General features: G+C 38.9%; 1 long non-coding RNA gene and 1 pseudogene across 1 annotated transcript; both read left to right on the forward strand.

Moving 5' to 3' along the window:
* Positions 1–7,384: 7,384 nt before the first annotated feature.
* Positions 7,385–15,378, forward strand: LOC144373459 (uncharacterized). The gene is made up of 3 exons (XR_013433143.1): positions 7,385–7,611; positions 8,275–8,539; positions 15,276–15,378. It is a non-coding gene; the product is annotated as an uncharacterized LOC144373459 (long non-coding RNA).
* A 45,091-nt stretch (positions 15,379–60,469) lies between these two features.
* Positions 60,470–61,322, forward strand: LOC144373463 (mitochondrial pyruvate carrier 1 pseudogene; annotated as a pseudogene).
* Positions 61,323–72,089: the final 10,767 nt, after the last annotated feature.

The following is a 72,089-nucleotide window of genomic DNA, read 5'->3' on the forward strand; positions in this document are numbered from 1 at the left end:
ACTCAGAGACAATAGGAAGGTTGGCCTGAAGGCTTCTCAGGAATCTGCAAGACCATCCCCATCTTGTTTGCACAAGGGGGCCTAGGAAGTTGTTTCACCATGCTTAGAGGCTCAGGCATCAACAGGCTGCTGAAACCCTGGTCTCAGAAGGCTTGACTACTGCTTGAGATGGTGGGAACTTGGCATCAACCATGTGGTGCTGGTTCTGTAGGGTTGAAAGATGCTGGACTAAGGGGGTCATGGAGGCATCCATGGAGATGTCAAAGGAAAACCTGGGAGACCAGGCAAAGTGTAACAGGGTTGGAGTCTCTGCAGGTAGCCCTTGAGAGGTTGATGAATGAATTAATGAGAAGGAAGCTGAAACTGCATTGGAGATCTCTGAGATTAAGAGATACCAGTATCATGAAACATCTTCCAAGGAAACTCAAGGAATTGAGCAGAGACAGGCCAAGAAGAGACCACATAGACTGCTACTAACAAAACCATAGGAGTGGAGCTACCCAGGCACTTAGGATTGAATATCACAATGCCATATGCCTCAGATGCTAGATGTGAAAATACAGGTTTTGTTTGCCCAGTTGGATTTTGGTCTTCTTTTGTCCCGTCCCTTCTCTCTATGCCCCTATTTCTCCCTTGTAGAATGGAAGTGTTTACTCTGTGCCATTATATGTTGAGTGTGTGTGTGTGTGTGTGTGTGTGTGTGTGTGTGTGTGTATTGATTTTTACAGGGGTTTTTACACTGTGATTTTGTTTTGAATCTCAGAAGAGACTTTGGAATTGGACTTTTGGAGAATTCTGAAACTGAAAAACATCTAGACTTTTGGCAATGGACTCAATGTATTTTGCATTGTGAGATGAGCATGAACTTTTGAGGGCTGGGAGCAGAATATTATGGTTTAGATATGAGATGTCACTCAAAATGTCATGTGTAAGAAAATGCAAGAAAGTTTAGACATGAAATGATTGGGTTATGAGAGCCTTAACCCAATCAGTCCATTAATTCACTGAGGGTTAAAGTGGGTGGAAACTGTAGTAAGGTAGTGTGTGGCTGGAGGAAGTGGTTCACTGGGGGCATTCTTTTGAGGTGTATTTGTTCCTGATGAGCAGAGCTCTGTATCTGCTTCCTGTTTGCCACATTCTGAGTGGCTTTCCTCCTCCACAATGATGGAGTTGGCCTTTTATGGGCTGAAACCTTGGAAACTGTGAGTGCCAAATAAAATTTTCATTCTCTAAAAATGTTCTTGTCAGAACTTTGAGATACAATGGTAAAAAACCTAACTAAAATAATACTATACTATCCAGAAATAATATAATAGTGGCCTTTTGGCTCTTTGTACTAATATAATATCCATAGTATAGTATCCAAAATTAGTTTAATACTGTTATGATATCAATACTATAGCATCCAAAACTAATATAATATCTGCACTATGTCCTTTAATTCTATGATGATATTCATAGTATAGTAACTACAACTAATATAATAGCTGTCCTATGGCCTTTAATATGAATATAATATCAATCATGTGGCCTCTAAAAGTGAAATAACAGCTGCCTTTTGGTCTTTTAATACTAATATATTATCATCTGCACTATGGAACCAAAACTGATATAATAACTCCCCTATGAAATTTAATATAATATCCATAATGTGGCATCTAAAGCTGATATAATAACTAAAATGGTATATTTAATATTAGTATTATACCCATACTGTGGCTCTAAAGCTATTATAATAACTCCATTATGGTCTTTAATATTAATATAATATTCATACTATAGCATCTAAAACTAATATAATAGCTGTCCTGTGGCTTTGAATACTACTATGATATTTGTATTATAACATCCAACATTAATATAATATTTTTTATTAGTATCATTAGTACTAATATAATATCCATAATATTTTATGTAAAATTCATATAATATCTGCTTTATGGCCTTTAACACTAATATGGCATTCATATGCTCTTACATTTTAATATAACATCGATACTAGGACATATAAAATGAATAAAATAGCTACCTTGTGACATGTAATATTGATATAACATCTATAAATACCTATAAGACTAATATAGTAGCTTTCATGTAGCTTTTAATATTAAAATAATATCTTTACTTTCACATCTAAAATTGATAGAAAAGCATCCCGTGACCTTTAATGCTCCTAAAATATACACATAGTAGCAACTAAAATTGGCATAATAATTGCCTTGTGGCCTTTAATACTACTATGATATCTATACTAGAGCATCTAGAACTGATGTAAGAGCTGTCCTGTGTGGCCTTTAATGCTAATATGATATTCAAACTATAATATTTAAAACTGATATAATATTTGCCCTGTGTCTTTTAATACTAATATTTTATCAACATTATTAGGTAATACTGATAAAGTAACTTCATTGTGGCCTTTAACACTAATATCATATCTATATTATAGCATGTAAAAGTGTTATATTAGCCACCCCATGACCTTGAATACTAATATTATATGATAGCATTGAAAATTGATATATTAGCTACCTATAGATTTAGTATTATTATTTTATCCTCACTATAACATCTCAAATTATTGTAATAAGTTCCCTGAGGACATTAGTACTAATAAAATATCCAGATTATAACATAAAAATTGAATATAATAACTGCCTTGTGGCCTTTAATTCTAACATGATATGCATATTATGGCATCAAAAATTAACCTAATAGTTGCCAAAAAGCTTTTAATAATAATGACCATATTATATAGCGTCTGAAATGAATATAATAGCTGTCCTGTCTTCTTTCATACTAATATAATATCTATCCTAAAACATCTAAAACTCACATAATCTTTGCCCTGTGGGCTTTAATACTAATATGGTATCCATAAAACAGCATCTAAAAGTAATGTAATAGCTGCAATTTGGTCTTTGTTATTAATGTAAAATCCATAGTATCACACACCTAAACTAAATTTTGTAGGTATTAATATTGATAAAATAAATGTACTGCAGCCCCTAGTAATAATACAATGGCTGTCATGTGACCTTCAATATTAATATATATCCACAGTATAGCACCAAATACTAATATATAATGGGTGATCTGTGGCCTTTAGTACTAGTATTATATCTGTAAATAGCATCTAAAATTAACAATATCTGCTTAATTACCTTAAGTTATATGATGCCCAAACTATACCATCTGAAGCTGATATAATAGTTGCCCTATAACATTTAATATTAATATGACATACACACTAGAGATCATCTAAATCCAATATCTGCCATCTGATCCTTAATACTAATTTCTGTACTATAGCATCTAAAATTAATAAAATAGCTTCCTGTGGTTATTAATATAATATCAATATTGTGGCCTCTAAATCTAAAATAATACCTTCCCTGTGGCCTTTTGACACTAATATTCATAATGTAGCATCTAAAACTAATAAAATAACTGACCTATGCAGTTTAATATTAATATTATAGCTATAATATCATCTTTAAAACTAATATAATTCCTCTACAGTAGCCTTTAATCGTAATACAATATCTATCCTATAACATCTAAAACTAACTTAAAAGCTGCCCTGCGGCATTTCATATTCATATGTTATTCATAATATAAAACATAAAGCTAATGGGCTGGGGATGTGGCTCAAGCAGTAACGTGCTTGTCTGGCACGTGTGGGGCACTGGGTTCAATCCTTAGCACCACACAAAATAAAATAATGATGTTGTGTTCGCTGAGAACTAAAAAATAAATATTAAAAATTCTATCTCTCTCTCTATCTTAAAATAAAATAAATCAAATATAATTGCTCACTATGGCCTTTAGTGCTTATATGGTACCCACACATAGCATCTAAAATAATACGATAAATCCCTTGTGAAATCTAATACTAGAATGTTATCCATATTGTGTCATCTAAAAATAATACAAGTAGTACTGGGGTATTTAATATTAATGTAATACCATTCTCTTATCATCTTAGAGTGATAAAATAGCTGCCCTGAGCCCTTTAGTTCTAATATAATATCCATATTATGACATTTAAAACTAATATTATAGTTTCTCTATGGCTTTTGATCCTAATATGATACCCATACTCATATTTAGATGCCCTTAACAATAATATAATATTTATATAATAGCATCTAAAATAAATATAATAGCTGCTCTGTGGCCTTTAAATTTGATGTAATATCAATTCTGTAGCATGTAAAACTAATTTAATAGCTGTTCTATGTCTTTAATACTCAATAATATCCATACTATAGCATGCAAAATTAGTAGCTGCCCTGTGGCCTTTAATGTTAATATAAATCCTTGTCATAGCTTTGAAAACTAATGTAATAGCCCACGTAGTTTTTTTGTGGTAAATGATATTTGCTACTGAGCTCAAGTTATAATATAGTTACACTGAGTTTTCAATACTAAAGTAATATCCTTAGTATAGCATCTTAAGCTAATATAATATGTGGTCTGTGAACTTTAGTATTAATTAAACATCTTAAACTAAATAGCATCTTAAACTAATATATGTCCTATGGCTTTTACTATTAATATGACATTCTATATTAGTGAATCAAATACTAATATAATAGGTACCCAGTGGCTTCATTACTAATTGATATTTATACTATAACATATGAAATTAATATAAAACCTGTCTCTTGGCCATTAATATTAATGCAATAATATTATAAATATAATATATATACTATATATATTATATATACTATATATATTCCATACAACTGTATCTGTACCTAATATAATATCTACCCTGGGGCCTTTAATATTAGTATAAATGATCATACTATAGTGTCTCAAACTGATACAATAATTGCCCATTGGTTTTGCATACTAATATAATATGCATAGTAAATCATCAAATATGAATATAATACCTGCCTGTGACGACTAATATTAATGTAATGTCCATACTACTACAACTGATACTAATATAAAATCTGCCCTGTTGCCCTTATTATTAACGCAAATCCATACTATAACATCTTTTAAATTTTAAAATATTTTTTTTAATTGTAGATGAACACAAGACCTTTGTTTTATATATTTATTTTTATGTGGTGCTGAGGATCAAACCCAGTGCTGCACATGTGCTAGGCAATAAAATGAAGACATGTAAACACAAACTTCCAGAAATCTATTGATCATAGAGTGATAAGATATGCATACTATAGAAACAGAGTGCTGTTAGCATTAAATAGAAATTTCAGTGAAAAAAATAGCATACTAAAAATAAAACTCTAATGATTGATCATATCTCTGCCTACCTTACATAAATTTACAGATATACCGAGTCATTAGCATGTAATGAAGTACCCAATTATTATGTGCCCTGCTGTTTTCAACTTTTCAGATTGTCAGTTCTCAGTTTTGAAATAAGCTGCATGATGTGAAAGGCTTTTCCTGGTAATGCCATACTGAAATCTATTTGCATTCTTTTTTTCTTTTTTCTTTACACATGACAGTGGAATGCTTTATAATTCATATTACACATACAGAGAACATTTTTTCATATCTGTGGTTGAATACAAAGTATATTCACGTGAATTCATATATTCATACATGTACTTTGGATAATGATGTTCATCACATTCCACCATCCTTTTTAACCACTGTCTCCTCCCTATCCCCCACCCCTATGCCCTATCTAGAGTTTGTCTATTCCTCCCATGTGCCCCCTCCACACCCCAATATGAATCAGACTCCTTATATCAGAGAAAACATTTGGCTTTTTTTTTTTTGAGGGGTAGAGGATTGGTAATTTTACTTAGAATTACCTTTCCAATGCCATCCATTGACCTGCAAATGTCTTGATTTTATTCTCTTTTATTGTTGAGTAAAAGTTCATTGTGTATATATGCCACATTTTTTTATCCATTCATCTACTGAAGGGCATATAGTTTGGTTCCACAGTTTAGCTATTGTGAATTGTGCTGCTATAAACATTGATGTGGTTGGGTCTCTCTAGTGTGCTGTTTTGTAGTCCTTTGGGTATAGTGCGAGGAGAGGGATAGCTGGTTCAAATGGTGGTTTCATTCCCAGGTTTCCAAGAATTCTCCATACTGCTTTCCATATTGCCTGCACCAATTTCCAGTCCCACCAGCAGTGAATGAGTGTGTCTTTTCCCCCACATCCTCACCAACACTTATTGTTGTTTGTCCTCATAATAACTGCCAGTCTGAATGGAGTGAAATTATAGCTTAGAGTAGTTTTGATTTACATTTCTGTAATTGTAATATATGTTGAACATTTTCTCATATATTTGTTAATTAGTTTTCTGTTTGTATTCTTGACAGGTGACAACTTCATGACCTGGGTTGTACTCTCAGCATTTGTTCATTTAGAGATAAGAGAAAGCTGAAGACTTGCCTGCTGGGATCCTACCTAGTGTTTGGAAGTTTAATGTTGGAGGTGAGATTCCACTCACACCCTCAACGTCCTCCATCTACCTTCCCTTTATTCCTTATACTCCTCAGGAAAAAGCCCTGGTATTGACTTCCCTCTATACTTCCTGGAAGGACCAACAACACTCAGAAAAACTGCATAAACATGTTTGTTTTGCTATTTATTTATTTTGTGGTGCTACGTATCTAACCCAGGACCTTTAGTGTGTCAGACAAGTGCTCTAGTAATAAACCTCATCCAGTTCTTGGTAATTATTTTTAATAGAGTTTATTTATTAGAATATTTATTTATTTATTGGTTCATAACTTATATTGCAATTAATTAATTTATTTTTAAATTAATTTTTTAGTTTTTTGTGGTTGTTTCTTCTGTTAAGAGAAATTTCTTAACTAGTAAAATATTTTTAACAGTTTTGGCTCTGCTGGGGATGAGCCTAGGGCCAAACTCATACCACTTCACCCCCGGCTCATTAATAAATCCCATTAGCCCTGTGTTTTCAATCCTGTATAGGAGATAATGAGTTAACATGCATATTCCTAAAGAGTAAATCCAAGGAGGCTGCTCTGGAGGAGGGTTTGGTGCATGCCTTCCCACCCCTGCTCTGGGTCTGTGGGGCTTACTTAGGCAAAGGGAGCACCTGAAGAGAAAAAGGCAGTCATTGGGGGCTGTCTGGGTTGACCTCATTTTGTGTGCTCCTCTTCCCTGCTAAACACGTAGGTCATGGAAATTTCTGCTTCAGAAACTAGATTGCGTTCCTGACTTTGCTCTTTTGAACCAAGTCCTTGCAGGTGAGTCCACCCCGGACTTTGTGGCTTACTCTCCCTCCTGTCAGGTGCCTTGATCCTTTGGCGTTTTGCACGTGCCTCCTTGCCAGGGCATGGAGGCGGTACCGCGCAAGCGCACTAGAACCCAGCTCAGAAGGGCTAGCTCCCTGACTACGGTGAGCTGCAGGCTGGACTTGGGGAAGGATCTAGAGTCATGGCCTCGCTCAAGGCAGGACGTGCATACGGGGTCTGGGACTGGTGTCTGGGGCCACAATGACACAAGGCCTATCCAGGTGGCTCCTCCCCATCATGAACCCACAGCAAATTTGGCGAAGCCACTTGCACCCAGGAGCCGCGGCCACAGCCTTCCACATGGTTCACAAGCCTTGCCTCCAGGAGGGACCCTCTTCAGGTTTGGTGGCGGGAACCCCAAGGGTGCCTGAGTCGGGGATGGTTTGCAGGGGGCTCCATTGGGCCTGGAGAAAGGGCTCCCTGGCCACGCTGGGTTCACACTGCCTCGGGGGAGCATGCCTTGTTGTCTTTCCAAGATTTCAGAGTATCCCGCAGTCACTGCAAAACGGTTGTGGGGTATACCATGGTCAGGAGGAGGAGAGGGAACCCAGGCTGTGGTTAACTTCCTGGTGGTGGCCCACATGGCCGGCTTGCTATAGGGGTGCCCGTGTTTGCTTTACAGACTGGAAACAAGAGACCATTGTCTTCTGTGGAACTCATGTTTGTGATACCTGTTGATGACCAGAGTCCTTCCTGCCCACATAGAAAGTGTGGTGCTGGCCCAGTAAATTCAGTGTCAGTCCAGGGCAAGTCTTCGTGAACCATGGAGGCAGTCAGTTCTCCAGTTTTCTGTGGAGATGGAGTATGGAGGATGTCCTGACACCATCACTCTTTTGCTGGTGGTTCTGGGATATCAGGAGCCCTCCCTGCATGGGCAAAGATATTCTGTACAATATATGGGCAGTAGGATCTGTAGCAGGTCATGTTGACTCCCATTAGATAGTCTATGTTTGGAGAAATTTAGAATATTCCAATTGACTTAAATGGACACTTTTTGCTGCAGGTGACTTGGATGCAGATATCCATGCCTTGAGTTGCTGCTGCTTTACTGAGAGGACCCACAGGGGTGGGTAGAGGAACTTCTAGAATTCAGCTTGTCCCATGGGCACCTCACTGCTCTTCCTGCTTTCAATGCATGAAAGAGAGTGAGACCCAGTTTTTCTGGACCACAGCTATGCCAAGCCATAGAATGCCAAACCAGATGCCAGTAGTGCCCACCCCACCTGCATGACCTTTGTTACTCACCTGAAGCAGCACCAGGATACCATGTGAGTTTGGGTTCCTTTCCTAAAGGCTACTACTGCTAGAACTGGGAAGTAAGTACTTTCATGGGGGTGACTGGGAGGGTGCTGTGTGGGAAGCTTGGATGTTAATTTGGGCATCTGTGATGAGCACATACAAATATCAGGCCTAAATGTGGACATTTGCATTGAAGACTTGTCCTAAGAAAAGTTAGAAAAGCAAGACATGTAAAGGAAAATAGAGAAGGGTGTCCACTTAGATAAGCCATAGATAGAGAAAAAGAAATTGAAAAGGATTAAATTGATAAAAATAAATGATTTTGATTTTAAAAGATTGCCACATACAGCGGGACACATTGGCATGTGCCTGTAATCCCAGTGGCTCTTGATGCTGAGGAAGGAGGATTGTGAGTCTAAAGCCAGCCTCAGCAACATAGCAAGACCCTAAAGAAAGCATAAAAATGGACTGGAGATATTGCTCAGTCGTTAAGTACTTACTGGGTTCAATGCCTGGTAACAGAAAAAAAAAAGATTACCACACAGGCCATGTATGATTTGGCATGCCTGTAATCCCAGAAATTTAGAAGGTAGCAATTCCAAGGCCAACCTCCACAATTTAGGGAGAACCTGTCTCAACATAATAAGGGCTGGATTGTAGCTCAATGGTAAGGGTCCCTGGGTTGAATCCCCAGTACTATATATAAATAAATAAATATATTAATAAATAATTGCCATACAGGGTTAGACCTGTGTTACTTTGGTGTAGTGCTGTGGTTTGACAGTGACAACAACAGTCATTTTGCATTTGCTGACCTCATACATAAATGTTAGGAGCAAATTCCCAAGACATTGCTTTCTCATTGTGACAGAACTTCCACCCATAGGTTAATCTAAAACCTTCTTAGTCTAATATTTTCAGCCAATCAGTATTATAGGGCAAGCAGCTTTCATGATATTATTATTTGATAGGAGATACAATTACATTGGCTTAAATAAACCTGTTGGCAATTGTTTTGAACTTTAAGGCAGTCTTATTTCTTACATTTTGAGATTTGTTGATATGTACTACTCTGATGGACAAATGATGCCCTTAATTATAGTATTTTGGAGACTGTTTTTTATTTTATCTAATTTTAATCTTTCCTTAAGCACAGGCTTTAGTTTTTTTGGGGAGCTAGAGATCATGTGTTTTTCCTCTTTAGATTCCACTTCACACCCACTATTGAGTCTTTTTGTTTCTTTTTTGGTAACCAGGGATTGAATTCAGGAGGATGCAATTACCGAGCCACATCCCTAGCTTCATTTTGTATTTTATTTAGAGACGCAGTCTCACTGAGTTGCTTAGTTTCTCACTTTTGCTGAGGTTGGCTATGAAATTGTGATTATCCTGCCTTAGCCTCCCAAGCCACTGGGATTATAGGCATGGGCCACTTCGACCAGTATTATTTGTCTTTCTTAACAAAGATGTTGGTCACTTTTTAATATAATTTTAAATGATTTTATTTTCTTCAGCATGTACCACAGAAAGGGCTGAGATCTAGAGAGAAAGATGAGAAAGATGAATGAGGATAATTTTTGTGGTGATAAGGTACTTATGCAAAGACATTTTTTGGTAACTAGATGAATATTAACCATGGTGTTGTATTCAGTATGTGTGGGGCTTGTCCCATTTCCTCACGTGTTTACAGTGAATGAGATGTCCCAATAGATGTGGAGATGGTCAGGTTGACTCCTATGCCACTCTAGGACAACAAGGTGTACAGTGTTATGAATGAGTGCAACTGGCATGTCATCTTTGCCAGACTTCAGGCAGATGCCCTTCCTCCTCCAGAGGACCTGTTTTTTTCTGGACCATAGCTATGCGAAGCCATGGAGTGCTCACCCAGATGCTCACCCACATGTCAGTCACTTTGTCTGACAGTGACAAAGAGCATGCAGGTGTCCACCCCACCTGCATGCTCTTTGTCACTCCCCTGAGGCAGCATCAGAATACCATGTGAGTTTGGGATTCTTTCCTAAAGGCTACTGTTGCCAGAACTGAGCAGGTAAGGATTAGAGTGGATTTTTGGAGGGATGATTGGTGGGTACTTATATAGGAAGGTTGGATGATTAATTTGTGCATTTCTATTGAGCATATACAAATATCAGGCCTCAGTGTCAATATTTGCACTGAATAATTTTTCCTGAGAAAAGTTAGAAAAGCAGACATCTTAATCTCTTGGACACGGGTTATAATTTTACCTAATTTCAATCTTTCCTTAAGCAGAGGCTTTAGTTGTTTGGAGATAGAAATCTTTTATTTTGCCTTGTATTTTGCCCTTTAGATTCTACTTCACCCCACCTTTGATTCTTAAAGAATAAGAGAGACCATGATGTGTTTTTGTTGTTTTATTTTCCTTTGATTTTGCAGTGTTGGAGACTGAACTCAGGCTCCAAACATAGCAACACATGATGTGTTTTAAATACATATAGAATTGTGGTTTCTGATTCATTTCCCAATGATGTTAGAAATTTTTGTTGTATAAGACATAGGACCTGTGACTTTAGGGAATATCTAGCATAATCTTTGTTGTTGTTGTTGTTGTTTTTGGTACTGTGTATTGAACAAGGGGGTCCTCCACCACTGAACCACATCCTCAGCCCATTTTTTAAAATTTTTGTTTAGAGACAGGTCTTTCTAAGTTGTGTAGGGCCTTGGTAATTTGCTGAGGCTGGATTTGAGGTTGTTATCCTTCTGTGGCAACCTCAGGAGCTCCAAGGATTATATGCATGCACTACAGTTCCTGGCCTCCTTAACATTTGATTCAGGTTGGCTTTTGTTATTTTTGATTTGTTTTTGTTTTTGTTTCAATGAAAGGGGAGTAATTCTATGTTGCCCAGGTTACTCTCCAAATCTTGCACCCCAGTGACCCTCCTGGGGCTGTCTATAGACATTGAGCACTGTGCTAAAACTGTAAGCTTGATGCCTCTCTCCTAAGGCATAACTGAAAAGTTCCTGTAAAAAGCATTTGAAATCTTTTCCTTTTTGTTATATAAAGCTTCTTGCTGACATTGAAACTCCTGGATTCATACCCCATTATATTATTTTTTAATTCTTTTTTATTTCTTTTTTTAGTTGTTGATAGACCGAACCCAGTGCCTCATGTATGCCAGGCAAGGTTGCTACTGCTGAGCTTCAGCCCCAGCCTCGTTATATTACTTTATTTTTGAGGTTCTGAGGATTGAACCCAGAGCCATGTGCATGCTAGGCAAGCACTGAGGTACATCTCCCACACTTTTTGAAAATTTTGTGACAGGGTCTTCCTGAGTTGCTATGGTTTGGCTTGAAATTTAAATCCTCCTGCCTCAGCAGTTGGAATTACAGGTGTGTGCCACCACATCTGACTTTGTGACAGTTTTTTTCTTAAAGTGAGGTTCTGTAGAGTTCATTTTGTTGGTAGTTAGAAAATTATTTTCTCATATAAACCCTGGTTTATATGAGAAAATAATTTTTCTCATACATAGACCCTGAAAATTGGAATTTGGCATATTGTAGGAAATAAATTTAGGCCATTGTGGATGGGAATATGGTGGCAGGTGGGTTGTAAGTAGGAGGTAGAGAGAGGTTGGCAGAAGAAATCTCAGTTGATTATGAGTGGTATGAAGTCATTGGAGAATTTTAAGCTAGGGATCCAGTTTGTATTTTTAGAGGATCACTTTGGGTTTTTAAAAAGTAGATTATAGTATAAGAGTGGGGTTAAGAATACCAGCAGTGACGCCTCTGCAGTAGCTTGAGATGAGCTAGACATCATGATAGTCTGGAAAGGGATGGAAACAGTATAAAGGAAAATGTTCATATATGATCCCTCTTAGATCTTTGACTTGAGTAGCTGGATGGTACCATAAATTGGGGAGACCTAGGGAGTATAGGTTTGAGATGCCGAAATCAAAATAGTCTTGTAGGCACACATGTCTACAAGTGTTCACTCAGTTTCTGATCTGAGAAGATAATCAGCTCTTATTCCCACTACCAAATCTACTGCACAGTTATTCACTTCATTTAACAAGGATGTGATTATTCCAGTAATTGGGAATGGGTGCAGTGAGATCATTGAGGTAAAAAATTTAATATGGTGTTGAGGAGATAGCTAGTAGACCCAATTGATTTGCATGGTATTTCATGCAACAAAGATTACAGTGTACCTAAGGTGTTGGGGAAGGATCCCAATGGTACTAAAATTCTATTAGCATCATTTTAAAATGTGAAAGATCCTTCAATGATCCATTTATATTCATTTTAGTTGTAGGCAATGCACAAAATGAGTTAGATAGAAGCTGTCTGCATAACAGTTGATCCTAGATAATCAAAGACTTCTTACAATCATATAGTTAAGTACAAGTTGATTTACTAATGAATCATTTAAAACTCTAGACCAGCGCTATTCAACAGAACTCTGCAGTTATAGAAATGCTATAATCCTGTGTGGTCTGATCTGGTGGCCAGTCTGCTGAGAATTAGAAACGTGTCTCATGTGATTAGGAACTGGATTTTAAATTGATTGATACTATTTAATTTCAATTTATTTAGGTAGTTGCATGTGGCTTATAGCTTCTGTATTTGTAATAATAATTACCTTTATGTAGTTAATTATTTGCTTAAGGAATATATCTTTCTTTATAAAAGCTATGATCATATCTATTCCCCATCCTTTTTATCTCTTTCTCATTTGTTCACAAATTATCAGCCTTTTTGGATATATATAATGAATTTCACTCTGACCTTTGCTTGTTTGTTCCTAGCACTGAAAATTTGACTCTTTTTTTGTCAGCAATTTTCTCTTTAAAATATTAGTATCTAAAAATATTATTATTCATAAATAGCAGTAACTATAGCAACTATAAATAGCAGTAACTAAAGTCTTCTAAAATCCTTAATAGAACTGAAAGTATCCAAGGTTTGTCTATTCATGTTGGGAATATAGTTTTTACAATAGTTTTGATGAGACTTAAAAAACAGCCTGTTCTCAGGTGACTTTCTGCCACTCTATTTTATTTCTGTGTTATGTGTCCTAAGGGCAACTAAGACAGGTGTGAAAGCTGTGGCAAGCTTATTTGTTCATGTTTTCATAGGGGCAGCATCAGTTGCATTCCTGTTTGTGCTGTTGTATTCTTATAAGGTTGGTGTGTGAGGTCTGCTATCCACTGTGCGGTGAGGTCCCAACTCCTAGGTTTTACCTCTTGGTTCCTGCAGGTCTTATCTTCTCAGAAGCCCATCACTGGTATTTTACGCCATGTGGTGGACATTTCCTGACCACATGTTGTGTTGAAAGCTCATTGTCTTCTGTCTTTTCCCATTTTGAGTGTCAGCCACTTGTGAGGCATCGTGGTGGAGTAGGAAAATCACTGTTTCTGGAGTCGAGAATTGGCTTTCTCAGGTGTCTCTTCACTTCTCTGGGCTTCATAGACCACACGACTCTCTCAGGCATTGCAGCTCTAGCTGTCTCAGGCTTTATGATCACATTTCTCTAAGTGAATCTCAACTAATGTCTTAATAGTTTACAGTGGCTTAATGTACTAGACCTGAGATGGCAAATATGTGATTTCTCTTCCATTTGCCAAGCATGGCAGACTCATTAACTGGTTTCAACCTCCTCACAGAAAACCCAGACATGACTTCACATTTTTTGTACCAGTATATGTGTGCTAAACAACCACAACCAGTGAATTATGGTTGAGATGTGTTTGTTGTCATGGTCTTCCCTCCTATCTGTAGTGCTTTCTTCTAAAGGAGGCACTAGTTGGATTAGGTACCATAGAATGAGTTCTAGGGCCTAGATATGTGCATGAAAATGCTGTCTCCACTTTCTATACTCCCTTTCTGTGGGACCTTGGGAAAGTTACTTAACTTCTCTGGGCCTCAGTGTCCTCATTTTTTATGTGGAAAATAATAATTAGCCCCATGTCATCATGTTGTAGAGAGGAATAAATGAACTAATATGTGTTAAAAATGCTTAGAACAGTTCCTGGCACATACAACTCAATAAATGTTATCCATTATATTAATGATAGACATGATAACAACTTGGAAGGCTGATAAAGGAAAAATTACTGGTTTGACAGGGTCTTATAGCTCCCTGTCAATCTTTAAATATTCATCTGTCTGTGAATGTGAGTTGATTCCTATTCATTCATTCACTTATCCAGAAAAATGCAGGGTAAAGCGATCTTAACAGGTATAGTGACTGGAGCTTGGAAAGGGTCTTCAGTTATGTGTTTGCAGGTAGAGGGCTCTTTGTTATAGTGTTAAATCTGGATGTGAAGAGACATGCTGGAATCTGGCTTGCCTCTTACAGTTTTGCATGTGGGTGAACCGTCGGAGAGTTGTTAGCACTCAGTCTTGCTGGTGGCACACCTTGGTGGCATGCTCGTGTACCTCAGTATTCAGTCATTCACTAGCAGCCTGAGGTGTTGCCACTGCTTTCTGAGCCTTTGTCCCCCTAATTCTCAGTCAGAGCTGATGGTATTGGGAACAGAGAGTGAAGATTAATTAAATAGCCTGACTTACAGCCACAGAGTAGTTGAATATTTCTTTGTGGAAGATTTGTCAAGTACTTGAATAAGTTGAAGAGCCCATCCCTCTGATTAACTCAAGAGAGAACAAATTTCTATGACTACTTCATGTGGAAAACCAGTGTGAAATCTGGGTGGGAGAAAACAATAGCGTGGTGGCATGGGTAGGTGTTCATGCTGTGACCCATCCTGTCCCTTCAATGGTGTCTTGCAGTAAGCAGCTGTTGTGTGACGTAATGATTGTGGCAGAAGATGTGGAAATAGAAGCCCACCGTGTGGTCCTGGCAGCCTGCAGTTCCTACTTCTGTGCGATGTTCACAGGTATGGTGAGGGGCACACAATAACCTATGGTGTGGGGCTGCTGCCCCCCTGGGAGGACATTGATGGTGGTGGCATGAGGGGAGGGAGGAATGAGAAGGCTGTGAAGCTTACTTTGAGGAGTTTCCCTTTCTCAGCTTTGTACCATAGAGAACTTCTGGAACCAAAGTCTCAACCAGGCCAGCTGGACATGTAGCCCCTTGTCCACTATGAGGAAGAGAGGTGGAATCATGTAGTCCATTAGTCCTCAAGCTTTAGTATGCACCAAAATTAGGGAGCTTGTTAACAGTGCAGAGTCCTAGGTTCATTGCCAGGCGTTTTGGTCTCCCATTTTGCAGATGAGGGACACTGAGGCTGAGTCAGGGGAAGGGACTTGCCCAAGGTCATACAGTGAATGAATGGGACTTGGATTCTTGACACCTGGCCTAGTGCTCTATCATTGGACCCACATCTTGTCCTTCCCTAGCCTTTCCTTCCAGGAAAGCACCTAGGGTCTCCTCTAGCCTTTATAGAAGTGTGGAAGTGATTTGAAGAAATGATGGTAGGGATTGGTATTGAGACATAAGAATGATCAAAATCTAGCATAGTTTCAGCACCTTTGCCAACTCCCCAGGGACCCCTGTTTCCTGGGTACATGTAGGAAAGGATCACATTTTACATTTAATATTCTGGGCTGAATTTCTTCAAATCCACAGGCTTCCCATCTGTAGTTCCTCATAGCACCTCCCCTGTTTCAGACACATGCAGTGCTGTATAAATCACTGCTGACAGAAGGAGGCCATCAGAACTCAAAGGACCCTCTGACTTGGTCAGGTTTTCCAAGAACCGTTTTCCTGCTCTGTATGTAGTGACCATCACTCTGCATTCAATTTCTCCAGTCTGTTTCCTGGTGTCACACTGTCTTTGGAATGATCACAAACTCAGTTTCACGGTTTTATTTCCTTTTTACCCCTTTCCTTCATCCATCTCTTTCTAAAATAATTTATCTTATTACCAACAGTTATTTAGATGAAACATTAATGAATAGCTGTGCCAATATAGCTCTTTGTGTGTGTGTGTGTGTGTGTGTGTGTGTGTGTGTGTGTGTGTGTGTGTGTGGTTTGAAAGTCCAGTATTGAGAGAAACCTGTTGAATTGCAGTGAACTGTAGTGTTGGCTTTGCTTTTGATTGATGAACTTGTTTCTAGGGTAGATGAAATGCCTTAGAAAAGACAAAGTGTTTTTAGAAATTGGGAGAACTCATGCTTCTGGAGCAGGTCTTGGATTCTAGTAATTGAAAAGAGACTGCAAGAGAAGAAAGCTAGTCTCATGTAATGCCCAGCTCAGTCCTTCCTTTGGGACTGGTTACCATCCATTGTTTCATTCACTCATTCATCCTTTCACCCATTCATCCATTTGCCCATCCTTGAAAACACTATACACATATGTAGATTACAGGAAATGATCAGAAAATGTTAGGAAGCAGAAGTAAAAATAAATAAATAAATAAATTACATGTATTAATCTCCTAGGTAAGATTATGGTTTATATCCTTTTTTATTTTATATTTATAAAATGGACATATACAAAATACATTTTTAAACATAAGTTCATTTTACATGTACAGTTTAAATGTCTTTTTTGATAGGTATAATTTTAAAAATTGCTATCCATTTTCTGAGGTGTTTTTCTTGCCTCTTTGCCCATGTAGCTCCTATTTGTCTTTCATTACCCCACAAGCATCCCTTCCTCAGGAGGACCTTCCATGACCCCTCAGACTAGGTTAAATCCCTTTGTTACTTATTTCCAATGTACCTTATACTACTACTCTCTAGTATTATTACTAATCTCAATATCTGATTTCCCTGATCAATTATAAGCTCTATGAGGCTAAGAATTGTACTTTCTTAACTGATGCAACTTTATTGCCTACTGTAGTCTTCCATGCAATATGTGCTTAATAAAAAATATTTAATTGAAGTTGGCATTTTATTATGAATATCTTCCCATGTTGATGAAATCATACCTACATTCCTAATTTCAATGACTTTGTAAGATTCCATCATGTGTATCCTAATAGAAAATCCATCTCTTCATTGGTTGGAAATTAATGTTTTAAGATTTTCCTATTATAAATAATGCTCTAATGGGCATCCTTGCATCTTAATCTTCATTGTGATTATTTCCTTATAATAGATCCCAAGAACAAGAAAAACTTGGTTAAAGGCCATGCATATTTGAAGCGCTGTAAGATGTGTCACCTGCCCTTCAGCTGTTCCAGCCTGTACTCCCGTCAGCACTAAACGAGATTTGTATATTCTTGAGGCCCTTTGGCTTTGCTTAAAATTTGGTATTAAATAGATATTAAAAACATTGCAAAATTCTGTTCTAATTATCAGATTTGGCTTCAGAATGCATAAAGTTCATTGGGAAAAGGCCCAGCTGACTCTTGTTAAATCTATTTCCATCAGCATGTTTAGGGCCCAAAGAAAATACACATGGTTTTACTCCAACTGAGTTGTATGATTTTGATCTTTTAGTCAGGCTTAGGTGTTTTTATGTGTATATTTTTTGTCCTTTGAGTTCATGTTGTCCAAATTTCCTGTGGTGGTTCCAAATACCAGCCCCACACTCCTTGACCATGTCCTGTCCACATGGAATGCAAATGGTGAAACTGAGTGCCTCTCCAGAGAGTGTTCAAATCCAGCCAGGGTGTAAGAAGATCTGAGATGGGCAGTCACTTTACCTGCCCTCCGTTCCTTTCAGCATATCATGGGTAGTGTGTATGCTTCCTACCTTTATCCTGTAAGTATGGAATACTTACAGCTTTTCCACTCTCCTCATCTAGTATCTCCATTCCAGGGGATGCAATTTTCCTATAGAATAGGCTACTCAATATTTTTTTTGTTTTTCACCAGAGATTGAACCTAGGAGTACTTAATCACTGAGTCATATCTTCAGTCTCTCCCACCCCCCTTTTGTTGGATTATAGACCTTTATTTCATTTATTTATTTATATGTAGTGTTGAGAATCGAACTCAGGGCCTCAAACATGCTAGGCAAGTGCTCTACCACTGGGCTGCAATCTCAGCCCTCTTCAGCCCTTTTTTATATTATATTTAGAGACAGGGTTTTGCTGAGTTGCGTAGGGCCTTGTTAAGTTGTTGAGGCTGGCCTTGAACTCACGGTCCTCCTGCCTCAGCCTCCTGAGCTGCTGGGATTACAGTCATGCACCACTGCACCTCGCTACTGGACTAGTCAATTTTATCATGCCTTTTACTCTGGGCTCTCTATGCACTATAGTATTTTTACTCCATACAAGTCTCTGACACGTTATCGCCATTTTGGGGTGTTAAAGGAACTGAGGTCTAAAGAATATCGTGTTTCAGGGTCTTACATCCATTATTAAGGCTCAAAGATGTTGGGGGTTAATCCCACATGAAGATCTGGGAGTGTTATGTCCCACACTCTTCTGATTTTTTTGTACCATATGCAGTATTGATTTCAATAAATCATGATTCAGTTTATATTATATTTAGCTTGTTGTTTAACTCATTCCTTTGAACATGTGAATAGAAACAGGGAGAAGAGGTCATGAGTGTGCTGGGGTTTTAGAGGCAAGGAGGTTAGAATTTTAGTGGACACTAGTCAATCACAAAGTAGAAAAACAAGGGCCTGGCTTTGTTACCCCTAGGCATGCACTTATTCCATAGAACATTTGTTTTACCCTTTCTGCCTGCAAGACCCTCCCAGGCCCCAGCTCATGGCCTATGCCTATATCCTGGGTGATTGTGTGGTGTGTCAGTGCCTTTAAAGGACCTCATATCATAGGGAATTCAGCAAAATCTAACATAGACAACAGGGCATAGAGGAAAGGAGAACTAGGGAGATGAGACCTTTCTTAGGACCTGGAGGTAGTAGAAGTAGAAGATAGGCTCTGGTTTCTCAGAGCTTTGCCCCTAATGAGTCAGAGATTGGATAGAATATTTCATGAAATGCTGGAGGTACCAGAGTAATGTGGTTCTCCAATAATGACTAATGGCCTCACGTTCCATGTGACTATCTTCTTGAGTAGGTCGCCTTTGGACAAATGACAATGATGTAGGGTTTTTTTCTTCCTATCCTTGAAATAACACATCAAAGTTAGACATCCTTTTCCTGCTTAGAAGATTCAGAATGGGGACTGAGAAATACAATATAATAGTTAGTCTAATAATGTAACTTATTATTAGATAATAATAAGGTATCTACCATATCATTGTCTTGATGTAGAAATGGCTTTTTAAGCAGTGATTTGGATTGTGGTTGCACAGACGCCTTTTTATTGCCTAGGAATGGAGACTGCCATTTATCCTCGGCATTTCCCTATTAAGTTGCACCTCATTTGACTGAGATGGTTTAGGGTAGACTTGTGTGAGCTTAGAGCTCAGCCTTAAAATACACATCATCATGGGAGGTCACTATTGCTAAGGAGTGTTTTATGAATGTTAACAGGAAGTGATATAGAAGCCTTTTTTGCTAAGGATTTTACACTAAAGTGCTGATGCCACCTTGCTTTGGGAGATAGCATGGTATCTTTGAGAGGGCTTTGGAAACACAATTACCTGGCTTCCAATTCTATCCTCAGCACTGAACTGAAGAACTCACTCACCCTCTTTGGTCCTCAGTTTTCTTATATGTGAGACTGGAGTAATAATAGCAAGAGAACAAATATAGGTAATGGGTTTAAGGCACCCAGCACAGAAAAGGTACTTAATGCAGTAGAGCAATTCATCATTTCCAAAGCACTTATGCATTTAAGGGGTAGCTATGAAACTCACCATCCTGATGGTGTTTAGGATTGATATGAAATGTTTACATGGCTACATAGGTGTTTCCTTCTGCCACTAGCTGGGCAGAGAGACCTGTGCCAGTGGAGGAGGTCTGAGATTCCAAGGAAGGTGGGTGATGAGGTGATACCCACCACTGCGGCTCTGCAGGATCCTGCTGTCCCAACTTTCTCTCTTTATCTCATTTAGCCCAGAAAATAAGGCAGGGCAGGGAATGTCCTTCACAGGAAACAGAAGTCAGACTTGTGCAGTCAAATGGTTCAGACCTCTGATTTGCAGGAGGATTGGCTTGGATGCAAGGAGGGGGCAGAGCATTTCTTTCTCATATATGAGGTTAACACTTGACATAGGCTTTAATGCTCAGCTCTATCCAAACAAGTTGGCAAATCAGATATTAAGACATAGATGGATGAAGGATAGGGAGAAGACAGTTCCATATAATTTTAACATCCATAAAGGATCATTGTTCAAAAGATAAGGTCCGCCTGTTTTCTTTCTACCTACCATACAAGATTATAAACTGCAGCACAGAGGAGCCAAATTGGGAATGAGGAAGAATTCCATAACGTAAGAACTCTTGAGTGCACCTTCTTCTTCTCTTTGAGGACATCCAGTTTTGTAGGGGGGCTGGTGGCTTAGCTTTATTTCTTCAGAGAGATCTGCCAGCCAATCTACGATTGCTTTCTCATTCTCAGGGTTTCATTTATTTAATAATAGCATTGAGTTTATACCAGTGACCTAGATGATGAGTCAATGATTTATTCTTTTCTCTGGATTTCTTGAGTTTTCTGTGATGGTAAAATATTTTTTCCTTTTACTCCTCAAGTTAAATCTCCTCCTTCTTGCTCCTCTTTGACAATTTTTCACCTATAAAGATCTCAGTTGTACATATGCTATGCTTGCTAGGATCTAGGACTAAGACTTGAACACTTGTACCTGATAGAGGTGTGAAATTTTTTTAATTGGTTATTTTTAGTTATACATGACTGTAGCATTCATCTTGATAGGTGTGGAATTAATTATTTGCTCCCCTGGGATCTCTTTGGTTCTTGAAGGACCCTAAGGTAGGGTCCAAGAATTTAAAAAATTTTAAGACATTGTCGCTTAGACCAGGCCATAGCACTTTCTACTTGATATTCTGCTGCAGTCTTCCAATTGTTTAACCTGCTTCCACTTCTGATTGTCCATCCCAACTTATTTTCCACAAATATGTTTCCCCCAAATAGCAATCTGATGTATCCCTCACCTCCTAAAACATGGCAGGGGCTTCCAGTTACCTTTGAGATTAAGTCTGAACTCCTTAGCATGGGCTGCAAGACCCTCAATTGGTCCAGACCCTGCTTCGGTCTCCAACTTTGTTTCACTCTCCCTCCTTTTGCAAGCTGTCCTCCAGCTAGACTGAACTTATGGCTCCCAGCAGGCCTTATTGTTTCTTACTTCCAGACCTTTCTAAATACTATTCTCTTAGGAGTGATTTTCCCTAATTCTCACTTCTCTCCTGAATAATTGTCACTCCTCCAGATCAGTTGTTCTTAACCACTGTGAATCAATCCAGTGAGAACAATGGATTCTCCCTCGAAAAGCAGGCATGTGCTCCCGTGTGCTTATCACTTTGCACACAACTTTAGGATGCAGGAATCCCTGACTGAAGAACTTTTCAAGCAGAGTCTCCTATTCTTGCATTTGACACTCTTTGTAGTTGTTGAGTACTTGTCTCTTCTCTGCTAGACAGGTTCATGAGGGCAGGGTGAGGACTTGGTCATATTTATGTCCTCTGGGCCTAGCATAGTGCTTAGCTCATGAAGGCACATTTGATATATGCTTGCTGAATGAATGAATCAGTCTTACCCTGAGTGGATCTTGTTCTGTTTGGATACAATAATTTAGAGAACATGTATATTTATGCATGTATAAAACAAGTGGAAGATGGCAAGTGCTAAAAGGATATGCAGCTGATGTTCATCTTTGAAAGTTCAGATCCTGAGATGGCTGCCAGGGCCCCTTGTGAAGAGCTAGCAGAGCAGGGCTGTTGTATTAACCTTAGAGATGGAAAAAAACTTATGGAATGCATGTTTTCTTCTCTAGAAATATTTTGTCAAATTGTTAGATGTGGGTGAAGAAGCAAAAATGATCAAGCCCTTGCTGATTTCTACCCCTCAGGAGGTATTGAAGCCCATGGACTTGAGATGTCAAGAGAAAACCTCCCTTCTTTCTTTTTTTTCCCTCTAACTCCAACAAGTATTTTCTAAGTGCTTATTTTATGCTGAACATTTTATTACATGTTGAGGATATATTTACTAATAAGCCTAGCAAGGTCCTGGCCCTTTAGGTTCTTGCTTGAAATATATTAAGTTCCACCTTGTCTCCTGAATTTCGAACGATGCTTTGAATTTAGGAATATATTTATTAAGGTCATGGTTAGGGTCATATTTAAATTATAGAGGAATTTATTATAAATGATTCAGGGGCTGGGGATGTGGTTCAAGCGGTAGCGCGCTTGCCTGGCATGCGTGCGGCCCGGGTTCGATCCTCAGCACCACATACCAACAAAGATGTTGTGTCCGCCGAGAACTAAAAAATAAATAAATATTAAAAATTCTCTCTCTCTCTCTCTCTCTCTCTCTCTCTCTCTCTCTCTCTCTCTCTCTCTCTCCTCTCTCTTTAAAAAAAAAATTAAAAAAAAATAAATGACTCAGGATGTACAGTTAGGTCCAGCTTCCAATCCCAGCCCTGCTCCCTATTACCTATGTGTAAATACATCTTAAAGTGCCAGTTCTATAATTTGTAAAGTGGCAGCAATTATCATCCACTTCAGGATTTGTTAGGAGAATTCAATGAAATAATGTGCATGAACCCTTAATAGAGGGGATGGTACAGAGTAGTGATTATAACTATTCCCATTTTTAGGGCCTATTTAAACTGAAGTCTTAATATGGTGTAATTGTTTTTGCTGATTCACAAAAAGCAATAAGATTGGATTCTACAAATCTGTGTGACCTATACCAGTCTCTACTCTAAGAGAGCTTTCTTAGAAGATAACTGTCATTCAAACCCCTAGTTTTTCTCTTATGGTGTCATTTCTTTGGGCAGCTTGATAAAGTTTTAGGTACTTAATATAGAAAATGAAAAATTTCAGAGTTATGCAAAGAAGCAAGAAAAAGTCCATGTGATTCCTACTGTTCAGAAAACAGTGTACTAATCTTTTGTGGAGTATGGAAACCTATAAGAGTCTGGTAAATATGATCTTTCTTGGGCTGGAGTTGTAACTCAGTGGTAGAGTATTTGCCTCGCAAGTGTGAGGCACTGAATTTGATCCTAGCACCACATAAAAACAAATAAAGGCCCTGAGTCCATGTACAACTAAATTTTTTTAAAATGATCCATCTTCCTTTCAGAAAAAAGCAAAATACTTTTGTATATGTATACAAATATTTTATACAATTTCAGGAGTTTCCCTTTGTTTACCTCAAAGTTATAAACCCCTAACCTGACCCCCAAGCACAAATTCCACCCCAGAAAATAATCATCCCAGGGTCCAGTTGCACTGTTACAGGGGGGCTTCCCAGCCTTTAGGTTCTTATAGTCAGCCTGCGGATTTTTTCAGTATTTTTTTTAAGTCTAAGATCTTAAACCAAGAATTAGCTCTATTTGATTATCTTTTGCAATATATTTACCAATTGGACCCTCTTTAATGAACTTCTTTTTTTAAGTTGTAGATGAACAATACCTTTATTTCTCTATTTATTTTTATGTGGTGGTGAGGATTAAACACAGGGCCTCCCACATGCTGGGTGCTCTACCACTGAGCCACAACCCCAGCCCTTTAATGAACTTCTTAATAGCTGTTGAGAGGGAGAGAGAGTGAGAATTAAACCACTGATTTCTTTGTCTATGCTTGTTTTTATTTGTGTGTCTCTGCATAAATTTGAGAGATTCCGAACCCAGCTTATGGATGTAGGAGGAATCTACCATCTTTTCCTGTTTCCTCTTTCTCCTGCACCAGGGCTCATTGTGCTGGGACCTTTTTCACTGTTCTCCATAGCAGTTAGAGAAGAGAGAACAAAGTAGAGAAAGGGTCTCTGGTCCACCTAGTCTGGCAGTGAAGCAAGTGGGCAGGATTTGGAAATCACTCCTGCTGTCCACTTGCCTCCCTGTTCCAGAGGCACTCAGATCTATAACTGTGTCAGAGAAATGGTGTACAGTCCAAGCAGCTTGGAGGTGGGTGTCTGCAACCCACATGCTGTACTACACTTTACTTTCTTGGCTTTAGTTCCTTGAATTCCACAGTAAACATTGGTTGAAAACAACTGCCTAGGCTGTTTTACCACTCATGTTAGGGCTTCTGAATGACTTGTTTTTATGCAGTCAGGTTACCCTTTATTTTATGTGCTGTCTGTTTCCTTCTGAAATCAGCAGCACTTGCTAGAGGAAACTGGCACTAGGGAAATCTATGTGCTGTCTTTATACTGCAGGTAGGAATGTGCTGCTGCTGCTACAACCCTCGTTCATAGCCCTGTATCCTTTATTTCTTGTTTTATTATCAGGGGCCTCCCAACTGTTCTCCCTGAGTCGATCCAGCTTCCTCGCTGCTTCCAAAATTTCACTCAGAAATAGCCATCTGTTGATGTCATTCCCCTGTTTAAAACCTCTCAGTGGTGCTGGCCTGTGGATGAAGTCCAAGTTCATTTGGACAACTTGTAGGGCTCTGCAAGTCCTGCCCTCAACCACCTCTTGAGCTTCCTTCTTCGCACCATGACCTGTGTGCAGCTACAGCAGCTTCTCACCATTCCCCAGATGTATCCTTCTGGTACTTTCTTCCCTGTACACATATGGGGCCCATATCCTGCTCATCCTTCCTCACCATGGCTGCCTGTGGAAATCCTCCTCATCCTCTAATGCCCAGCTCAATTGTGATCCCCTACTGCTTCTCTGGGGTTCCCAGGTGGGGTTTATTGCTCTTTCTCCATATTACTTGGATTTAGCATAGTGGTTATAAATGTGGGCTCTTAAATCAGACTCCCTGGCATTCACCCCATCCTGGTACCTTCCTACATGTGTGACCAAGGGCAAGATGAACTACCTTCCATCCTGTGTCTCATTTTCTTTTTGTGTAAAATGGGGATAATACTAACAAGCCCAATAGATGGTTCTGCAGATTGAAGGAGGCAACAATTTAAAGTGGGGTTTCATCAGCACTCAACAAGTGTTATTTTTCCTTGTCATTTGGTACTTTGTACATACCTTTGCTGAGTTCTTATTATTTTTTTAAAATTTTAGTTGTAAAACACAATACCTTTATTTATTTATTTATTTATTTTCATGTGGTGCTGAGGATTGAACCCAGGGCCTCACATATGCTAAGCAAGCACTCTACCACTGAGCCACCACCTCAGCCCCAAGTTTTTATTCTTTTATAAATTTTTTTATGTATCTCTTATTAGAACCTGTGCTCTGGAGCACAGGTGCAGGTTTTGTTCATGGCCCTGTGTGCACAAGTTTATAGTAAACATTGGTTGAATGAGCTACTGCACATTGATTTGCCTTCACACTGAATGTAGGGTATGCTTAAGATCAGGTTTGTGGGTGGTCAGAAACTCAAGGCTATGTGGCCTTCTCATCAGTGGCTTACACTCTCAACCTCAGTTCCTTCTGCTTCTCAGAGCTCATGCTCTGTTTTCCTATTTCCATGACAAGGCTACATAGAAGTTAAGTATACCATAGGTGCCAGATTTGTGTCCTTTTTGTTCTTGTTGTGAACTGCAGATGACATGTCTGAGAGTAAAGCCAAGAAGATTGAAATAAAAGATGTGGATGGGCACATGCTTAGGAAGCTGATTGATTACAACTATACTGCAGAAATTGAGGTGACCGAAGAGAATGTGCAGGTGAGCCTATCAGTGAATTGCATGCTTAGGACCTGCCTTTTCCATCATTGTTTCATTTAACCCTCACAACTCAGTGGTCACTGAAGAAGAAACCAACACCTCATAGAAACTGGGTGCCTTCTTGGGTCATAAGGCCAGTAGGTGGGCCAGCTGGCCCCTAAACTCCTGCCTGGCAAGCATGGACAGCCATGCTCTTAACCACTAAGCCAGGATAACTCTGGGATCTGGGAGTGAAGAATTTTTAAAGTCGATTTTTTTTTTGTAGTTGAACACAATACCTTTGTTTATTTATTTATATGTAGTGCATACGATGGAACCCAGTGCCTCATATGTGCTAGGAAAGTGCTCCACAAGCCACACTGAGCCACAACCCCAGCCTCTGGGGGTGAAGAATTTTTAATTCATGTAGATTCAGTATCTCATGAAGGAAGAATCAGAAGCTTGGGTGACCCTCTTATCTCCAGGTCACCTTCCATCTCAGATGTTTGAGTGTTGGACTGTAGGCTATTGAAATTTTTCCTGTATCCATTGGTCATCCTGCTGGGTCCAATGGCATGAGTAATTCCAGTAACTTGGGAGGCTGAGACAGGAGTGTTGTCAGTTCTGGGCCAGCCTGGGCAGGTTAGGTGAACCCTATGTCAAAAAAAAAAAAAAATACAAAAGGCTGATAATGTAGTTCAGTGGTCAAGTGCCCTTGAGTTTCTTTGCCAGTAACATAAATAAACAAATATTTGTCACCCTAATGCCTCTGAACACAAGTAGGTGCCAGAACCAGGATTGAATTTCAATAGGGGTGAACAGGTATGAAATATCTTCATCTATGCTTTTCCCCTTTTAATGGCCTGGCCTCATCCTTAGCCATCTGGACCCTTGAAAAGTGGAGCCACAGAAGACAGTTCTCTCTACAAAGGAGTACATGGGCATCATGCCCCCCAGTAAGGGAGATGATTGAGGGGGTAACCCACTCTTGAACTCTCCAGATGATGGGCTGAACACAGACCTAGGGCACACTGTTTCCTGTCCTGAAAGATCTCCCTATTTAATAAGAGGAATAGAAATTACATGTGATAGGAAATATTTTTCTGGGTTTTTTTAGCATAAAACTTCATATTTACTTGAAGCTGAAACCTCAGTAGTGACAAAAATACTTATTTCCATTTTCCAGAATATCACCCCATTTCCCAAGATCTATGTATTTGAGAGGCTGAATTGAAAATTGTGTATCTCTCAGTTCAACCTAAATGTTTGAGTTCCCATTATCTGCCATGCATTTTGTTTAGCATTTGTGGTAGCAGCCCTGAACAGGGCTGATCCTATTGCCTATCCTTAGGGAGTTTGCAGTCCAAGGGTGAAGAAGGTATTCATCAACTAAGCACACCAATAATGTCTGTGCACAAATTGTTATAAGTCCTTTGAAGGAAAAGAACATGTCTCAGTGAGAGAGAATCTGGGAGCTGCATTTGGATGGAGGAGGGGATCTTGAAAAGTTGGTTTCAGGACATAAGCTTTAAGGTGGGGCTATAGCATGAGTTGGGTGTAAAGTCTGAATGGTGAAGCATGCTCACCGAGGTCAGGGTGCAGGTCAGCAGAGCATCTGAGGTGCAATGCATTGAGTCTTGCAAAGCCTGCCTTGTCTCTGGCCCCTGAGATCATCTCCTGGGTGATAACAATTTCTACATCCATTTGGCTTAATCCTCCCCCTCCCTTTTTTAGTGGGAGTGTATTTTATGCATGCTGGAATGCACAGCTACTCTGTTTTGTTATACTGGTTTTTCCAGTCCAGAGTAGAGTGGACAGTGCAGTGGTTATATGCTGGGTCCAGTGAGAGTCCAGAGAGCTGAATGAGTTTTGATCAGTAACAGTAAGTGCAAAATAATTTTAGTATCAGATGACTAGAGGGTAGGTCATAGAGCTGTATAATTAGAACCTGTCTTCTTCTCTCTTTTCATCATTACTTAATAACTTTTTTCCTGTAGAGTATAAAGTATTTACAAATTTCGATAATTAGAAGACATTTTGCTCTAGATTGTTATTGCCTGCCTAGGTAATAAGGCAATAACAGCAATAAGGTAATAATAGTAGTAAGGTAATAAGTAATAATAACTAAAGTATAAATAAGTTAAAAAGTAATGAGGTAATAATTGGTAGTAAAGTAATAAGGTGATGTTTTTTGGTCTAACCTGGTGTCTGTCTCTCTCTAAATTAGCTTATAAAATGAGTATTTTAAGATAGAGCACCAGCCAGCCCAGCCAGAGGACTTGGGAGAAAATGGCTTTATCACTGCTCTGTAAAGTACTTTGTGGGGAGAGAAAGTGAAGATATGAGCTCAGATGATTGGGGAAATTGGGGCGAGGTGGGACTGGAGTAGCAAGGATGAGCTGGATTCCAGCTCAGCCTGGACACTGGTTCACAGAGGGTTCTTGCCCTGGTGCTTTCCCACCTGCAGGATGTCTGTTTCCTCATCTATAAAGTGAGGGCCTGGCTCTGTGACCTCTGGCCAGGAAAGGCATTCATGCTGCCTATCTCCTACCAGAGCTTCTCCAGTACCCCCACTGACACTCTCTGTCTCAATGGATCCAGTTTTCTCATTTGCAGAGCAGGAATCACAACAGTCAGTGAGTTATAGACTGCCTGTGTTCAAATCCTAGCTTTGCCATTTTCTAGCTGTGTAGCCCTAGCAAGTTGCTTAACCTCTCTGTGCCTCAGTGTTTTTATCTCTAATATGGGCATAATTATAGTGTAAGGATTAAATGTATTGATATAGGTAAAGCACTTAGAACAGTGCCTGACACATGGTAAACAGTAAATGTTGGCTATTGTTATCTAAAATGTGGAGGTGCTCATGGAGTCACATAAGTGTGGAAGGATTTGCCTGATTTCTCCTCTGCCTGAGGGCTGATGAAGACTGAAAGGAAGATCCGGAGAGGGTGTAGGCACCATGGTAAGGTATGGGAGGTACGGATTAACCTGATCTGGCCTGGAAGTGGCTGGGAATTGTCCCAAGCAGAGGATAGTTTGGGATATCTCCTGCTCTGGGTGTGCCTGGAATGCTTGGCAAGGACATAGGCCAAGGCCAGCTGCCAGCTGCTGCTCTGAGGCAAAGGCCCTTTAAAGGAGCTGCTAAATAATTAGGTGGAGGGGAAGCATGCTCTAGAAGGCATGGGCTGTGTCGGTCCCTCTCCTTCCTCGTGGCTGGTTGTAGAATCTCATCTTAATTTTTTATTTGGTCAGTCATTCAAAACATGTCTTCTGAGCTCCTGCCCTGTGCTAGCAGACAGGGTGGGCAAAGAGGGTGTCATGACAGGCTGCTTCCCAAGGAGCAGCTGGGCTGCCAGTGGAAACAAATGGCTCAACAAGTGGGTGTCTTCCAGCATGGCAGGGTGAGGTTCAGGATGGGCTGCCCAGGATGCAGGAGACAGTCCTTGCTGCCCTGGTGAGGATCATCAGGTCACACGTAACTGAGGAAATACCAAATATTTGGGCTGAATCTTGAAGGAAGCCTGAGTGGCCAGACCTACCTGTGACCCACTGGCCTGTGACCCTAGGGCCTGCTGTCTTCATCTGTAAGTGTGGAGTGGGGCGGAGGGCAGCATGTGCAGGGCTTCATGGAGAGGCACCACATGGGACTATAGGGTAACTGTCATTTGGAATCAGTGTAATATATAGTAAAACCATTCCTTTTTCTTTTCTTCCTTACTCTAAACTGTGGTAATATCAGGGATGACCTTGAGGAAAAACTAAACAAGAAAGGTTGAGGGGAGAGTATGGATCAAAATGTAGATTCCTCATCATGCTCTTATATTTCTGCTGAGGCAGCTGCTTACCCATTGTCTACAAAGACATAATTTGTTGAGTATTTATGAACTAAGGAGATGAGCATGGAGTCCCAGGGGCTCTTGCTGTGTCAGAGTCTTGGGTCTTGGTTTAATGACCATGGGAGCCATACTTTGTCTCTTCCAAGCTACAAATTTCTTTGAGAGACCTTGAGTTGTCTTTCTGGGGAAGAGGTCACAACAATCCTAACTGATGCTTATTAATATTCATTATAAGCCAGGTAGATGAAAATCACAACTAATATTACCCATCTTATACAGTTGAAGAAGCTGATGCACAGAGAGGGAAGTGACCTGCTACAGTCACAGAAGGAATAAGTGGTGCAATGGGGAGCTGAACCTGGCTCTCCCCTACTATGTTCTACAGCTGTGGTGAGCTCACATCTTTTCGAAATGAATGAACCTTGGCTTCTGCTCATAATGATTAATCATAATAAAAGCTGATAACTGAGCACTGTCTTTGTACCAAGCACTATGTTCACTGTTTAAAAGAATTGCCTCATTTGTGCCTCACAAGCATTTAAAGCAACACCATTATTATCTTTACTCTCCTGTTGAGGAGACAGAGAGGTTAAGTAATTTGTCCTCAGTTACATGGTTGGTAAGTGGAGAAGGCAATATTCCAAGTGACCCTTGTAATGTCAGTGATGTTCTGTCCACTGTCCTGTTCATCTGTGCACCCCTCCTCTCTTCCATTCTCTCTTCTTTGTCTCAACAGGTTTCAATTTAGCCCAATCCATGGCCGGCCTAGAGACCCTGGTGGCCCTGTCACCTGGTGCTCTGGCTGGTGCCTCCCTTGCCTCCCTGTAGTTACAGCAGTAGGTACTTTCTGAGGCAGGGCATTTCCTTTTGTTTTTGCTAATGGAAACAAGCTCTGTGATGGGTTATCCTCTGCTGTGTTTTCATGTTATCCAAGGGAGAGAAAAAACAAAACTGGGCCTGCACGTGAAAAATGGAGGGTTGACCATTTGCAGGCTGAAAGGGGAAACCCAAAGGCTCTTTGCTGAGTGCCACTCAAGTGCCTGTCCTCCCAGATAAAATGCAGAGGCAGCAATAGGAGAGCAAGGAGCATTTTGAGTTGGGGTACTCCTCCATCTTTATGGGTGGTTACAGCTTCCTCTCCCTAAGAAGAGGAAGTACTGACTAGTGATGCCACCAGGGCAGTCTCACTCCAGGATGAGTGCCTGAGGTGGTCTCATGTTCATGACCTTGTTCCTACTGTCACTCGAGGAAGAAGTGTTTGACAAGAGAACAGGAAATCCTCTGGAAGCCTCCTGATGTCAGAGCAGGGAACTCAAGAGTCACCTCATGGATATTTTGCTAGGTGGCGATTTGCCTTGTGTTTGTGCCCAGACCCCAGAGCTCTGTCTAATTGGGCCCCACTGTACCCTTGAGATGCAGTGGTGTACCTCCTGGCCTCCGAATCATCCCCCTTAGCATTCTGACTTTTTTGACTTTTCTTCATGCCTTCTTGTATGAAGTGAAGAAAGAAAAGAGCCTTTGACTCACCGCTGATCACAGTGAAAGATCAAAGAGAGGGAATTGAGCAATCAGAGAAGCCACAAGCCCTGTTTATTTTAGGAAGCCTGTTCAGGAATGATTTTTGAGGGAGTGGACCCAACATGATGGGTGTTGTGGAGAGGTGAGAAGCCTCATAATTTTTGCCCAGTAAGTGTGTTTTGTGACCAGAAAGGAAGATGAAAGCTATGTGGGTAGGTGTATCCAGGGATTTTTTAAAAACTGAAAGTGTAGGGGCTGGGTATGTGGCTTAAGCGATAGCGTGCTTGCCTGGCATGTGTGGGGCAGTAGGTTCAATCCTCAGCACCACATAAAAATAAAATAAAGATATTGTGTCCACCAAAAACTAAAAAAAAAGAAAAAAAATATTTAAAAATTCTCTTATCTTTCTCTTAAAAAAAAACCTGAAAGTAGTTCTTTGGTAACTACACAAGTATTTCATTGAAATCTTGTTCAACCCCCCCCCCAAAAAAAACCCTGAAAATGTAACCTAAGAGTGTGTTCAGGAAATATTTACTATTATATTTCTCAGTCTGGTTGTCTCATGACAACCTGAGAGTTTCTTCACCTAAGCTACTGTCTTCCTGGTGGAGAAGAGGAGAAAGGGGAGGGAGTGTGTTTCTGGTGTGATCTTGCTGGGACTTGGCAGGGAGTGCATGACTCTGGGGGGTAGACTGGACTCTCTGGTATCCTGGGGCTTCCTGGTTACCCCAGCCTAGGGCAGGAAAGTGTTGCAGTTTGAGTACAACTGAGCCATCTTCTGAGACATGTTACTTGTGTTAAAACTGGCGAGGCCCCAGGAAAGTCAGGATGATGAATTGTTGACCTACAGTCTTAACTGCAGGTTTTGTCACTGGTTCTTGGTCAGGGTGTGCCATGGAGGTCATTTGGGAACTTGGGACAGGGCTTTCCAATACTGGTGTGTATTTGGCAAGAATGGATAATGGATCTCCATTTAACCAGCAGGCAGAGACTAATCTGGTCTTGGGATCAAGCTCAACCCAGGCTGAGCAAGCTCAGGTTAACTGAGTTTCCTAGTTTATGGCTTCTTGGCGGGCTGGTGACTGCCTACTGGGGATAGAGGTGGGGGAAGTGGTTAGATTTGGATCCTGGCTGTGTTCACATATGTCTGAAACTCTCTGGCTAGAGTGATTTTTATCTTTTTATCTTCCCCAGGAATTAATCAGTGGGCCACAAAATACCAAGGACATGGAGCTAGTTTATTGCTTTCCACTGGGGACATAGGCAAGTGGAGGAGGAGAGAAGGAGCAGGTTTTCTCAAACTCAGCTGTGGTGAGGGGACTTTTAGCTGTTAGGAGGCAGAGCCCTCCTTGTTGACAGTAGACACTGGTAGTGGGGGCCTTGGTGATTATTCACATGGGCAGGGATGATAAAGGGGGACTGATTCTCCCAGTTTTAGCACTGAGAGTCTTGGGAAACCCTGCAGTCCTGGGAAAACCAGGACAGTTGATTACCCTCGTGAAGGGACAAGTCCTAAGAGTGGGGGCATTACATGTGCACTTATAGGTGATGAGAGTCAGAGCTGAGGGCCCAGAGCTGTTTTGGGAGAAAGTCAGGGTCCAGAATCTAAATAACTTAAAGACTTTCATGGTGCCAGAGTAAAGAGCAAATGATCTGCAGACTGTGTTTTTCTGGGCAAACCTTATGGATGGGAACAGCTGGAGTCTGGCTACTCAGTCACTCTGAGAGCAAGGGCCTGGGATTAGGGAATTGTTTTAATGTGAGTGGATGATGGGGGTAGTAGGAGGGGTCCACAAACTAAGCAGCCATCAAATTATTCTGTTCCATAATTTTTTAAATTTCTTTTTATAAATCATATCTGTTCCTCTGATGTGGGTAGGCCAGGGGAGCAGAGATAGATGGAGTGGGATTTGACCTTCATCCTTATTTTCATCCAGAGGGCAGACTTCAGCAGCTGTAGGGAAATCCTAGGGAAGCTTGACTGAGGCTGGCAGTCTGAGCCTGTTCCAGCCAGTCTTCCCTGACTCCTCGGAAAAACACATGTATGTGCACCTGAGCAAGAACTTCTGTCTTGCAGGATACAGTGTAAATATTCATGTGTCTTGTGACCTTTTGAAAGAAAACTCAGCTCTCTAAGAATGTATCCAGAGATAGACTTCACATTTTATCTGCTTGATAGGAGGATAAATATGCCTGAGTCCTGAGGGATTTGGGGTGAGCCTCTTATTCCAGTAGAAATAAGCTCCATGACAGCAGGATCTGGTTTGTTTTGTTTACCATGGAACTTTAGAGCCTAGACCAGTGCACAGCAGACGGAGGCTCAGCAGCTAAGTAGTGAGTGAGCTAGCGAGCAGCTCAAGTCCTTTCTGAATGTGTAGGGCAATGGTTCTCACACTTGGCTGTCAGTTAGAAGCTCTTGGAGAGCTTTAGCAACATCTCAATACCCACGCCATACCCAATGCCTATAAGTTGGAATCTTTGTAAATTACATCTACCTATGAGTATTAAACTCCATTGTTGCAGTTTGACTACAACTGAGGAATCTCCTGGGACTTGTGACTTGTGCTAAAACTGGCAAGGTGCTAGGAAAGTCAGGATGATTTGTTGACTCAGTCTTAACTCCAAGATTTATCTGAGAACCAGTGACATAGTGTGTGTGTGTGTGTGTGTGTGTGTGTGTGTGTGTGTGTGTGTGTGACATGTGGCTTTATTACTTTAAGCATGATTCATGGGCCAGTAGCTACAAGCATTACCTGGGTTTTTGTTAGAAATATGGTCTCTCAGGTCCCACTCCAGACCTACTGAGTCAGAATCTGATCCAAATAAGATCCCACTGATTGATATCACCAAGGGAAGCACTGCAGTGTTTCTTGGGGATAGAGAATCCCCTGGTGCTTTGGGTCGATGAAATGAAGAGAGCAGTGGAAAATAATGCTATAAAGAAAGCTGGGAAGTTTGGACCTAATAGGGAGTGTAGATCCATGAATAGATCTTGAGCTTGGGAACATGATTGGAATAGTACCTGCCAGTGTGATATCGTGTCTTAGAATATCACCTTCTCTTGTAGGTGCTGCTCCCACCAGCCAGCTTGCTGCAGCTCATGGATGTTTGGCAGAACTGCTGTGACTTCCTGCAGTCTCAGTTGCATCCCACCAATTGCCTGGGCATCCATGCATTTGCAGATGTGCACACCTTCTGCAGCAGGCCAATGCCTATGCAGGTAACCGGGAACTGGAACAATGCACTTCCTCTGTGGGCTTGTGGATTTAATCTCCTGGCCTGCCGTGGACTCCTCAAAGATTATGAAAAGTTGTCTCTGCTGTGAAGCAGCTCTGATTTAGTTAGGAGACAAAGCACATGTGGGAATGTAATTAGCAATAGGTGCACTTAGCTCATTCCCAAGTGGAATATGATTAATTGCAAGATGGGTGGTATAGCAGAGGAAGGATATCTGAGAAGTCTTTGGGGCACAATGAATTGAGCTAATTGTTGAAAGAGATCTTTTGTTGTTATTGAAGACGATTTTAATTTTGGTCATGATTTTAATTTTACAGAGTGTTCTGTAAACATGTTCTGTAAACATGAAGTTAAAAGTCAGATACTGTTTGTTGCTAGCTTTCTATTGATAAACACATCCCCTGCTGTTCCTTTCCACACTGTCTTGCTTTCTAGGCTACTCACTTTTAGTCCTAACAACTAAAATGCAGGTTCTGTTTCAACTAAAACCTGCTTCATCTGCTATCTACCTCCATTGATCTAAGCAGTTTGTTCCTACATTAATTTTTGGTTTGTTGACTTTAGAATTTATGTGTTGACTTCTGCACAAAAATGCCTCTGGGCTTTCTAAACCTTATCCTCATCCACACACTCACCTGCTCTTTATTATTTGACAGTCATTCCCATAAATGAATCAAGTTATGTATTAATTCTTAATCAGAAAATTATTTTTTTCCTTCAAACTAGAAAGACAGCTAGTAATTGTGTTTTTCTTGTGCATGTCAGTGCTACAACCTCTATTTAGTTTTTGTCAGATACAACTGAACAATCCTCAATCTGATAATGTGTTGATTCCATTTTAATTTTCTGGGAGACATTCTCCCTGCTAGAGCTTGTCATTTGGTTATTTTAATGGGACCCTGGAGGGAATAGAGATGAACTGAAAATTTAGCCCACCATGTTTAGCAGGACAGAAATCTTCATTACCATTTTTTTTTAGCTAAAGGAAAGATCATAAGGGACCTGGGAAACAGGTCCCCATGTTTTTTTGATAGATTCACTTTTGGCCTCCTCCTCTCCTTGCAATAAAAAGCTTTATTTTACCCACTCCCCAGACAAACTCTGTCCTATGCCTCCTGTCCAGCTGTGTGTGGCAAGGAGCTGAGGACCAGCTGGATGCCCACCTGTAGCTCCCTGTGTTTCATGAGGTAATTAGTGTGTGCTGTGTCTCTTGGCATCCTCTTGTTCTCTCACAAAACCCTGGGTCCATGAGACTGCACAGATTCTCATTTTGCCCTGAGTCTGTGAGGGCACAGATGAGACTGGTTGTTAAGATGGCTTGGTGGTTATGACATTTGTAAGGACATTCCCTAGTAGCCTCACTTCTGAATCCTGTTGCCTCTTGCCAGTCTGAACCTCATATCTCCTGTTCCTCTTCTGTCCCTCTTGTGTTGTCCTTTCCCTTGCATTTCTCCACCAGACTTCTGCCTTTTCTTAGGTCCCCCTTTCCTTCAGAGTGATGGTTCCCCAGCCCAACCTCTGAAGAGGCCACTTTCTTGATGGATGGCTTTTCTTTAGCAGGAGTTGAGGGCTTGGCCATGGCTGTTTGCTTGTGTGGTGGCAAAGAAGGAGTGCTTAGGTTCCAGGAATTGTGTGGCTCCTCCTTTGTCTCCCTCACCAGCCCTTTATTTCTGCCTGGTGTGTGCATGGATCTGTGCAAATGCAGCACATGTTCCATCCTTCTGTAGTTGGCTGATAGGATTGTCTGAGGTTTAGGGAATGTGATGAACTCTCACCTTTAACAAAGGCTCCCAGGCTCATGTGGCTTGGCTTTTCCCCTCTTTCAACATCTGTGTTCTCCCTTTTCCCCTTTTTTCTATCTGGTGGTGCAAATGCATCTGTGGGAGATAGGGGAGGATGCAGTTAAGACCATGTCCACCATCATTGTGTTTCCTGGTGCTGATGCTGTCACAGTGTTTGGGTTCAGGCAGCACTGAGGATGCATGTAGTGCAGATACCCCGATGGATTCTCTTTAGATAGCATTTGATGAGCTCTCGCTTTGGGTAACATCCTGTGTGAAGCATTTTATGTGCATTGCTTTGTTTTAATTCACATAACAGCTGAGGAAACCACAGAGAGGTAAAATAACATGAAGCCATATAGCTAGTAGGGACAGAAGTGGAATTAAAACCCAGACAGTTACTACAGAGCTGGCATTTGTACTACCACCTTCTACAGCTTCCAGGCCCCATTTGGACATAAGAGGCCTTGTGAGTCAGTGAGTGAGGAGTGCAAGTGGCTGGAGATGGCATTTTTCATTAGAAGTGTGTGCCTGGAAACTTGTGCCATGTAGTCACCAGATTCCAAGAACAGACACCCAGCTGTCTGCTACACACAGGGTGTCTAGTCATCTTGGGGTAGAGAAGCATCATGTGGGCATCTCGTTCTCTTCCTGGTTGGGCTGTTTCCTCCCTACACATGTTGCCTGTTGCCTCACTGCAGGATGGAGCCATCTCACTTTCCCTGGCTCAGTCATCATCATCCTCAGGCTGAGGGCTTCCTCCCTGTGTGCAGGCCCATTACCATCTCCCAGATGGCTTTCTTTGCAGCCCTCAGCTGTGCACACAAAGGAGGATATGTAATGGGATGGTGCAGAAGTTAAGACAATAATGAGAAGAAATTAGAAGTGAAGGACAGGAAGCCTGTAGTGTCTAGAAAGAAGGTAGAATGTGTTATGTGTACCTACCCCTTGCAGTGATGTTGCTCTGCTTTGTTTTCTTGGTCTTGCACACTGGTGTTTAAATGGGGCCTGGTGCTCTTTACCATTGCTGCTTCTTGTGAGGGTCTGGCTGCTTTGTCCCTTCATAAAGGTAGGCACCCACAAGAGACAGTGTTGTTCTGCCCAGTGATCACTGGTCTTCTGGGCTCTGACTTTTTTTAAGTTTTTCAAGCCAACAGATTGTAAGGCGACCATCTAATGCTTTGGAGCCAACTGACCCTGGGCTCCATTTCTCCTCTATGATGGGTGTAGTCCATTCTGTCTTGTTTCTAGGATGGTTTGGAGATAGGGGCAAGGAGGAGAGGCCTGGGCTGGGCTCTACAGTCCTTCTGTCAGCATCCTCATTTACACTGAGAGAATCTCAAAGACAACTCTAGGCTAGAAAGTAGGAGTCCTTGAGCTACCTCCACTAGTGCTGTAAGCCACACACAATTTGGGGATGGAGGATCATTTCCAAGGATTTCTGCCTTTGGTTTCTTTTTCTCCAGATGCCCCAGGCAAATATGTCCTTAGTGCTTCCTCATCCTCCCCAGGCTCTGGCCAGCTGGGCTGTGCCTTTACTTGTCTGCCTGTTCCTTTTCCAATGAAAGATTTCTTTTTCTGTTATTATTGCTGCTACTCTACTTAAATGCAAAACCCATCCCTGATCAGTACAGAAAAAGTGGATAGGCAAAAAGAACATGAAAAGCACCACCGGCTACCCAAAGAGAACCATGGCTAACACCTTGATGTATATCTTTCTGAGGCCTTCTGGATCTTTCTCATTGTATATGTGTGTTTTCCAGCTTAAAAAAAAATCCTTAGCCGTTACCCATGTTGGCAGATACATTTCTTTACCATTGTTTTAAAACTTTACAAAATGTATTCAGTAAAAGCAACTTACACTTGTGCAAACAGTACATATATAAAAGATCAAAGTACATCTTCTAGGCCCTCTCTTTGAAGAGGACAAAGGGAATATATTAGGTAGCCATATAAAATTTGTATATTATGATTTTTAACTCAAAATTTTACCAAAAAACTATGAATGTGGATAAGTACTATTGCACACCTTTCCTCAATCATCCAAAATAATAAAATAATAATATTTAAAAAATGATGATGAAGACAGAAATGTCATTATTCATTTCCAAATTTAAATACTACCTTTATTAAAAAACTGGAAAATATTAAAATAAAATATATTTATGATATGATATATTTAAAGGGTACAAATTGAAGTTAGAAACTGGAAAAAATGAATTGCCTCACAAATGGAAAAAAAATGCCTGAAATATGAAAAAGGATGGAAGCAAGCTAAGGAAGGAGGATTCCAAGTTCAAAGGTAGCCTTAGCAACTTATCAAGGCCATAAGCAAATTAGTGAAAATCTATCTCAAAAAAAATTGCAGGTCATATTGCATAGTAGCCACAGTCTGGCTGGGCACAAGATCATGAGCCACCACACACCTTGTAGATTCAAACAGCAACTCTTTATTCCCGAACTCACACCGCCACTCTACACGCATGTTCTAGGGAAATCCATCGGCACTCTACACACACGTTCTGGGAAAATTCACCGGCACTCTACATGCATGTTCTGGGAGAATCCACACTTCCACTGGTCTCTGCATCCCAAAATACTCTCTGAATCCTGCAAGAACTCAACGGGAATTCAAGGAGCAGGCACGCCTGAGGGAAGCAGGATACGCCCTATTCCCAGCAGGATACACCCTAAGCCTGGAACTGCCCTAAACCCAAGGAGCTAGATTCTCCCTAATCCTAGCAGAATACACCATAAATCTGGACACACCCTAATCCAGCAGGATCCTCCCTAAACCCGGATCCACCCTGGTCCTTGAGCAGGGTCACCTTTCTCAAACATACATGCAATGTCACTGCAAATGACCTAGGTCCAAGGCAAGCCCATTTCCACAATGGAGAGTCCTCCCTCTAAGGAACATAGGGTAGGCTGACAAAGAAATTGCCATGCTTCATTCCTACTTAGCTATGGCTCTCACCACATAGTTGTTAAATATTCCTGATATTATAACTGGTTACCAAAAGAAAGTAAATAAAAATGAAAAAAAAAGTCAAAAACACAGACTCAAAAAAGGAAGGTAAGACCTATGCATGGTGGCACATGCCTGTACTCTTAGCAGCTTGGAACACTGAGGAGGGGAATAGTTCAAAGCCATTCTCAGCAATTTAGCAATTTCCTAAGAAATTAAGTGAGAACTTGTCTCAGAGGAAAACATTAAAAAAGAGGTATGGATGTGGTTCAGTGATGAAGTGTCTCTGAATTTAATTTCCATACCAATAAAAAAATGGAAGCAAGTTCAATAGCCACTTCTTAAGGAGAAACATAAAGGTTTGATAAACATAAGATAGCTCAACAGCTTTAGAAAATAGAAAATGGCAAAATCAAAAATCATATCTGTGAGACAAATAGTATCAATAAACACATGGAGCAAATAAATTCCCATTAAATGAAGAGGGAATAAAAATTTTAATTTCTTTGAAGAAACTAGCTATTGAAAATACATGATCATTTCCTAGCAGAAGCATATGCTTATAAAAATCACTGCAGTCTGAACCATGGCAACATAGAAGGAAATGAAAGCATTGGTTCACACAATTGAAAGGCAGAACATGAAGAAAAGACAATGTACATTCAGAAAAACATAAGGAGAAATAGGTGGGAAAAATAAAGTCCAAAACGTATTTTTATTATAATGTATGTAGTTAGAATAATACTGTGAATCATTACATACATCTATATAAATGTCATATATATATATATATATATATATATATATTTAGATAGATAGATATAATAGTTTACATGAAAACATTTAAAAATATGTAGAATTCGAGTAAATACAAAAAGTACATAAAGAATTGACATGCACATCATTTGCATACATGACATAACTCATCTTTAGCAAAATGTAGAACTCCCCCTAAATCCAAAATATTACTTCATTAAAATGTTAACATTTTTTTACTTTTAATGGAAGAAGGGATCAGAGAAAAAAATTCTAAAATTTATGTGAAATATTATATATATAAAATTTGCTCTGCAACTCTGAATTAAAAGGGAAAAACATATCTTACAATAATAAAAAGCAAGGAAATACAATTGAAAGGAAAATTTAAAAGTTAACCTACATGTATATAAAAAATTATGTATTTTTAATACAAATTGAAAGGTCAACATAAGTCTAAACACCTCAAGAACCATACTACATGTGGATAGATGACATAGCCAAATCTAAAGGGAGACTGACTTGAAAGCATAATTCACTGGTGTAGTTTGTGTATACAATCTACAAGGCCTAGGGGTTAAATCCAGTGTAAATAAATAAATGAAATAAAAGGTATGACAGTGACATGAGGACACATTACCTTATCAAGCCTATCTTATTGAAAGTGATGTTGGGAATATAAAAGAATAGGAGCTCCTGACTTTCTCACAATTCATAGATATATTGAATACACATATTATGCTTTAAGTCCCTCTTAGACAAAGTTAAAAAATAGTAGAAACCAGTGGTTTTTCATTTAGAGATTTATGTATATAAGTAGGAACATATCTACCACTCGATTATTTTTAAAAGCTAGGATAGACTTAGGCCTTAGTGCAGCCTTTGACAATATGCTATATAAATGAAACAGGAACACAAACATCCAGTGTCACCCTGAGATCAAGATTGGGACCGTATATGTATATATGACACCCTAACTAAATAGTTTTCTGTGCTTTTGATTTTATTTTAGCTTGTGCTGAGGAAGAATCTACACATTCCTAAGTTCTAAGATCATAAAAAAATTAATAGTTATCTATGTTCATGCAAGGATATCATGGGCTTTAACTCTAGGGATCAGAGAATAAAGTTAAATCTCAAAGAACTTGGTATATGCCTTTAAGTGTGTTCAGCACACAAAGAGCTCCCATCTGGGGCTTGCCCCTGTAAAAATTCCAGGACTGCCAATTATTTCCAGAATGAAAATTTTTCATCTCTGAGTTTCTTTTCTCTTATTCTATTACATTCAATAGAAGTAAGTAATTGCCTCACATGCAATAAAATGCTCTTCAAAAGAATAGTAAGAGGCTTATGCAGAAGAACCCAAAATAGGAAGCCATTTTAAATCTTGAGGCTATGGGATTAAAGCTTGCTGATCACATGCAAATCTCCCCTAGATAACAAACCAATGGTTTTCCATTGGTGTGCAAGATTCTCAGCTGCAAAAATCCTAAGTAGTAGTGCAGAGAAGTAGTTACAAAGAACACATGTCTGTTTGTCCCCAAAAAAGTTTGCAACACATACTGTCTGTGGTTACATGACAGACTGGACTCTACAATCTTCTATCAGGGATTTGATGCACAAGTCCAACAGTGGACAATCGTATTTAAAGCAAAATTGTTAGAATAGCTTTTATCACCAGGTGTGGTGGTACATGCCAATAATCCCCGCAGTTCAAGAGGATGAGGCAGGGCTGGGGATGTGGCTCAAGCAGTAGCACGCTCACCTGGCATGCGTGTGGCCCAGGTTCTATCCTCAGCACCACTTGCAAAGATGTTGTGTCCTCCAAAAACTAAAAAAAAATAAATATTAAAGTTCTCTCTCTCTCTCTCTCTCTCTCTCTCTCTCTCTCTCTCTCTCTCTCTCTCTCTCAAAAGAGGATGAGGCAGGAGGATTGAGAGTTCCAAGCTAGCCTCAGCAACAGAATGGAACTAAGCAACTGAGACCATGTCTCTAAAGAAAATACAAAACAGGCCTGGGGACATGGCTCAGCATTGGAGTGTCCCCGAGTCTAATCCCCAATAGTCTTCCCCCCAAAAGAGAGAGAACACCTTTTGCCAATAAGCTTATAATAACAAAGATTCAAGAAGTTGTGGATATAGAAAAAAAGAAGACCCTTGTACACTGTTTGTGAGAATGCAAGTTTAGGAAATGCATTTTTGAAAATAGTGTAAACTCTAAACCATTTAAAACATAACTAACATATAACATGGTTAATTTGATTCTAGGTATAATTTCAAGGAGTTAGAATGAGGAAGTTAAAGAAATAACTGCATGCCCATTTTTATGTAGCAATATTGTCAGTAGTTAAGAAAAGAAAATAAATGAAGCGTCTTTAAATGAAGGATGTACCAGGAGATTTCTTTCAGCTGCAGGGTGTCTAACTACTCCCCTGATAATCTTCACACCATATTTCAGACTTCTTTCTCTGGCAAGAGAGGACACAGAGACTCAGATGAGCCAGTCCCTCAAAGTAAATAGACATAGAGCTGTGGATACCTCAGAAACTCCTGAGCCAAGAGAAGGTATGACAGTGACATAAGTCACATTATCTTATCAAGTCTACAGTGGGTAATTCCCAATCAAAGACTTTCCAATAAGGTATCTGTATCTAAGGAAGAAAAACAGGGGCCAGGAATGAGCATTGTTTTACAAAGAGTCAAGTGAATCTTCTCTTTTTTTTCTCTCATATACATTATTAACTGAAAGACAAAAAAAATCTCATAAAGAGTGCATCTAATGTAGGAGAAAAATAATTACAAAATACTGCATCTATTTAAAATATGCTATGAGGAGGAACAGTTTATTATTTTGTGAAGTAATAAAGTTGGCATTTAGAATGTGAACATGATAATGAAAATATAGGATATATTCTGAGACCAGAATAAAAAACTAAGGATAAGTTCCAGCACTCTGAATTTGAGGCCCTGCATACCTATATACCAGCGTCACTTTGTGAAGAGAAAAAAAAAATCACACTTGTATTTGGAATTCTCTCCTGATAATCACAGCAATCATTACCACACAATCTGAGAAGATGCCAAGATGCCAGGACAAAGCTGTCCACATGGACTTTGGGCCATGATTGAAGACACAATAAATGGAGAGAACAGAATTTCCAAAATTTTAGCTGCTGATATATTTTTCACTTGATTAGCCAAAGGAGACTTAGAAATAAACTGCTCCACAAAAGGATTCATTTTTGCAGACACTGGAGACTATGCTGGGTAATTCACATCTACAAAATGCAGTTCTAGCCATAGCAATTGCTGTTTGAAATTTCTTCTAATTTGTCTCCAATTCCAATCTGCAGATGCAGTCTCAAAAATCTGCACAGACACTATTCTGTGTTTTTTTAATGGTGCCTTGCATTCTCCTAATGGGTTTTTTTTTATCATCTGTGTGGCAGCAGAATCTGGATTTCCTGAGCATTGATGAGGAAGCCTAGCAGTAGGTCCCCCAAAATGGCAATCTCCAGAGATAAAAACTGGATCCTACAATGGAAGCCACACCTTTCATTCTTGTTGTATATTGGATTGAACAGTTCTCATCCAAGAGCCCCTGGTTGGAAAAGACCTGCCCTCTGAGTCTGAATCCACTCAGCCTACTGTTCAAGTGACAGTAGATGGCATCAACACAATAAATGAATGAGGCCACATTAAATCAAGATTGGCAGGTTATTGGGTGCATTTACTTTTCTTTTAAGGTGAATTACATTTGATTGCAAATAACAGCTTCAGCTTTCATAAAGGCAAAGTTTTCCTAAAGTGGTGAAATCTAGCATGGCAGGTGGATATTTAAATTTAGCCTTGTAAATAGAGAGACATCATTATATGTATTATATGCATACATATTGTTAATTATTGAAAATAATATAATGGGCAGTATTTTTTCATTTAACTTTTATGATTTATTTTCTGAGAAGACAATCCAATATAAGTAAAATATCAGGCAAATGTGAAGTTTTGACTTTTCTAGTATTTACACTAAAAGAAAAACATATAAGACACAGTTTAAACTCATTAGAGTCACAAAATTGAAGATTATATCAAGAGTACTATTATTACATGAAAAACATAAAATTTTTAATGTTGAATATATACATATTAGAATACACCCTCACAACTAACTCTATTTGAAGCCTCCAGCACATCTTAGTTCACAGTGGTCACATTCCATTTTGTGAGTTTTGGCTCCTCTGACCTTGGGGAGTCAAAGAACCTGGAGCACTACATTCCATACAAGAGGTGTAATCAATGTTTCTCTATATAACTAAACAACAGGAGTGGCAGTGCCCTCCAGAAGAGCAGAGAGATCAAAGAAAACAGAGTCTAAAAGGAGATGATAGTTTACCACCTGATGCTGAACACAAATTTATTTCTATTTCAGATTTCAGACAGCAAAGAAGAGAAGACAGTCCAAGTAGTTGGAGGCTACATGCCAATATATCTCTCCACAGCCTTGACTCTAGAACTTAAATGCATTAAAGACAAAGATTTTATTTTGCAACTTATCCCTTGAACTAATGCCTAAGCTGCAATGTCTGTTTTCTTGTTTGGTATAAGGTACTGTGAAAGTTTTAGAGCCAATATGATGTATACAAGCTGCATACCATTTCAATGGAGGTCCATAATTAGGTTACAAAATAAGAAAATCAGTTGCCAATAAGGCAACTGCTGTTTTCCAGGGAATTTTCTCACAACATGTTACAGAAATCTGGTTTCCACTTATATTTGGTGTATGAGTCACTGTACAACTTATTAGATCATGATTGGTCTGGTTTATCTATTCATGAAGGCTTATCTGTGTTTTTTTGGGGGAAAAACAGTTACCTGATGACTGATGAACTTCAGAAGGTGAGCTATTCTCATCACAGAGCACCTTGATTCACCTACTCCTCTAGTGTGGGCTTCTTATTTTGGACATAGTAGTGTTTGAAAAGCAAAAGCAAAAAAATCAAGGTCTTTGGACTGTAGTTAGCAGAGTAAGCACCTTCATAGTTACAGTTCCTATAGCTCATAGAAAATAAAGAAATGTGAGGAATTGTTGCATATACCTGTAATCGCAATGGCTCAGGAAACTGAGGAAGGAGAAATTGTAAGTTAAAAACAGGACTCAGAAATGGCAAGGCACTAAGCAACTTAGTGAGACCTTTCTACAATAAAATACACAATAGGACTGGGAATGTGGCTCAGTAGTCAAGTACCCCTGAGTTCAATCTCTGGTACCCCTTCACCCCACGCCCGCCAAAAAAAAAAAAAAAAAAAAGAAAAGAAAAGAAAGAAGTACCAGATCCAAGAACTTGGAAACAAATTCTATGTTTTCACAGGTAAAGATGAAAATTACTGTATGTATGTAGCTTATAAATACAAAAAAGGAATTTTTAACATCTTGGCACTCAATATTATTCTACCTTTTTTATACATAAATTTTATATAATGGTTTGAATGAGAGAAAAATGTCAAAGCCCACAGCTGTTGAGCAGATTAGGTAGAATTCAGAATAAAGTCTTCATGACTCAAATTCCAAAGAGCTCCACTGGAACACAGACTGCATGCCAACTTTTCATACTGTCTTAGTTTTTGGATAGAGACATTTCAAAAAAGCAGGATGTTTCTATATTGTGCCTACCTCTAATGGGAATAAAATCCTCAAGTGTATTATTCTAAAGCTTCTAATAAAAACCTTAGAATAAAAATCAGTAATGTTTCATATCTAAAATAGAAAATCAATAATCAACAATATATTTTAAATGTCTTTCCATATGAAAAATATGAAAATGCTACAATGCATTCCACAAGAATGATGATAAAATATACTATGAAACATTAGAAAAAGAAGATTGCATGTGTGTCTCAATACTGTTAAAAATGTTAAAATTTAAAACCCATAAAAGTGTAGGAGAGCACAGCACATTTAAATAAGATACCAAAGAATGCAATAGAACTCCCCGATAAATAATTATCTAGACATATCTATAAAAGAACATGAAAATACATGAAACTTGTGTCAATACAAAAGGATTTCTAATAGATTAAAGTGGAAAATACATTCCATGATTATGGTATATATATATTGATAGAAATATAATTGCAAGAAATTACTCTAAATATTTAATGGAGATAAACAGAAATATGAGTTACAATAAAAAATGACAAAAATAAATGAAAAGCAATTAATTATTTAAATATATCAATACTAAAAAATTATGTAATTAAACACATCCCCATCTCAAGAATGGTTAGTAATTTAGAGATGAACATTCACTTCCAGCTTTCAACTTTACTGAGAAATAACACCTTTAATGATAAGTGAGAATAATTTTCAATAACTCTTATGAACAGTATATTCACTCTTACAAATATAAACTTGATTTTCCTACTGATTACTGTGCTCAGTCACACACAGTTCTCAGTTCCATGGGCACCTTAGCCTCCTAACTTCTGCTTTTCCTCTAGTTCTATGTTGGCAGTCTCTCTTACCTATGTTAGTGCATAAGTCTTGAGTCTGACTATCTATTTACAAATGCTAGTGCAGCAGTCCTGGGTCTGAGTCTAGTGCAGCAAGAAACAGGATTGTATAAGAATAATAAAAAACCTACATTTTCATCTCATATACATTTTCCAACAGAAGAAACTACTCAAAGGAACACTCAGATGTATGAAAAGGGAGTTGCATAGTATTTAGTAAAAGACAAAATGAAACCTGAAAAATAAGATACTGCACACCAAGACCCATGTTATTTACACATTGGTTGTATGAGCAATGTACAAAGATCAATTTTAGACAATTTATTATATATCTATAATCCCATCAATCAGGGAGGCTAAGGCCAGAGGATTACTAGTCAAAGCCAGGTAAGCAACTTCATTTTAATTCCAATTGTGCTTTCTTAAAATCTAATATTTCTACAGGTGTAGTGCACACTATTTAAATACCAGCAACATTGGAGTTTCAGGTGGAAGAGTAAAAGTTCAAATTCAAATTCAGCAAGTTATTGAGGCTCTAAGCAATTTAATGAAAACTCTTTCAAAATTAAGGGCTCAGGCAATGGCTCATTTGTAAAGTGCCAATGGGGTAAGTCACTGTGAAACATTTAATACCTGCAATTTAGTAAAAAAAAAACTAATAAATTATCTAGGTATTCTTTAAATTAAGAAATCAGAACTCAGTTCTGATCTGAAAATGACCCACACATTCTTTAGTTTCATTTTTAGTTCCTCTATAGAAGTGATAACTTAAATTTCCAAATCTTAGGTACATGATACATGTTGTAACTAACCATAAAATTGTGAGCCCCTGAGAGCAGGACATATACATTTTTTTTACTTCATTATCCAGTTCCATGAAACCTAATTATAATAACACAAGGTCAATAACAAGTGAATGTTAATTTAGTAGTAAAATAATATATTTAAATTTTGTATCTTGCTTTAGGCATTTATATATATTTATATTTCATCTATATTTACATTTTATCTATATTATTATAAATATGTATATGCATATATATGTATATGTATGTATATACATTAAATTAAACTTTAATATTTTAAAAAATTATTTATATGCAGTGCTGGGGATCACTCAGCATCTAACATAGGCTCAGCAAGCACACAACCATTGAAGTACAACAATAGTGCCTAAGGTATTTTTTTTTTTTGGTACTAGGGATTGAATTCAGGGGAAGTCAACCACTAAGTCACATATTGAGCAGTATATTTTATTTTATTTAGAGACAGGGTCTCACTGAGTTGTCACTTTTGCTGAGGCTGTCTTTCAACTTGTGATCCTCTTGCCTCACCCTCCATGCCCTGGGATTACAGGCATGTACCATTATACCTGATCAGTTATCTTTTAATCAGATATGAACTGCTACATTTAGTAGTCAATATATTATATAAAGTATACCTTGATCTTCTATACAAAAACACCAATTAATACTTTAATGTCTAAAAACAGAAGGAACAAACATCATGGAATAAATAAATTAGAGGTAACACCAGTAGTGAATAAATTTAAGAAGAAAATACACCAGATATAGTGGTGTGTATCTAACTTTAGTAAGTAGCAATAGTGAGGCCACCCAAATAATTACAAGACCCTGGTCATGATGGTACATGCCTGTAACTCCAGCAGCTTGGAGGCTAAGGCAGAAAGTTCTCAGGTTTAAAGGCACACTCGGGAAATTTGCAAGCCTAAGAATCTTACTGAGACCTTGTCTCAGAAGTTATAATACGAAATATTTACCTGGGCCTGATGGTGCATGCATGTAATCCCAGTTACTCTAGATATTAAAGAAAGAGGATTCAAGGTTCAAAGGAATCCTTGGCAATTTAGAAAAATATTGTAAGTCCCTATCTCAAAATGAAACATAAAAAGACTTTAGGATGTGGCTTAGTGGTTTTTCAACAGTGGTTTAAGTGCCTAGAATATTGTTGTTGTAGTAATAATAATAATAATAATAATAATAATAATAATAATAACAACAACAACAAAAACAACCAAAACCAAACTAACAAAAAATGGGCTCAGGATGTTATATATATTTATAACATCAGGATGTTGGTGGTTAAGTGCCCTAGGATTTAATCTCTGGTACAAATATTTTTTTTTAAAGTACACGACCAATTGGGCAACTTGGCCAGATATGAAATTGTTCAGGGATATAGCAGTCCTAGGTTTGATCCTCAGTAAAAGATGAACAAGAAGAATAAAATAAACTCATATCATAATGGAGATAAAGACATACAACCATGGAGATTTCTTAGAAAAAGTATCTAGTATAGGGATAAAGCCATTAATTTACTACAGTAATTTCCAAAATAGAACTTAAAAGAATAAATTAATCAGTATCTGAGTTAAGTTAGTAGATATACAGAATTTACAAAAAAAAAGAGTTTGCTCCTATACATCTAACAAGAAAGAAATTTTAAAAAGCTGGAAATTAATGATTTTTTAACTGAAATGGATTAATTGAAAACGAATGGATTAACTGAAAATGAATGATTTTTTTCCTTAGCCATACAGAGTGAATTATGAGCTATGATTCCAATGAACTCATTGTACTAGCACATTAACTACTTAGAAGAATTAAACTGAAACAATTCACAATTGCCTATAAAGAAGTCATTATAGGCTTTTCAGATGTGATGATGACCTGGTCTGCTTATCATAAAGTAACAAATTTGAGTGCAAACACTGAAAAGTATTTGTTGAACTAACTATTTTGGGATCATATAAAAATGGAAAAAAATAAGAGCTCATTTATTTTTAGTTACAACATAGCTACAAAATTTTTAAATGTTGGGCTGGGGATATGGCTCAAGTGGTGGCATGCTCACCTGGCATGAGTGCGGCCCGGGTTTGATCCTGAGCACCACATACAAACAAAGATGTTGTGTCTGCCGAAAACTAAAAAATAAATATTAAAAAATTCTCTCTCTCTCTCTCTCTCTCTCTCTCTCTCTCTCTCTCTCTCTCTCAACAGTTTTAAATGTTGTAAAACACTGTAAAGAATATTAAACTAACCTAATGATATATTATATATTTAAGTTAGTAATTAATACGAAAAAATCATAGAGAAACATATCACAAAACTTTTGCTACTACATTAATAGGTACCTACTCTGTAGAAATATATCTTATCTAAATGCAATTTAGTTGCATGTGCAAGTTTTCCATAACATAATATTAAAAGAGTTAAGATCTAGCTTGACATGGTGGCACATGCCTGCAATGTCAGCATCTGGGGGTGGTGAGGGAGGAGCATCAAAATTTCAAAGCCAGCCTCAGCAAAAGCAAGGTGCTAAGAAAATTTGTGAGGCCGCATATCTAAATAAAATACAAAGAATAAAGCTGGGGTGTGACTGAGTGTTTAAGTGCCTCCAAGTTCAAACTCCAGTACCTCCCAGAAAAAAAAATAATAAATAAATAAATAAAATACAAAATAGGGATGGGGATGTGACACAGTGGTCGAGTCCCCCTGAGTAATAATACCAATTTTAACCTTAAAAGCTATTGAGGTAGCATGAATTATTATTTTTTATACTGAAAATTCTATTTTTTTTCTTTTTTTTTTAGATTTTACCTCTCATTGTGCAATGTATAAAGAAAATGGCAACTAAATGCTGCAGTCTGGCTGGGCACAAATCATGAGCCACTGAAGCAGGAACAACTTTATTTCCGAACTCCTGGAACGCCAAGCACACAGCCTTCTCTCAGGACACACCACACCAACTAGAAATCCCTCTTCTGGAAAATCCCTCCTTCCACACTTTCCCAACCAATGGGAACTCTCCGGGAATTACTGCAAGAACTCCAAAGTAGCAGGCTTAGGCGACAGCAGGGGACTAATATACAATTGAATACACAGCTTAACATAACCATTATCACCTCAATGGCTTGCTGGCGTCACCTCTCAACCACTCCATTCTGGCAAAAATGCCATGCATCATTCTCACTAGGCTATGGCTCTCAGCAACTAATATTATAATTTTAATTTCTTTCAATACTACTAAGAAACAAGTACATATAAACTTGCATGAACACCTAAAAGCCTAGTTACTGATGTAGATGACAAGCACAGAGGAATGCATCATAATTTTTATTACACATATAGAACAATTTTTCATACCTTTGTTTGTATATAAAGTATTTCAATTCAATTCTTCTCTTTATACATGTACTTTAGATAATAATGTCTATCACATTTCACCATCCTTGCTAATCTTTATACAATACTCCTAAACTGGCTACTTCAAATAAACTTGCCTCAGGGATTTAATGCATTAATCAAATAGATTTTATGTATCCTATGTAGTGCTGTTGGAATGGCTATTATAAAAATCCAATTTTGTCATATATGGTGGCATATGCCTGATATTCTAAAAGCTATGGAAAATGATGCGAAAGAATTGTTAGTTCAAAGACAGCCTCATTAGCATAACAAGGCTCCAATCATCTTAGTGAGATCCTGTCTCAAAATATAACATAAAAAAAATGTGGATGTGCCTCAGTGGTATGCACTCCTTGGTTCATGCTCAGCACCAAACCAAACAAAACCAAGCAAATATCTCATAATTAATAGGGATTCCAGAGTACATGAATATGTAAAAATTTTGGTGACAATATAATTTTTTTAAACAGAGAGAGAGAGAGAGAGTTTTTTAATATTTATTTTTTTTAGTTTTATTTAGTGAACACAACATCTTTATTTTATTTTTATGTGGTGCTGAGGATCAAACCCAGCACCCCGTGCATGCCAGATGAGCGTGCTACCACTTGAGACACATCCCCAGCCCCAACAATATAAATTTAATAAAGATATTTATAAAAGTGTTAAGGTTCTTTAAAAGCCCAAAATAAAAAATTTACAAAATCCACTAGTAATAATTTAAGGTAGCAGTGCAAGGTTGTACATGACTATACTTCCAGTGGCTTAGGAGGATGAGAGGTAGAAAACTAGGAGTTTATTCTTAAGTTAAAGACCAGCCTCAAGCACTTGGCAAGGTCCTAAGAAACTCAGTAAAACACCATCTCAAAAATAAATTAATTAATAAAAGTGTTGGAGACTGGGTATGTAGCACACTGGTAAAGTTACCATGGGTTACTTTCCAGTATCCAAATAAATATAAAGATATAAATAATAATTCTTGGTTAAAAAAAAAGGCCATACAATCCAGTATTGGATCCTTTAGCAAAAGGAATTGGATTCCTTTTGCTAAAGATATTGCCACACTTCTATTTTTATTGTACCTTTATTCACAGTATCTAGTAAAAGGAAACAAATGAAGTGCCATTTAGATAGGAAGTATATCAGAAAATGCCTTCCAGCTGCAAAGTATCCAATTAGTCCATCCCTTCAGAAGCTACACACTTAAAATACAAACTTGTCCCTAGAAGGTATGACTCAGATAATGGTGTTTTCTAAATACTCAAAAAAAAATGTGAAATCTCTGGGAACATTGTTTCAGATATTCTAAAACTCAGAACTAGGTCATATGGGAGGTCACAATGAAAATACAACACAGAGTAAATTCTTTAATGGGGAATCTTAACTCAAACACTGTCATAACTGAAAGCAGTGTTGGAAATAAAAAAAAATAGATTCTCTGTTTCATAGACTTTTGGGTTATGGATTCAATTCAAATATATACTAGAAAAAAGTTAAGGCTACTAGTTAAAATCTACTTAAAACAGGTATTAAAAATGCACCAGGATCTGGTGTGTTGGTGCAGGCCTGTAATCCAAGTTGCTGAAGAGGCTGACTAAGAAGGATCAAAAAATGTTCAAAGCCAGCCTCAGAAAAAGTGAGTTTCTAAGAAACTCATTGAGACCCTGTCTCTAAATAAATAAATAAATAGCCCTAGGGATGTGTCTTAGTAGTCATGTTCCAGAGTTCAGTCTCCAATATCCTCCATATAAAATGTACCAGGAGGTTGGGGCTGGGGCTCAGTGGAGCTCACTTGTCTGGCACATGTGAGGCACTGGATTCAATTCTCAGCTCCATATATAAGTAAATAAAATATAGGTCTATCAACAACCATATATATATAAAATATACCAAGTTATTGACATAAACTTTGATCTAATTTGCTGTGTACTTTAGCCCTTGAGATTGAAGTTGGCCAGGCATGGTGGCGCATGCCTGTAATACCAGCTATTTACAAGACTGAGACAGAAGGATCATGAATTCAAAACCAGTCTCAGGAATGGTGAGGCACTAAGCAACTCAGTGATACCCTGTCTCTAAGTAAAATACAAATAGGGGTAGGGATGTGGCTCAGTGGTAGGGTGCCCCTGACTTCAATCCCTGTCTTCCCCCCAAAAAATTGGGGCTGGGTAAATAGCTCAGCTGGTAGAGTGCTTGCCTTCTAAGAATGAGGTCCTGGGGCCAATTCCCAGTAGAGAGAGAGAGGGAGAGATAGATAGAGAGAGAGAGAAAGAGAGAGAGAGAGAGAGAGATTGTGATTGAACTTGCATGTAATTTAAATCCAAGTTAGTCTCACTTTTATTTGTCCTGCCACACCAGAAGAAAAGAGTTTTCTGAAATGTTTGGAATGTTTCTGTGGGTTATTTAATAATTTATTATTTATTTATTTGTTTGTTTATTTGTTTATTTTTATGTGGTGCTTGTTAGGTGCAAAACAGGCTGAGTAAGCTCTCTGCAGGGCATGCCAAACAAAGTTAGCTACAGGATGATCTGGCCACTCAAACCCTCTGTCTGGTTTGAAGGTGTTTGCTTCAAGCCCAAACATCCAAGCCCCTGCTCAAGGCTGAGCACTTTGCCCCCCTGTTCAAGGCTGAACATGTAGCCCGCTGCACAAGGCCAAGCACTTAACCCCCTTGTGTGCCAACAAGGCAGCTTCCAAACCCAAAGACCCTGTTAGATTTAGGCAGCACAGCAGAAGGGCTATAAAAGCCTTCCCCAGCTGCCCCCTCCCACTTTTTTTCTTCTTTCTTTTCTCTTTGTTACACTGCTGCAATAAAGATCTCTTGGTTGCTCAGAGTGTTTTGTTCAATTTTCTTTTAGTGCTGAGGATCAAACCCAGGTCTCAGCGCTCTACCGCTGAGCCACAACCCCAGCCCCTTCTGTGGGTTATTTTAATAAAATGGTTTGAAAATAAATAAATAAACCCTCAATTTAAAGTTTTTAAAAATCTTTAATTGGGACACATAAACATCATTTAGGAGAGATTTATTCTTTTTAATGTCACCTAATTTTATTCTGCTTTCTTCTCATGTGAAAATCTCAGAATAATAAATTAAAATCTTTTAAAAATGTTCTCCAGTTCATGAAGAAAAACATTATAAATGATGCATCCATTTGAAATAAAACAATGGAAAATAATGATTGATAATGCTGAAAGTGAAGTTTTGAGATAAACCAAAATTTCTCAGTTTGCTAATTACATCTGGGTGCTTGTCTCAAAAATTTTGAAGAAAAAATCTATTTAAGCAAGAAGCAATAGAACTCCCACCATGTGGTATGAGGAATAATACCAGAAAAAAATCTCATTTTGGTATGCCATCTTAGAAGTTTAATGATGATTTTGGGCAGAACATAGAGCAAAATGCATTTAGAATAGACTTTGGGAAAGGCATCCTGACTACCACATGGGTTCACTTTCATCCTTTCTGTGACTCATCCCTTTTTTTTTTTCAAATTCAATCAGGAATCACCCCTGGGACAAAGGACTTGGTTGAAGGTGTTCCCACATGTGGGCTTCAAGGTCTTTTACATTTGAAATAGGCCTTAACGGTGCTCATTAACATACCTTCCAGTTAGCCTCCAGGTGTGGTAGAGTGAGGCCCATTATCCTGATTACATGGTAATCATATCTATTCAATTTTATTCTTATTCACTGTGAACAGAGAACCCTAGATTTGGATATGTGAACAGGGAGCTAGAAAACTAGGAGTCTGAGACCTATGAAGAGCTAAGCTGAAGTTCTGGATTTCAGATTTTTGTTTTGGGTTTGAGATACTGCTTATCCTACATTTAAAAAAAGCTCAGGACTCAAGAGGAGAATGAGTTAAAAGGAAGCATCATGAAATTAGTGAGTTCCTGAGAAACTTAAAGGGACCCTGTCTCTAAATAAAAATATAAAATAGGGTTGGGGATGTGAATCAGTGGATGAATGCCTCTGGGTTGAATTTCTGGTGAAAAACCAGCCTCTACCTCAGAGCAAAGCCTGTCCAAGGAAGGGACATGACCTTTGTCTTTGGAAAGACCCACAGAGTACTCCTAGGCACATTCCCACCCTTCTAAGATGTTTATCTGCAAATAACAGGAGAGATCTGCTGGCCAGGTGTCCCTGACTCAGTCAGGCTAGGTGGGGACCCATAGCAACCCCATAGCAGCCACCAATCAGCATGAGACAGGGAAATACCTGGGATGACAGGTGACCCTCCCAGCATTTTATGGTGGTTAATAACATGTTGGGAAATTATTTAGTTCAGCATGTACATCCCTCTTGGCTTAAACCAATCAGTTCAAATGAATCCCCCTATTGTAGTAAAAAAACATCCCCACCCAACTTTTTCCTGCCAGTGAATGTGCTAATCATGGTTTAGAGTTGTTTTATGATTTTCCCGTGGTGTGTGATGGTTTGCTAAGAGATGCTATGATGTATGTGGGGGTCCCTGCCTTCTCCAAAGAATGTATAACACTGCTGAAAACCCTGGGCTCGGGCCTCTCAGCATCACCAGTTTTAGTGTGTGCACACGGAGGACCAAGTTAGCTAACAATAAACACCTCTTTGCTGTTTACATCGATCTTGGTCTCTGGTGATCTTTTGGGGGTCCCAAATTCGAGCATAACACTGGTACCAAAAGAAAACAACACACAAACACACACAAAATAAATAAATAAATATATAAATATATAAATAAATATATATATTTTAAAAAACCCTCATGAGTAACAAGCCCTAAAATCAGCAGCCTCTCTCATGAATGCATACAACAAATGGATTTGGGGTTCTCTCCTGATAATTATCTCAGTCTTCATTACACACTCTGGAGACATGCTGGACTCATGGCACATTGATGCCCACAAAGGGATTCAGAAAAAATGTGATTGTGGTATGTGTGTGTACACATGCACGTGAATGCACAGATGCACACATGTATCATTTAGCACAATGACGGTTGTTTCAACAAACTCCAGAGCACACGAAGGTGGAGCCATGACTGAAGATGAGTTCTCATTAAAAAGGTCTCACATTCTGGTTCAGGGCGTGGAGTGGTTCTTTTCTGAGCAGTGGGTATAGGTGTTCAGGCTTGTCTGCCTGTGGCTTTTGCAGGTTCACCAGTGGCCTCCAACATGGGCAGGATGTTCAAAATGGAGAAAAAGAGCAAGCAAGTGTGGGAAGCTGAGGTGAACCCTGTTCCTGCTGCTCTCACCATGGGTAAGGTTGACTGTGCAGCCCCTGGGGAGAGTCTGGAAATTGGGTCTTGGGGTGCACTGCCTTCCAGCAAGAGGCCTGCCCTTCGGAATTGGAAGCAGAATTTTTGATGCCCTACTGTGCCTGTCTAGTTATCAAGCCCAAGAGGGGCACAGCTCTTAAGAGAAATGCCCATGACCCTGCCTCTTGACATTCACACTGTTGGGGCTGTGAATATGGCATCCCGAAGCATGGTACTTTGAAACCGGAAGTAGCCTCCAATGTCTTTATTTTCCTCTGTCCTCCTGCCCTTACTCAACCACTCAGGAAAGCTCTAGAAACTATAATTCTGAATTTCTTTTTTTCAAGGCAGTTCATGGGAACTGGAGCCCCTTCCCCTAAATAAAACAAATCCCCACCTCTTTGTCTTGGAACTGGCCACAAACAAACACTCTGACTTCCCTTGTCTGGTAGTAGATCACAAGACCCCCATTTCAGAAGAGGTTCTGCCTGTCCCTAGGAGGAGAGAATGCTGCACAGATAGGCCAAGAAGAGCCCCAGAGCCATGCTGCACAATCACACTTGGACTGCCCTGCTCCATGGGACCCTTTGTTTTTCCTCACTCTAAACTCTTGGGGAGAGCAACCCCACCAAGGTCTGAAGGAAGATTCGACCAAGCACAGCAAAGACCCTGGGCCTCAGACAAACACTATGCAGGGTACAGAGTGTTTCCAGCAACCAATGAGTGGGCCACTGGATCAGGAATACTGGAGCCTGGCTCTTATCTTCATTGCAGTCCTATAAAAAGCCTAAGGCTGGGACAGTCACTGTAGCCTTGTGAGAGATCATGGAGCAGAGAGGTCAGCCATGCCTGAATTTCTGAGCCATGAAACCCAAGGCAAGTGTGTGTTGTTTTATATAACAAAGTATTGGGGAGCTCTGCTACACAGAAATAGATAACACATACAGACTCTGAGCAGCTCGATATCCTGGGAAAGCAGGACCTGCAAATCTCAGTCACAGCACAAAGGACTGGCTCGATGACATGGAATTTAAACTTTAGACAGGGTGTCTTTTGGGGCTACCTTGGGTTCTTAGACCTCCTTGAACAAGTAAAATGACTTTCTTAAAGTTCCCCAGACTTGCTTTAATGCCCTTCCACTCACCTCTTGGGGAAAAGGTTATGAGAAGAACTAAGCACTCAGCACCAGGTACCACACAAAAAGATCCCACAGCAGGGGCTGGGATTGTGGCTCAGCAGTAGAGTGCTCGCCTTGCACCTGCGAGACCCTGGGTTCGGTCCTCAGCACCACATAAAAATATATGAATAAAATAAAGGTAAAAAAAAATCCCACAGCAGCTTGTGATCACATTTCCTTAGGCAAGACAGGTGTACAGGATACTTATGGGCTGCATAGGCTGTTTTGGGGCCACAGGTGACTCATTATAGGAATGACTCATAGGAGAAGATGGAGTCCCTCCAGCAAGGTCCAGAGAAAAACCTCCTAGTGTGAAGAGGGCCAAGTGACCCCGTTCCCACTAGAAGATACAACTGGTTTGCTGGACTCAATCTGAAGAGGCTGCCTGAGAATGACAGGAAGTGCCTGGCCAGGAGACCAGCCATGCAGCAACAGGATGGAAGGGGGACTTAGGGTTAAGTAACTTGAGTCTTTTAAAGTTTCCCCAGATGTCAGGGCCACATATAATATTAGGCCTTAATTTTAGAACCTATTGTTGGGAGTCACCCCGGCTCCAAAGACTAACTTCCCCAACCCCCAAGAAGAGCCCTCCAGTGGTGAGCCCTGCTGGCTCAAATGATCCTGCCTTCCAATTATGAGCCCTGCTTGCTCACATGATTCTTACCCACCAATCAGACTAGCCCTGCTGGCTCACCTGATCCTTACCCACCAATCAGACTAGTCCTGCCAGCTCACCTGATCCTTACCCTCCAATCAAAAAGTACCTCATGCCAATTTTCAAACCACTCCTGGCTCTATAAATATTCAGAGCTGTTCCTCAATAAATTACATTTTCCTTGATTGTTCTTTCAATTATATTCTGTTCAATGAATAAGAAGTAATTTTTGTGAGGGAAATAGGGTGATATTAGAGAACAAAACTGGAAAGGTGAATAGAAAATAAGTCACATAAGAATGTTCACCTCATTTGGTGGCTTTGTGTTGTTTCCTTCCATCTCTTCCTGGTGAGTCTAATTTACATAATAAGGTGCCAATCAACCATCATTTTTGCACAAACCAAAAAGTTTTAACTTTTTATGTGTGAAACAATACAGGAAAGCTTAGCAGTGACAGGATTGGGTTATGAGTGTATGAGCCTAATCAGTGCATTAACCCCCTAATGAAGGTTAACTGGGTGGTCACTGGAGGCAGGTAGGGTGTGGCTGGAGGAGGCAGGTCCCTGGGGATGTGCCTTTGGGGTTTATATTTTATCCTTGGTAAGCGGAGCTCCCTCTGCTTCCTGATACCGTGTCCCCAGTTGCCTTTCTCTGCCACACTCTTCTGTCATGATTTCTGCTGGACCTCAGGCCCAAAACAATGGAGTCTAAGGACTGAGATCTCTGAACCCTGAGGCTCCAAACACAATTTCTCCTCTAATTATTCTTGTCAGGTCCTTCACAGCAGTTAAGAAGCTGACTATAACACAGTCTGTTCACTTTTTCCTCCCTGTAAAAGGATGACCTTCCTGTGTGTTGCACTCTTGCTCAGAACAAACAAAACACAGCAAACAAACAGACCCCAGTTCATTCACTTTAAAAAAGCACCAATAACCCTCCCAAGGTGAGTCCACTACATTACCCTAAACTGTGTTCATCTCTGTTTTCTCCTCTCTCTCCTGTGCCCATTTCATGCCAGGGGTTGTTGGTGTGAAGAGCCGGGTTCTGGTCAAGATTGTTTCTTGGGCTTTCCTATGGAGGCTCATCCTCTTCAACATGTTCTCAAATGATATCACAGGGAATGGTCACTGTGGTGAGGCTGCTGCCTGGACACACCCCTAGTGACTCTCCTGTCTTTCACATTAGTTCCTGAACTTCCCTGATATTGTTTTCTTAATTTTTTGTGATGTGAAGATCATTATCTGCACCTGGGCCATTGTGAGGACCTCCTCAACAACTTCTTGTTTCATTTAAAAACATGACAATTATTCAGCTAAACTAATCACACAGATTGGTGGACTTCATTTGACATCTTCATCTTGTGTATGTATCCTGCATGGATGGCATCTGCCTTCTGTGCTGCTGGCTCTCGAACAGCCTCCTCTCCCTCAGCCCCCATCTCCTTCCCTAATCAACTGTCATTAGCAATGGGAACACCACCCTCTCTTGGTGGCCCAGAAGAACGTGGGAGGCACTGCAACATACCTATTTTGCCCTTCGCATCCATGGGTAGTCAGACATAGGCAGAGTCTCATCTTCATGTATTATTACTTGTGCACCTGCTTCCTAAGAGGGTCCTTAACTTTCATTCTATATCACTAAACTTCACGTCAGCTAAAAGCAGAAGAGGATTATGACATTGACCATGTTCCATTCATTATGGTGTGCAGACTATGTTTGTTTCCTTGTACTGAAAAGGAAAATCTGCCTGCATTTTGTGTGACCACATTTGTGGACTAAGACCTAGATTATGACATGTGGTGTGAAGGGGTATTTTGCTGTTTTGGTCAACTCCATCTTCTGAGTTGACTCCCTTGGTATCACCATCTAGTGACAAGCTGGTTTTAAAATTCTGTGAAAGACAAGAACAGTGGGGTTCTAGATGTGTCTCATGCCTTGAAGGGCTGGCTTTGTGCCTTTCCCTCTGGTCCCCAGAAGTGTTTACCCCCAAATTGGTTATTGCAAGTGCATTTGTACCAAGTACACTAGGAATGCCATAAGTTTGGGCTCTTCTCTGCAGAGATCCAGTTGCTAAATCTAATGATAACACCACAAGGCAAGACACCAAAGGGAAAGCTGTTGTCAATATGGAGAAAACCAATGTAAGATTTTTTAAACAAATTTGAGAGACTGTGAATCTACAGAGAAGCAAAGAGAATGACAAAGAGATACTTGTGTCCCCATCAGTGGACATTTTGAAATCTTTATTTTGCCACTTGGTTTGAGAAGAGACATTTTGAACAAGGAGAGAAAGCAAGTGACAGAATATGAGCATTATGTTTTGATAATGAAAAAAATAGCAATTTTCTAATTCTACAATAGCCCAAGTGTCACATTAGGTTAGTTTGGGGACATACTACTCTTAAAATTTTGTGCATATTTTGATTAGATAAGTACATGCACTCTCTGAGCCAGATCACTATTTTTAAAGGCCTCATGTAAAGTATATGCTATTTTTTTGTTTTTTGTGTCAATTGTTTCTAGTACATTTTAACCCCATTTCCATGAAGAGTGCTGTGCTGGGACCAGCATTTAGAACAGAATCTGTCCTCTTTCTTCAGAAATTCACAACAGGCAGGAGTGACATTGGGCTGCGGGGGCGGCAGAGACTGCAGAAGCGAGAGGGCCGGGTGTCCGGTATGACCATGGCTGGCGCACTGGTGCGGAAAGAGGCGGACTACGCCCACAGCAAGGACTTCCGGGACTACCTTATGAGTGTGCATTTCTGGGGCCCAGTAGCCAACTGGGGTCTCCCCATTGCTGCCATCAATGACATGAAGAAGTCTCCAGAGATCATCAGTGGACTAATGACATTTGCCCTCTGTTGCTATTCTTTGACATTCATGAGATTTGCCTACAAGGTGCAGCCTCGAAACTAGCTTCTTTTTGCATGCCATGCAACAAACGAAGTAGCCCAGCTCATTCAGGGAGGACGGCTTATCAGACATGAGATGACTAAAAAGGCATCTGCATAGAAGTGGAAGGAACAAGCTCTTGAAAGGACAGCACCCCAGCTACTGCTGCAGAGTCACAGATTCCATCAGCATGAATAGGAGGAAATGTGGAATGCTATTTTTACTAACTGTACCATTTTTATAGATATAGCCGGGAGTCCCTAAACTCTCTGCTGCCTTACAAGTACTGAATATTTTTTCTTCATAGAGTAGCTCAAAATATGCAATTAACTTAATAATTTCCAATGATGGTTTTTTCTGTATTCATACACATATTATCCGTGGGGATTTGCTTAATGAAAAACTGAACAGCAAAATTTTATAATACTCACATTTAAATACTCAGACTTCTTGACTTTAATGACTACAAGATATCCAACAACTTAACACATACCTAAAATCTGATCATCAGTGTTTGAAAAACTGTCTGTGTATTTCCATGAAGTATGTACATTGAGATGCTGTAACTTAAATGGCAATAAATGATTTAAATATTTGTTATATGAAAAAAAAAAAGAAATTCACAACAACATTGTAAAGTAAAACTTACTTTTAATAATAACTGATACTAATTGAAGAATTTTAATGCTACTTTTTTAATAAAGAATAATAACATTAGCTGTAAAACACATTTCAGTGTGGCCGTGTGGTACACACTGTCTAGTGTCTCAAATATCCTTCCAACAGACCAATGGGACAGCCGATATCACTTCCCACATCTTTTGTTTGAAGAAATTGTATTTTCCTAAAAGTCACCTTTCATACCTACCAAGTGTCAGGGTAAGAATACAAGCCAGTCCTTTCTGACTTGGAGGCTGTGCTTGTCACCCTTGAGGCACGTCCACTCAAATGGTCTTTGTACAGGACAGGGATAAGTCAGGGGTGTGAGGGGCCATCTTATATGAGCCCCTCTTTCCACCATAGCCTCCATTGAAGACCTTTACAAGGTGTGGATAAAGCAGGCACCACAGTGGAGCACCACCAAATAGCGACAATGATTCCTGGCCCATGAACATCTTTAGTCTTGTGCCTGATTGCCCCAGGGCAAGTCTGCAGTGACTGTGAATTAACATTTTTATAAATATTTTAATCATACATTTCTAGTGCAATTTTATAGAGTGTTTGTGCATGGACTGAGAGCATTTAGTTAGAAAATGTAAAGATTTAATGCTCTTCACAGTGCCTGTAAATTGCGTTGGCATTTCTTTTGAAAAGTGGTTCTGACTAGGCTCCTGTTGTCCTCAGATGGGCCCTGATCTTGCACATAAATTTTGCTGGTGTGGAAGAAATGGTGTACATAGATGGTAAGGGAAGTGATGGCAAAGGAAGGCCCCCACTCAGTGGGCTCAATTGATCATGGGCAGTGTTTGTGCAGCCAAAGATAATGTAATCTTAATCTGACAAAAATGAACAAACCAGGAAAAATAAACAAGTTTCCAAGTTCTTCCAAAAGCTTCATCTTCTCGTAGAAACAACTTTCTTTCTGTCCCGAGGCAATGTTCACCTGTGTGGAGGAAGAGGAGCCTCGCTCTCCTTAGTTGGAGAGTAACAGCCAGGGCGGGCATCACACCTGTCTGCATAGGTGAGGGGCTATACAGGGAGAGCCTGACAGTTCGGCAAAGAGAAGGCCTTCCCTCTGATTCATGAGCCTGCAGCCACAGCCTGGGGAGGCAGAGTATCTGGGGCCAGCTGAAGATCAGCTGCCTAGCCTCAAACCTCTCCCTTGGGTACTGGGCATGCTGGCCATTGGCCTGCAGCAGATGCTGCTGGACTTGCTGCTTCCCCATATTTGCTCTATGGAGCCTTTCAGAGTCTCTAAGCACAAAAGTCAATACACTTTGTGAGGCCCATTTTTACAAGAAAGGCCCATCTTTCAGAGCAGTGTTTGCCATTTCAAGATCCAAAACATATCTATCAGAACACATTTCAAGAGCACAGATTTAGTATGGATAAAGAGGAGATTGTTGAAATTTTGATGTTTTGGTGTCATTATGATATTTATGTTGCAGGAATGTCATTTCCTTGTTGGTAAGAGTGGACTGTATGGATTTTTCCTTATTGCTGAGATGTGGGAAGCCTCAGAAAGATTAAGTATTGTGGAGTTGGAGATTTTTGAAGTCAAATATTATCTCTCTGGGTCTATGGAGCTAACAATTACTTAATAAATACTTCTACAAATTAAAGATCTTAGTAGCCCACAGTTTTGTTTTGCTTTTTTTTTTCTGGAACTGAACATTGATTTGGGTGCCAAATTCTTTTGGTGTATCCTGTGGATTAAAAGTTTTGCAATAGCTTTAAATATCTCAACGGGCATTTCCTTGACCTTTGAGGAAGCCCAGCAGCCCCTGCATACCCACCATTTAACCTCCACCAGCATGGATTACCCCTGTAATCATGGTGCCTATGGCTGCTTCTTAAAAGAAGGGCTGGGTGCCCTGAAACCCCAGTTCCTCCAAATCACCCACACTGAGCGATCAGCCCTCAAATTATCAGAGCTTCTGATGTGCCTACCTAGAGACCTAAGCTGAATGAATTTAAATTCTCCACCAAAATGTTTTGATCTCTTGAATATCATGATGCCACAAAGTGCTCAGCTTAGATCCTCTTGCTGAAATAGGCAGTTTACAGCTCTCTTTTTCCAACTTACAGTCTGCCTATTTTTCTAACCCTCATCTTTTTCTTAGTGTATCTTTAAGTCTTTTTCCACATCAAGTGTGTTGCTGGTTACACTGAGGAAAGACAGAATAGTGCACTGGCATTAGCTTTACCAGAACCCACAATTAGAGGACAATCATTTTTTATTCAAACAAAACTTTATTTAACATGATTAAATACTTTGTATTTTTATCATGAATTTTGCAAGGAGCAATGCAAAATTAGCTGCTGGGCCTGTTTCCAAAGGCAGCATAAATTTATGACACACTTGATATTGACCAACAATATTTTAAACACTTTGAATTTTTCAGCACTCCTTGTTATAAGAAATTTATTAGATCAAATGAAGTAAAATATAATGAAATCAATTAGATGTCTTTTTGAAATGTTAGTAGACAGTATACTGGGTTAGAGAAAATATAAAACTTATCTTCCTGTATAAATGGTATTTTTAAAGTTTTCATGCCAAGAAATTCTTTCATACCCTAAGTTAAAAGAATAACCTCAAATAGTGTTTTTCATGGGAGGTGTTAAAACCTAGGTTTTATAATTTAGAGATAAATAAATAAAATCAATATATTTTTTATTCTGTGATTTTTTTATTTATAAAATAAGGACTCTGCTATTTTGTGTTTTCTACACACAGCAGAACACTGCCAGGGCTTATTTCCATCAAGATTACTGATAATTTTCAAGTTATTATGTTGCGCCATGAGGGAAAGAGGGCTTGGAGAGGGTGATGGTGTATGTTTAGGTAAAATAACTTACCCTATAGATGTCCATGTCTTAATCTTGGTTCTGTAGTTTAAAGTGTCCCCACAGTTCATGTTTTGGAAATCCCTGATGTGACAGTACCAAGCAGTGGACCCTAAGCAAGGGGCTTGGTCACAGGCTCTGCAGGGTGGGTGCATGATTTCACTGCCAAGGTAGGGTCATTATAAAGTAGTTTTTGGCCACTTTCCTTTCTCACTAATGTGATGTTGCTTTCCAGCAGTGAGAAAAACTTCACTAGCCATGACCCCTTGATCTTGGACCTCCCAGTCTCCAGAATTGTGAGCCAAATAAGTTTCTGTTCAGTACAAATCACCCAGTCTATGGTATCTTTTTGTGTCAACACAGAATAGATGAAGACACCTTGCAGCCAGGGAATACGCCAGGTGAGATTGGAGACAAAATTAAAGAAAATAGCACTAAGGTTGTTAAGTTGCTTACTTAACAGAATGAGATCATCCTGGTTTGCATGCATGAGCTTGGTGTTGTCATCAGTATTCTTATTAGTAGAACAGGGAGAGTCCAGTCAGAGACACAACATGAGAGAGACTTGAGCATACAGGCAAGAAGCCAGGCAGCTTCTAGAATCTGGAAAAGCAAGAAAATGAACTCTATATAGGGGTCTAAGAAGGAATAGAGCCCTTGATTTTAGTGCAGTGAGACCCATTTCAGTATTCTCCCTTCCAGAAAAGTAAGAGGAAGTTGTATTGTTTGAACACACTGTGTGGTCATTTGTCATAGAAGCAATAGTAGACTTGCACAGTGCAAAAGTGGTGGTGCTTGACTGGGGAATGCAGGAAACAGTACAATCTAGGAAGCCCTTTGGTCTCTCTCAGCCTGAGAGTTTTCTTCTACCTAGTGACACTTGAATCCCTGAGAGACACTGGCAAGGGGATCACAATACACCCCTCCCTTCAAAAAAACATCTGCCAGTATGGTGGGAGAAACCCCCTTTACCTTTTCAGGCAGCACCAGCAGGGACCAATGAGGACCCATAGAACCTAAAAAACAAAGCAGAACAGAAAGATAGCATAAAGGCTCTGAGAATTAAGCTGTCTTTGGAGCAAAAAGTTCACAAAATAGACAAAGACCATATGCTATGCCACATGAGGCTGACTGCCAACTACAAGAGAAGATTTGAATAGGACCAAGAGTCACTTATATATGGAAATTAAATAGAGGGCAAAATAGAAATCACCATCATATCAGGAACCCCCCAATTCACAGCCTAAATAAAAAAAAATGAACAATTGATGTCAACACAAATATAAACCAGATGTTCACCTTATCTGAAACAAATTAGGAACAGCCACCATAAAAATAAAAAAAAAATTCAACAATTAGGACTAGCTTAAAAAAGAAAATATGAAAACTGTCAAATACCAGAAGTAGCGGGAAAGAACCAGTGGGAGGTCGTGAAACTAAAAAAAAAAAACAAAAAAAACAAAAAAAGAGTCATAAAGAAACCTGGATCAGCTCAAGAGTAGAGTGTAGAGAAGAAAAAGAAAAGAGAGATTATACAATTAGAATAACAGAAAAAAATACTTAAAAGAAACCCAATTTGAATTCCATAGCCTCAATATGTTGAAAGTAAACTGATGGAAAAAAATATATGTCATCTATTATTATAAAAAAGAAGAAGAGGCTGGTGGGGGAGTGGAAGAGGAGGAGACACAGAAGCAGCAGCTGGAGTGGTACTTTAGTATCTGCCAAACATCAAATCAAAGAAAATTGTGAGAAAGAAAGAGCAATGCCAATCTGCCAGGAAGATGTAATGATACTTTATATGTATGCACCAGCACCCTAGAATGCATAAAATAAGAACTGGTGAAGAGAAAAAGAAGACAGGAGATCCATAACTGAAGTGGGGGTGTCAATTTACTCTGTCAGGTACTTGCAGAACAGCTAGACAGAAAATCAAAAAGGACACAGAAGAAATGAACAGCACAATTAGGCAACGGGATCCAGTTGACACTCTCTCTAATAAGAGCCCACTTTTCTGAAGTACCCATGAGATTCCCCAAGGGACTCCACATTCTGGACCATAAAACAAAGCTTGACACATATAAAAAAAGGAACTCATAACATAATGTGTTTTCTAACTCTCAAGAAATCAAAGGAGAAATCATCAACAGAAGAAAACAGGAAATCTCCAAATATGTGAAAATTAAATTATACACTTTTTAAAATCCATGTGTAAAAGAGGAGGTCTAGAGGAAGTAAGTAAAAATCATAGCACCGAGTAAGAAGGAAAACACAGCTTATCAAATTTAGGGCTAAGAGGAAGCTTTCTGGTACTAAATGCTTATGCTTGATGCAAAGAATGTTCTCAACTCAACCACCTAAATTCCTCCCTGAACATACCAAATTTACCTAAATCAAGAAAAAATGAGGGAAAATGTTAAAACTATGAGCAGAATGCAACAAAATTGAAGGTAGGAAATGAATGCAAAAAAAAAAATCAATGAAACAAAATTTGTAGTGTTTCTGTAACCCTTGCTAGAACAAGATCCAGAAAAATCAGAACCTTCTGTTTTAGGATTTTTCAAAACTTTTCCATGTTTTAAAGTTTTTGTATAGCACCAAACCTATTATGAAATTTAAAAAGTTAACTTAAAATTATTCATAATTAAAACTCTCATTAGTGGCAGTTTTTACATTTGATATGCCAAAGATTTTATAATCTGTGTTTTATATCAAAATATTCTAGGCATCATCATTTGAGAATTATGCAAATATTGAAATGAAAATAAAATACTGTATTCCTATCCAAAAAACACAGTTAAAAATATTAATTATTTTTTAATTATAAGAAAACTTGGTCCCATATAGGATTCAGCAAGTTTTTTAAGTATTCTGGAAGTATTTTCTCATCTTTGAATAAGTTCTGTAGAAAGTTACATTCTCTGTGTTTGATTTTACTGTGAAAATAAATAAAGAAGAGCCTGTCACACTCAAGAGCTGGCCAAGCCACAGGAAGGCCAGGGCTAGAGAACACCCTGAAACTATTCCATGTGCACATTCTGGCTGTATCGTTTAGCACTAATGAGACAGAGAAGTGAGTGAGAAAACATAGGGTAAGGAGACATTTTTTCAGTCTTGGACTTGGTATTTTAAGCCACACCACCACATTGCCTCATTTGCAAGCTCCACTTATTGCCACAGCTACAGAACAACACATTGAGAAGTGATTCAGAAATGTCTAGGAGGCTTGGCAGATCTCTTGGGATGTATCCTCTACTCTGCACAGTAGAGGTTCAGCAAAGATCCTTCTCTGTGTCTCCTTATGTTTTGGCCTTCCTGTGATTGTCAGTCATCTTGACTGTATCTTTTTTCCCCACTTTTTTTTTTAAATTGGTGCATTATAGTTCTACATAATGGTGAAATTTGTTGTTACATTTTCATATGTGCACACTATATAACAATATAATTTGGCCAAAATAATTCACCAGTATGTCTCCTTTTCCTTCTCCCCAACTCTCTTTGGTCCCTTTTTTCCATTGATCTCCCTTTTATTTTAAGTTTTCATGAGACCACTCCATCCACCTTTCTTTTAATTTTGTTTCTTTCTAGTTTACACATAGAGGAACAACATTTGACCCTTGACCTTCAGAATTTGGCTTATTTTGCTTGATATAATGTTGTCAAGTTTTATGCATTTCCTTGCAAATGGCATAATTTCATTCTTCTGTATTGTTGAATAAAATTTGATCTCTCTCTCTTTGTCTCTAAATATATATATATATATATATATATATATATATATATAAACATATATATATATAAACACACACAAACACACACATCCCATATTTACTATATATGATTTTGATATTATGACCTTAAAATGTTAGTCATATATTAAAATGAAAAGAAGTATAGGTGTGATAAAACCATATTGTGCACATGCACAAAAATATAAAAACATCCCACTAACATGTACAATTAGTATACACCAAAAATACTTAAAGAGAACAGAAGATTAAGACTTAGACTTGAGAGAGAGCCTTAGGCACTGTTCTCAATGTGGTTTGTGTTGGGTGTGAGGTAGAATGGTTCTATGTGAATTTTCCAATATAAAGGATAACTATTTCTTAAACTGATAATCTTTCTCTCTTGATTTGTACTGTAAACCTTATCATCCTCCAAGTACTTGGATGTGCTAAACTTATTTTCTTGGCACACCAGTTTATTCTGTTCATCTAGTTTGCTATGTTTGCAGTTAGCTTAGCTGGGTTGATTCCTCTTCACTCCAAACAAACACTGCTTTTAGCTAATATTTACTGCACACTGAAACCTCTTCTGAGCATTTTGCAATGTACCCAGCATGAAGTCATGTCATGAAGTTGCTTTGAAGTGTTTTCTCTGTTACTCCACCACTTCTTAGCTAAGAGTATTGGAAAGTGTTTTTTAAAAACAGATCTCTCCCTTTTTGGTAGTACTTTTTTTCACTCCTGCTGATTTGAACTGGTATCAGAATCAGTAGCAGATTCTTAGTTTATATAGAGCTTTTAAAAAGGAATCTGAGAGAATGAAATAAAGGGAAAAATTACTGGAGAAAATTCACAAACATCTTGTGCCTCAATAGAACTTCTCTGTTAATTTTTGATGCACACCCATGCAGAACATTGTAACATACTGGCTTGGTATAAATTTCCAGTAAAAAAAGAAAGGAAGCTTTTAAAAATAAAATTAATCTGAAGAACTGTACCCTAAGATGAAAAATTGAATGACATTTTGGAATGATTAAATTAGATCATTTTTAAAAAGTAATTCTGTATTGTAGCATATTATTTTATACTCATCCACAAATCACACCCTAAGCAGACCACAGGAATGGGAAAAGAATGAAAACCATTTGAAAGGAAATATAAGAGGCTGAGAATAAATTAATATTTATTGGACATAAACATGTAATAGAAGTTTTTATCTGTAATAGAAGCTTTACTTACATTAACTATTGTAATCATAATTAACTATCTCATACTAGGTACTATAATACTCAGTGATGTGGGTAATATAAATAATATTAACTATCACCTATGAAAGAGTTTTTTTATTACAAGCAATAGGTTTAGATTTTTTATATCTTTCTATAATTTTATCTAAACAAAAAACTGATGAGTGGTCTCTATTAGAACATTCAAGGATAGCCCATGGTCTCTATGCTCTGAGGTTGTTTTGATCTGTGTACTAGATTAAGGGAGATGACTTTGGATATTGTAGCAGCACACCTTATCTAACACAAAGGTTTTGGGCAGTGGTCCATGGAGCAGAATGGTAACTGTGTTTGCTCAACAGGATTTATCATCTATTCTTTCCTTGATTTATAACTAAAGTTTGGAAATTTTTGTCTGGACAAGTTTTGAGGTTACTGTTATCAAAGATGTTAGGTCTTTTAGGGCCTCATCTATATGGCTATAATGTGAGAATCCATCTATGTTGTTTTGTATATGTTTAAATGTGAGGACTTGTTCTTTCTCTTGTCTGCATTTACTCTGCATTTTTCTTTGTCAAGTCTCTTAAAATGGCAAGTACCACAATATCATATCAAAACAGTTCATGCATACAAAAGGAGTTTGTTAGCCCTCTGGTGGGAAGTTCAGACTGACCTAGGTCCCTCAACCACCAGGTCTTTTTTTCTCTATTTTGCATAACTTATCTTGGTCTGTGCTGGCATCTATCAAGGCAGCTTTTCTCCATGAGTTGAAAAACACAGCCCTGGGAAATTCCAGGCTCACATCTTGCTCATGAGGAGCTGTCTCAGAGGAAAGAGCAATGCTCTATGGACCTTCAGTCAGACAATCTTCTTAACAAAATCTACTTGGTTCTGCTGAGTTACCTGCCTGCCCATTCCAGTTCTGTCTCTAGCTTCAGGGACAAGAGGAAACAAGATGGACAGACTGAGTCACAGCTCATATGGTAGTCATACAAAAGTAGCTATGGACAGATGTGGGGCTTGACTCCCTGAGCTCACATCACTACTCAGATTCTTAATAGTTTTACAAATCTCAGTAGGTTTCTGAAATATAATAGCAATAATACCTGGCAGACAGGATTGCTTTGAGGATTTACTGAGCTATGTCTGCAGAAGATTTAGAACAATTCCTAGCATGCATTAAGCATAACATGTCTTTGGTGTCACTATTAGCACAGATGTTTCTCCTTGGCTGAATATGAACTTTGTGGCACCAGTAGAATCAGTGGGACTCACCAGTAACAGTAAAGCCATCTTTTTCCTATAGCCCAGAGTTAGGATGTGGAAAGAAGGGTAAGTTGTAAGAAAAAATGAATTCCATGGGAAATCTACAACAAATCATGATGTCACAAAATTTTCACTTTGTAATAAATGTTTTAAGCTAATTTTCCAGGCAGAGCTATGTGTTTGAGGTGAAAATTGGCTCACATTGTAGAAAATACACCTAAGATCTACAGATTCTATATATTATTCAAGTGCAAATGCAATAAAACAAAATTATAGTTCCTTAAGTCTGTTTCTTAACAAAGTTGTGTGCTTTACTTATTTGAGAATGAATGTACACACAAAAATAGGGGAAAGATGCCTGAACTCTTACCTACATGAGATGTGAATCTGTCTCTGTACAAGTTGGCATAGTTTCTAGAAATTTCTGAAAACAGTTTGCTGAGAAATTATACTTTCTTTTCTTGAAGCTCAAGGGTCAAAGACAAATAATGGGGTTAGGAGCTTCCCAATAATTAGTAGTGTCCTGGATATTCTGTATTTTAGCCATTTTCTGCTCTGTAACTAGACTTTAATTATTGGACTATAAATTTTATTTTTTGGAGGCTGAGCTGAGGAGGACATCTATTAACATCCCTCAGAGGCCCCAGGGGCATTGGCTGCGACCTCCTTCACCTCTAACCAGCTACTGAAATATGGAGTTGTAGTGCAAACATCTGTTAATCTTAATTTTAAAAACATCCTAACAAATATATGATAGATTGTTATTGCTATTATTATCTAAATTTCTTCTCCAAAATCCACATTTTCACCACCCACAACCAACAGAGCAGGGATTGAGATCTATGTACGTGAATCTTGGCTTCATTACTCATTATGTTTTATGCTTTGGCCTGGAACCTGGGAAACTGTGCACTGTTTTCCAGGAATCTTTTACTTGCTAATGCCTTATTTTTTTTCCAACTCCCAGCAACCATAAAATTCTTGTCTTCAAGAAACTGAGGAGAGATGGTGCCAACTTAGTGGCAGGAAGTGTGTGCATTTGCATAGGCCTTCACCTCCCAGAGGAGGGATTGCATTTTTCTCTTTAATTAAAACAAAGGATTAGATGAAATCTAGATAGGCAAAGGGGTGGAAGGAAAATAGGGCAGGAGATTAGCAAGAATGGTGGAATATGATGGACATCATTATCCTAAGTATATGTATGAAGATTCAAATTGGGTGTCAACATACTTTATATACAAGCAGAGATATGAAAAATTGTGGCATATATGTGTAACAAGAATTGTAATACAAAAAGTAAATATATAAAGGCATGAATTGGTGTCAACATACTTTATATACAAAGATATGAAAATTGAGCTCTATATGTGTAATAAGAATTGTAATACATTCCACTGTTGTGTATTCAAAACATATAAATAAATATATATATATATATATATATATATATATATATATATATATATATATATATAAATAAATAAATGAAAATATGGCAGGTGCCTAAGCCAAATGTGAAGCATATATGTGAGGGTC

This window comes from Ictidomys tridecemlineatus, unplaced genomic scaffold (genome assembly GCF_052094955.1).
Source record: "Ictidomys tridecemlineatus isolate mIctTri1 unplaced genomic scaffold, mIctTri1.hap1 Scaffold_40, whole genome shotgun sequence".
Classification (NCBI taxonomy): Eukaryota; Metazoa; Chordata; class Mammalia; order Rodentia; family Sciuridae; genus Ictidomys; species Ictidomys tridecemlineatus.